The sequence below is a fragment of the Vulpes lagopus genome, chromosome 12 (assembly GCF_018345385.1).
Source record: "Vulpes lagopus strain Blue_001 chromosome 12, ASM1834538v1, whole genome shotgun sequence".
NCBI classification, from domain to species: domain Eukaryota; kingdom Metazoa; phylum Chordata; class Mammalia; order Carnivora; family Canidae; genus Vulpes; species Vulpes lagopus.
The window spans coordinates 73,998,722-74,070,810 of record NC_054835.1 but is presented as its reverse complement, the minus strand read 5'-3'; positions in this window follow the sequence as shown (position 1 = coordinate 74,070,810).

Here is a 72,089-nt window from a genome sequence, read left to right as displayed (position 1 = left end):
TACTAGGATTATGAAAAGGTGGAATAGTTGTAGTAGCAAGGGTGACTCTCAGTTCGAAACTAGTGAATTTAAACTAAAGAAATGGAGGTACACATGGGGAACCATTAAAACTAGTGAAAAGTTGAACACCGGAGTGAAGGAGCTAGGATGAATTTGTGAGAATAGGAAGAGAAATCAGAGAGGTCAAAGATAAGTCAGAAATTTATTATAGTACCTAGATGAGAGGTATTGAGGATCTAAACAGTATCGGTGTTGATGTAAAGTTTTGCTAAGAAAATATCACCTTTTGGGGGGGATTATTTCAGTAGAGTCTAAAACAAAGAAAGCATTCCTTTATATTTTCTACCATGAAGAAAAGAACAGAATTGAGAATGCCAAATCAAAAAAAAAAAAAAAAAAAAAAAAGAGAGAGAATGCCAAATCTATGGAGGACCCATATCTTACTGTGCACTGAGAGTTATTAATTCTTATGAAGTTTTGCTAGTGAATTCTCTATGCCAACAGGCATCTATGTAATGTACTTCTTTTTTTTTTAAAGATTTTATTTATTTATTTATGAGAGACACAGAGAGAGAAGCAGAGACACAGGCAGAGGGAGAAGCAGGCTCCATGCAGGGAGCCAGACGTGGGTCTCGATCTGGGGTCTCCAGGATCACGCCCTGAGCCAAAGGAAAAAGCTCAACCACTAAACCACCCACACATCCCTGTAATGTACTTTGTATTAAAATGTCAGGTATCCTATCCTCAGAGGTAAAGTTAAGCAAATGTGGGAAAGATGCAACAATCATTCAATATTTTCAAATTATCCTTGTTATTCAGCATTTTTCATAGGTGACTTGAAATATATTAACTACCCAAATCACCAAATTTGAAGATCACTGTTTTCATATCTACCTAAAATTTTTAGGTATTGTATTTAAATGAACACAAACTGAGATATTTTCTGAGCCCCATAATGCTCTCATGGAATAGTCAAAATAAAATTCCTGGAACAGAAATTACATGATACTCTGTGCCTTCTATAACTCACTTCCTATAGACCCCAAATATTAAGTATATATATATATATAAATCTATTCCAAAGAACTATGCATAGTTATATACCTTATGGAGGCAACTCTTGGGATGTTTACTTTCTATTACTAATGTAAAATTATCCTCATGTATTAAGATACTGTAATTGGCTGCCTCTACTTATTTTACCTGTCTTCTATTTGGAGATGTTATAATGCTTAAAACTATATTTTTAAAACCCCTTTGCAGCTAGGGTTCCAGATTCAAATTAGTGTTCACCCGTTAAATGTGCTTCCAGAAGATTTGGAAGTCAAAGCCAAGAAAGGCTCTCTTTCCTCAACTCTGGCTACCCTGCTTCCTTAGGAAAGTCACGGTTCTCTTGCAACAGGATCCAGTGCTCATTCTTCAGCTTTCCAGAGTAGTAGCCTCTTAATCTTACTGCTTACTCCATGGGTTATGACCGTGTGTGTCATTTCAGTTTTCTGCTCCAAGGCTTCTCTGGTAGTGGAGACGGCTTGATGGCCCACGCTGGAACAGCCTTGCTTCAGAGTAGGTTAGTCCTGGGTTCTTCTTGGTGTAACTCTAGAGTCCCAGCTTCGAACCGATTCTTTTAGCCCCTTTGACAACTCTGTAAACAACCTAATTCTTACAGTAAATTCTTTTTTTCCTTAGGGTGGTTTCTGGTATTTTTGCCTTGAACACTAAATGATATGGCCTTTATTGCATTGAAATGATATCAGTATGATTATCTCCAACTTCATCTCTTGACATTTTCTGAATTTGTATGAGACAAAAATATTCTTCAAGTGAGCACTATTTGCCTCAGAATAAGTCACTATGGGGTCAGGAAGTGAACGTCACAAGAGTACTTTGTCTGGAACAAGGTTGCAAGATAGTTTTAAGATTACCACTAATTTTTCCAGACATATATTTGTGTGTGGATGGCCATCTTCGCGTGTTCCTTGCTTTTGGGCTCAGAGTTTTCTGTTCTTTGCACTCCTTCCCCGAGTTCCCTTTCACTCCTCTCCTCTTTCCTTTATTACTGTGTTTTCTCATATTTCTATTATTTTCAGTCACTCTTTCCCTCCCTGTCACAAGTCTCCTTCACTGTACTCCAATCAGTAATTTCATGGAGCACTGAGATAACAGGTTCTCCTGGCTCAAGGCCTGAAAGAGCTGTCAGAATGACAGATATTCTCTAAATGGATCCTCAGATTTTACTGATTCGCAGGGTGCCAGAATCACTGCCTTCTCTGAAGCCTCTTTCCCTCTAATAGAATAAAATTCTGAGATCGTGTTCAGCCTTTCCAGTGTGTAAAAGAGAGCTTTATATAAACACAGACAAAGATGACAATAATGATTGCTTTACAGAACAGAGGAAGAAGTAATATAGAAGCAGCTGTCCAGACCTCACTGAACAGTAGAAGCTTCACCAAAGATTTCAGGAGGTGACTGAAATGGTCTTGCCTGCTTACAGAATTCACTGATTAGCTTTAGGAGAGGGGTCAGGAAACTTTGGCTATTTCCTTGCACTGCTACGTAAGACCTATTGTGACACGAAAGAAAAGGATAATGAGGTCAGTGGGGAAACCTAACAACATATACTTGTCTGATGAAGAGAACTGCCTCAAAGTTTTCTAATGTGCTTTCTAGGTTACACTGTGTTGAGTTAGGAAAGGTACCCCGTAGAGGGATCCCTGGGTGGCTCAACGGTTTAACGCCTGCTTTGGCCCAGGGCACAGTCCTGGAGTCCCAAGATCGAGTCCCACATCGGGCTCCCTGCATGGAGCCTGCTTCTCCCTCTGCCTGTGTCTCTGCCTCTCTCTCTCTCTATGTCTATCATGAATAAATAAATAAAAATCTTTACAAAAAAAAAGGAAAGGTACTGCGTAAACTCAAGGCTTCTGGAGAAAATCTTCCATATAAATGTTGGCAAGGTAATGTGCAAAACTCAGAGTCTTATCCTGCTACTTTTTGCATGACATATTTTTATTCCCATTACTAACACTTATCATATCACAATTATGATATTAAAAAGACAAGAGACATAGAAGATAACGTGCGATGTGCAACTTAACAATAAACATCCCTGCGAGGCAGTAAAAAGGCCTTTTTTGATCTATTACGTAGTAGTGCAAAATTGGGTTATTTTTACCAATGTGATCAAGCTAGTACTTGAGGTATGCTCATGATAATTTTCTCTATCTTTTTAATCCACGTCAATTATTCAATCATTAATTACAGATTATATATTTCCTAATAGAAAATCGTTCTATACATTGGAAAATATTTTCAATTAGAAATAGAATAAAATGTTGGGGCAAAAAAAATGTATTATTTATTTTCTGGGTGGACTAACATCTGGCAAACACATGATGGTAACATCCCCTTAGCTCTGGACATCACAGGCAGGTTTAAACCTTTAGCATAAATTCTCTGGAGCAAGAACACAGAGGAAGAAAAAGTTAATGGGATTATTGCATCAAACTGAACATTTTCATTTTCCTTTCCCTTCATTCTTTTCTCTTGTTACCCATAATGAGACACGGGTGTTCCCTGCAATCCTTAAAGCCTTTAGTTTGCAGTCCCCAGAGCTGGTTCAGCCATTTGCCTGTGGGAAGCCTCTGCACCTCCAGCTGGAAATTATCATGCTAATGATAACACTTAGTACTAATTAACCAAGTCCATAGCTTTCTTATTTTTCCTTCTTTCAACTGTCTCTCTGATGTTTTCTGATGAATGAAATTTCTTAAAATTAAGAGCTTCTTTTGATATTTTATTGGCAAGCAATAAAGTGTGCCAATTTAAAATATAAAACTCAATAAAGTTCAACATATGTATATAGGGAGAAGCCATCGACAAAAGCAAGATAATTAAGGTATCCATCACCCTATATCTTTGTCATGTCCTTAGTAATTCCCTTCTGTCCATCTTATCCCCAAGCAACCACTGAATTAATTTCTCTCACTGGAGATTAGGTTTTGTTTTGTAGGAATGTATATGAGACTCACAGAACGTGTGTTCTTTAAAAATTGTTTTGTTTTGGTTTGATTGCTTCACTCAGTATAATTATTCAGAGAATTATCCAAGTTGTAGCATGTTTCAAGAACTCATTACTTTTTATTTCTGAGTAGTTTTCTATTGTACTAATATACCAAACTTGGTTTATTTATTCACCTGCTATTGGATGTCCTGGTTATTTCCAGTTTGGGCTAATACAAACAAATCTGCTAGTACTTGACAAGATCGGGGGTTTTTAACTCTTAACAATCTTAATTCATGGGTAGTAGTACTGTGGCTTTAATTTTAGCTTTCTAATAACTAATGATACTTAAACTTAATTCATGGTAGTAATACTGTGGCTTTAATTTTAGCTTTCTAATAACTAATGATGAATATCTTTATATATCTTCTTTGGTGAAGTATCTGTTCAAAACTTATGTCCTTTTTTTTAAAGTTCCTTTTTAAAATAGATTTCTGAGGGTTTTTATATATATTCCTGACTTGCAAATATTTTCTCCCAGTCTGTGGCTTGTTTCTCATTACTTTAACCATATTTTTAGAAAAGCAGACATTTTTAATCGTGAGCAAGACAAATCGATCTATTTCTTCTTTAAAAGATTGTGCTTTTGGTGTCATATCTAAAAAATCTTTGCCTAACTTAAAGTCACATAAGTTTTCTTGGATTTTTTTTCCTAGAAGTATCACAGTTTGTAATTTTACATTTATGTCAATAGTCACCTTAAAAATTTTTTATATAAAATGGTGCATGGATCAGTTAAATTTTGAATATGAACATCCAATTAATTCAAGACATTGTGGAAAGGAATCAAATATGGGATTTTACCAAATGGTGTTTGTGTGTGTGTCAATTGAGATGACCGTGTGATTTTATTGACTCGTTAACCTGGTGAATTATTTAGTTGAATGTTAAACCAATCTTGCCTTCCTGAAATTGACCCCACTGGTCATTACAAATTAGTCTTTTTATATGTCCTTGGGTTTGGTTTGCTGAAATTTGGTTTAGAATTTTTGCATCTGTTTTGACAGTTATTATTCTGTAGTTTTTTTTTTTCCTGCAGTAATATATTTTTTCATAGTTTTTATATCAGGGGAATGGTCTCTTTATAAAATGTGTTGCAATATATTCTTTCCCTGTCAACTTTCTGGAAGAGTTTGTATAGAAATTGTGTTATTTTCTTTCTTATAAATGTTTACTAGAATTGGTTTTCTTTGTGGGAAGGTTTTCAACTACAATTTATATTTCCTAATATACATAGTCCTGTTCAGTTTCTTCATTTCTTCCTGAATGAGATTTGTGTGTTTCAAGAATTTTGTTGTTAATTTATTGTAACTTCCTTATTATATCACTTTAATATACATAGAATTTGTAGTGTTATCAATTCTCTAAATCCTGATATTGGTAATTTGTGTCTTCTATCTCTTTTTCCTGAACAATGTGATTAAAACTTCATCAATTATTGATCTTCTTAATGAATCTTTTGTTTTCATTGATTTTTTCTTTTTCTTTTCAGTTTATATTTCACTGATATTCATTGTAATCTTTATGGTTTCCTTTCCTTTACTCACTTTGGTTTTAATTTTATAGTGTCTTAAGAAGCAACCTGAGGCTAAAATTATTAATACCTCTATTATTTTTTGATATAGTTCTAATATATTTAATTGCCATAAATTTCTCCATGTATACTGTTTTTAACAGAATCTTATAAATTTCTATATGTTGAGTTTTTACTTTTATTAAGTTTCAAATACTTTCTATTTTCCCTTTTGATTTCTTCTTAAGAAGTATTTTAGAAGTATTTAGTATTTTATCTGATATGTAAATATTTAGAGATTTTTAAGAGATATCTTCCTGAGATTACTAGCTGATTTAATTTCATTGTTGTCAGAGAATATGTACTGTAGGGCTTAAGTCTTCTAAAAGTTTATTGGGACATATTTTATGACTCAGAATATGGTCCATCTTAATAAATGTTCTATGTGTATTTGAGGAGCACACATATTTTACTGTTGTAGAACAGAGTGTTGTGTAAATGTTGGTCAGGTTAAGTTAGATTGAGTTGGAAAAGTTACAATCTTATCTCTTTGTGTCTCTTATTCCATCAGTTATTGAGAAAAGGGTATTGAAATATCTTATACATTTTGATTTATCTATTTCTCATTGAAGTTCTACCAGTTTTTACTTTAGGTATTTTGAAACCTTGCATTAAGCACACAAACACTTAAGATTTGTTGTATTCTTGATAAATTGACACATTTATTGTAATGAAAGAGTCCTCTTATTCTGAAATCACCTTTGCTTTATATTAACATAGCCCCTCTACTTTCTTTTAACTTGTATTAGTATATTTTTCCATCTTCTTACATTTAGTCTATTTGTGTCTTTACAGTTAGAGTATATTTCTTTTAATTTATTTTGTTTTTATTGTGCTAAGAACAGCCATCTTAACAGTTTTAAGTACATGATACAATATTGCTACTATAGGCATAATGTGTACAGCAGATCTCCAGAACTTAGCCTTTTTGCAAACCTACCACTTTATATCTGTTAAACAGCAACCCCCCATTTTCCCTCTCTCAGTGCCTGGAAACCACCATTCTATTACTGTTTCCTATGAATTTGACTATTTTATATATCTTATAGAAGTGGAAGTATACAGTATCTATCCTCCTGTGTCTAGCTTATTTCACTTGGCATAATGACTTCCAGGTTCACCCATTTTGTCTCACATGTCAGGGCTTCTTTCTTTTTCAGGGTTGAATAATATTCTATTGTGTGCATATGCCATATTTTTAAAAATATTTTATTTATTTATTTATTTAAGAGAGAGAAAGAGAGAGTGCAAGCAGGGGAGGGACAGAGAGCAAAGGAGAAGCAGACTCCCCACTGAGTAGGGAGCCAAATGTGAGCCTCATTGCTGGGACCCAGGGATCATGACCTGAGCCAAAGGCAGACAATAAACTGACTGAGCCACTCAGGCCCTTCCCGCATTTTTAAATCCATTCATCCAACAATGGACATTTAGGTTACTTTCATATCTTGGCTATTATGAAAAAAAGCCATGGTAATCATGGGAGTGTAGCTATCTCTTAAAATTCTGATTTCAATTCTTTTAAATATATACCCAGAAATGGGATTGCTAGGTCATGTAGTAATTCTATTTTTAATCTTTTGAGAAACTTCCATACTGTTTTCCATAGCAGCCACATCATTTTACATTCCCACGAATAGTGTACTGGGGTTTCAAATTTCTCCCAGTCTTCCAAACACTTAACTAACTTTTGCTCTTTGGGTAATAGCCATCTTAAAAGAAGTGAGGTGACATCGTTTTGTGATTTTGATTTATATTTCCCTTATGTATAGTGATATTGATTACCTTTTCATATACCTCTTGATTATTTGCATATTTTCTTTGGAGAAATATCTATTCAAGTTTTTTGCCTATTTTTAAATTGGGTTTTTTTTTTTTTTTTTTTTTTTTTTTGGCTGTTGAGTTGTTTGAGTTTCTTATATATTTTGGATTTTAAACTCTCTTCAGGTATATGGTCTGCAAATATTTTCTCCCATTCAAAACTTTTTTAAAAAGAAATGGTAAAAGCAATTCTAAAATTCATTTGAAACTACCAAAGACCCTGAATAGCCAAATATCTTGAGAGAAAAAACAAAGCTAGAGGCATCACACTTTTTGATTGTAAAATATATTATAAATCCATAATAATTAAAACAGTCCTTGCTTGTCTTGATTCCAGAGTACTTGAGCTTCTTGACTATGTTCCTTGAAATTTAAGTTTTGTCGACAATTTTTTTCACATGCAATTTTTTTTTTCTCTTTCTACATATGCTTCCTCTAGTAGGGAGACTCAAATTACAAGTATATTAAACCACTTGAAGTTGTCCCACAGATCACTGATTTCTATTAATTTTTATTTATTTTAAATCTGTTTGCCTTTTCTGTTTCATTTTTAAATACCTTATTGCCTTTTTTATAAGTTCACTAAGCATTTCTTCTGCAATACTTAATATTTAATTAATCACATTCTAGTGTTTTTCTTCTTGCACATTGTGATTGATATCTATAGAATTTTAGTTTTGGGTCCTTTTTATATCTTCCATACTCTACTTAATTTTGTGAATATATGAATAGGGTTACAATAATTATTTTAACGTACTTGTTTGCTAATTCTAACATCTTTATTAGTCCTGGGTAGGTTTCAATGGATTGGTTTTTTTTATCATAAATGGTATTTCCTCATTTATTTGTCTTATAAATTTTATTGTATAAGACACATTATAATTTTCAGCTTGTTTGGTGCTGAGTTATTTTATATTCCTATACAATTCTTGAGCTTTGTCTGGGATGCTATCAAATTATTTGGAAAGAGTTTGATCTTTTTTTTTTAAATATTTTATTTATTTATTCATGAGAGACACAGAGAGAGGCAGAGACACAGGTAGAGGGAGAAGCAGGCTCCATGCAGGGAGCCTGACGTGGGACTTGATCCTGGGTCTCCAGGCGCCAAACTGCTGAGCCACCAGGGCTGCCCCAAGAGTTTGATCTTTTCAGGTCCTGCTTTAATGTTTGTTAGGTGGCATCAGAGCAGTCATCTTTCAAGGGTCAGTTATTTCCCTCTACTACAGAGGCAAGACTCCCTGTCTATTACCCCGTGCGTCATGTGTCCTGAGGCTTTTCAGTTTATTTGATGGGAACAGACCCTTTTTGCAAGCCTGCATGAATACCAAATACTCTTATGTAAAGCCTGTTTCAGTGCTACTTTCCTTAGTACCCTCATATGCTGATCAGTAGTTAGCTAAATACTCAAAAGAGGGTCTCTCCAAATTTCTGGAATATTTCTCTAGACTTTTCCCTCTTCGCTATAGTCTTTTCTTGAATAATAGCTCTCTTGGTTTTTCTGCACACTCAACTCTGTCTCCACAACTTAGGGAGGACACTGAAGTCTGTCTGATTACATGCCCCCAGGATCACACCTATAAACCATTTTGGCCTGTATGTTTGAATGGTCACAGGGCTTATATTATTTGTTTCTCATCTCCCAGGATTCATTAAACTTACTTACAGACCAATAAACTTACCTTAAAACCATTGTTTCATATTGCTTGTCTTTGTTGTTTTAAGCAGTAGTAAATCTGATCCCATTTACTTCATCATAAATGTAGAAGTAGAACTTCTACTCATAGGTTTTTGATCTTTGTAATCCTCAAGATCAGAAAGTATTAGAAACCATGGCATTCTTCTCGCTTCCTCAACATTCTTATATGTTCTAATACATTTTGAACCATGACATATATTTCATTTTGAACCATGACATATATTTCTGAAGGACCTATTTAACACCAATAGGATGGGTAAAAGTGACTGTCCAGTCTTTAAGCTAACAGGTTCTTTTCCCAATATGACATTTTCTTTATTAATTATAATTAATTATTATCGATGCTACTGTAATGACAACATCATCCATCTCATTTAGCATGTCCATAAGCTAGGTCGTCACTGACAACTCTTTTCCTTTTCTTTGTTCATGTATTACCAAGTTTAGTCAACTTATAATTCTTTTTTGAATTTTTTTTGAGTCCTCCCAGTATCTACAACCAAAATCTGACACCATCTGTTGGCTGGAATATTACAATCATTTGATAATTGTCTTCTCCTCATCCATTTGTTGTCCTTCTACTACCTGTTTCTCAAGCTGTGATCAAAGGTAACTTTTTGACACAAATAATTAATCATATTAGCACCTTGTTTTAAAAGCATTATTGTCTTCTACTCAGGAAAATATTAAAATCCTCAATAAGAGGTATAAAACTCCTATTTTAAAAATTAACCTAATTTTAGTGTTAGTATAAAGGCTCAATTTATTAACATGATGTATTTCCTCTTATTACTAATCACAACTGTAATTTTACATTAATTTGTATGATTATTTGATTAATATTTATCTCCTACACAGGCTTATAAACAAAGCATTTGTTTATTTTCCAATTCCTGAAACTTAGCACCAGTGTTTGACACATTTTAATAATAACTAAAGATGTATTGATTGAGTCCTATAACTTATACTTATGCAATATAATATATATGTACTATTAATATCATAATAAAACCATTTTGAATGTTTCACAAAGTACGATGCTAAATATTTTACATAAAACATCTCATTTTATACTTAAATTTTCTCAGTGAACTATTATTTAAGCTATATATATATAAAGAGAAAACAGATTCAAAGAGGTTAAGGAACTTGCTCAAACAGCCAGTAGAAAGTAAAGTAGAATATGAACGAAGATTTGTCTAACTCAAAGACATTCAGTCTCTGTTACTATACTGTATTGTCTATCTCTCCTGTACAAAATCTGAATAAACTAACAATCAGCTTTTGCAAATAAAACATGCATCCTTTGCCACAGACTTCTAGCTCATTTCTGCGGAAAGATCTTATGTGCATTTATTCTGCTATCATCCTGTAGGTAGCAATCCACCTCATTGAAAGATATTTAGAAATCATGTAATGTGGCATTTCTGACAGTTTTTCCAAAGTACAACAAATCACAGTATAATGAGGAAATGATGAGAATGGGGTATCTGATTAACAATTCAAGGCCTGTGCCCAGCTACAAATACATGCAGACTTCCAGAATTTTAAATAGAAGAAGTAAAAAATAACTTGAAATTATTCAATGTCATTGTGGTGTAAGGTTAAGAGATGCTATGACATGTGGTTCTTCCAGATGTGTCACTTATTAAATGAATGACCTTTATATTAACAGAGGTAATATTGCCTTTCCTCGTTCATTCACAAAGTTGGGTGTACCAAATGGTAAAAAAGATAATCTTTAGAAAATGTTCCACTGTTGCTGTTGTGCTTTAATTTTTATTGGAACACCCTTAAGAAAATATACACATCACGAACACAGTGTGAGGTCATTAAAAAAAAAATCTCTAAATAACTACATCCTATCTTACTAGTAACAACTCTAGTGCTTTGCAGAAGTTTCTTCCTGCAAGTTTTTTTTTTTTCTGATAAACTGAAGGATTTCTTTAGCCTGCCCATAATGTACTGTTTCTGCCAGGATGACCAGAATCTAAGTATACTCCTGAGATCTGCAAATCCGCAATCTATGACTTCAGGAAATTCTATTTCAAGACATTATTTACCAACTACAATTGTATTTTGGCTTTTTAGTGAACTTCCTTGTTGCCAAAACACACTGCTCAAACCTTGACAAGTCATGGAGCTGAGGCTTGACTGCCTTCCTGCTCCTGTTCTGGAGCAAAACCTGCCATAACTGCCATTAACGCAGAAGATTATCCAGGCAGCAGTAGGGTTGAGGTGCCACTTAATTCTCCTCTGGTCGTCTTGCAACACAGGATATGTGACCAATGAAAACAGTGAAATGGAAAATATTAATAAATCTGCAAGTTTTTGATTTCTCAGCAGAAAGATAGAATAGAATAAAGCTAGATTAGAAAACATGGCTTTTACTTGATATTAAAGTGGGACCTCCAACTTCTTATTCCAAAAAGAGTAATGGATTTGGATTAATTTGCTCAAATGTGCCTATATATTGTAAGACAAGACTGGCTCTGCTGGGCAGGCTGGCCAGCTGCATGGATGATTACATTACTCACCTTGCTTCAGAAGGAAGAGAAGGTACTTGGAGAGGAACCAAATTTGGCAGAATAGGTCATGCCAAGTGTGCTGTGCCACATGGAAGTAAAGAAGTTAAAGTCAGTAAAAGCATATACTGTGCATTCCCTTCTCTGACACATATCGGTAGGATTCTTGCCCATTAGTGAAAGGAAGCTCAGTTAGGCTTTCATCAATAACACATAACCTCCATAACAGGGATAGATAAATTAGAAAATTAAAACAAGGATTACCGCCAAATCTTATTTGCAGTTAGAAAGTCATCATCCATAGGCCAGGACTGCAAAGTGAGAATATTGAGAGGAGCACAGACATTATCCACTATACTATTACAGAGTTGATACTTGAGAATTAAGAGAGGAAATTCCTTCTCTTTGACTATATTCACTAAGGGATGTTTCATTGTAAAACTTCCTCGGGGATCTAAAAGTTTATAGCAATGGGAAAACAATTCTTTGCATTCACACACATATACACATAGCTGGGCTGAATTTGGTTCTAGAATCAGGGATATGTAGTTCCAGAAATAGTCACTCTACTTGACAATTTGAGGTCCAATGTTAAATTAAAAACAATACAGTGTCTAGACTACCCATTTCCTAAATAACCATACTAACTAGAGTACATTTGTTTTTAAATGGCTTGTGAATCTGTCTTGGACAGGTGTGTGGGGACAATGTGAAGTGGCGTGATCTTTATCAAGATCGTATACCTTTGCTCTCACAAAAAATCTCTACCTATCTTATATTTAAATAATGAGATACATTGAAATGTTATTAGCAGCTAACATATTAAACACTGCATTTTGTCCAACAGTCTACAAATGTGTTGGCATTTATAATCTAAACTAATCTTCACAACCAATTTAAGATTTTAAACATAATCCTTATTTGGTGGATGTGTGTGATAGTTAATTTTGGTGCGAATTGACTGGGTAAGGGATACCTAGATAGTTGGTAAACTATTATATTCAAGGTGTCTGTGAGGGTGTTTATGGAAGAGATTAGCATTTGAATTGGTAGACTGAGGAAAGAAGAGTGCCCTCACCAACACAGGTGGGCATCATCCAATCCATTGAGGATCTGAATTGAACAAGAAAGCAGTGAAAAGGTAAATTTGTTTTTTTGCTTAAGCTGGGACATTCATCTTCTCCTCCCTTAGACATTAGTGCACCATTGGACTCAGATTGAAATTTATAGCTTTAGTTCCCATGGTTCTCAGGCCTTCAGGTTTACACTGGAATTACACACTCCACCAGCATTCTTGGGCCTCCAGCTTGCAGATAACAAATCAAAGGACTTCTCAGCTTTCATAATTGTGTGAATGAATCTCTCATAATAAATCAACCTCTCTCTAATTATATATATATATATAATATTAACTATATAATGTATATATATAATATATAACAATATATATACAATAAAGAACTATAATTAGTTCTGTTCTCTGGAGAAGCCTAGTTAATACACTGGAGAAAGTGAAGCTTAGAGAAAACAAACAAACAAAAACAAAACAAAAAAACCTGGCCAGAGTATTATAACTAATAAGTAATGAACTCAGAAGTGAAACTCTAGATCCAAGTGCAATGGACACTATTTAGCTTAATCCAGGAACACTGATGCCTTAACTGGGCATGAATGAAACCAATTCCACTTACCAATAATCTCTAATTCTAAATTCCTCACTAACATTTTTTAAAAGGTTCTTTTACAGTTCCAATATTATAAAATAATTATATATATAATTATATAATATATATATATATATATATATATAAGCCAACTATAAGTGCACCTAAGTTACTTTGGCCACTCAGTGGTTATAGCTGATAAGAAACATGCTTTTTGTTTTTCCCATTCAAAACATGTTTGGTTTCTAGTGACGGAAGATTATACATGCCTCTTATTCTTGCTTTAGACCTGGAACTAATTTCAAGGATGTGGCAAGTGGATCTCACAGCTTGAAAATTGCTATGTCTGGCATTAGATATAAAAATTTTGAAGAGAATTTATTGCCCAGGAAAACTGTAAAACTTAGGCTATTACAAAATAAGTAGAGATGTTAGGAGTAGCAGTAACTTCTCTTATTTAAAAAGAAGAATCACTATTAGGACCTTGTGGGTGTTTTTTTTTTTTTAATATTTTCTTTGGGGTTTGAGTCATATCATACTGCCTGGAACAATGTTTGAGTACTTTTCCTTAAATGAAGCATAGGCAAACACTCAGAGGCAAGCTTGGATATCACATGTGAAGCAATAAACAAAATTGTTTTTCATGTGTACAGTTGACTGCTAGAGAGAATTATAATAATATGTCAAAGAGGAGAGAGTCCTCATTCTAAGTTAAAAAGTTATTTAGCGGTGCCTGGGTGGCTCTGTCAGTTAAGCATCTGACTGTTGATTTTGGCTCAGCTCTTGATCTCAGAGTCGTGAGTCTGAGCCCCACATTGGGCTCTGCACTGAGCTTGGAGGACCCTGCTTAATTTTCTGTCTCCTCCCTCTCACCCTCCCCTCCCCTCTTGTGTATGCACGCACAGGTGCTCGCTCTCTCTCTCTTTCTCTCAAAAGAAAAAAAAAAGTGATTTTTTTAATACGCGTGGTCATTCCAATAATTTACAAGACTATGGTTATATAGGTAACATTGATTAATGGCTAGCTTAGTCTAAAAGACTAGGAATTAACATAGAATTAAAAAGCTAAAAGATTTAATGATGGTGTGGCTTCACTTACATGCCTTATTGAGTGCTGGGTTCTATACTAAACACCATCTGAATTAATGCAAGGGAAGCTCTGCTAGCACAAAGTTTGCATATTGCATATTTGTGCTAAAAATGTGACTAATCTACTAGTGCCTTTCTTTGATATGAAAGCCTCTCTGTTAGTAGTGAACAAACTGAAAAGGCTTAGAAAAAGCTGACTGAAGGCAGCAAGATAGTTTTTAGCAGAGAAATCACCAATGTTAAAGTCAGAGTTTCGATAGAGACTGAAGCATAAACCTTAGCCTTTGTTTTCCTTCTTTTTTCTTTCTTTTTAAAGTTTTATTTATTTATTTATTCATGAGAGACACAGAGAGGCAGCGACACAGGCAGAGGGAGAAGCAGGCTTCCTGTGGGAAGCCTCAATCCCAGGAAACCTGACCCAAAGGCAAACACTCCACCACTGAGCCACCCTGGTGCTCCCAACCTTTGCTTTTTGTTTGTTTGTTTGTTTGTTTGTTTGTTTGTTTTAGTAGGTGCTCTGCTTTCAGACACAATGACTTATCAAATACTGAAGAGTTAGTCTGCTCAACGACAAACTTTTCTGAATGGTGTGTCAAACTATTGTTGGATGCCCAACCAGTTGTAGGAATTTAGACACTTGAATTCCAGGTAGAGGAAATACCAGAACCAAGGTGAATGCACTTATCCTCTGGATGAGTTGCAGATATTGTTTCAAAAAACTAAATAAAACATAGGACCGATGTAGCTTGAGGCAAAGAGAGAGCCTTGTGAGTGATTCTGTGGAAATTATGAATTAAAAGGACTTAGAAATGATATTTCTACTAAGGAATGATCACTAAAGTTGCCTGAGATAAGCATTGGCATTGGCAGACTAACAATTGGATTCCTTAAAAATTGTAATTTCTCTTTTCCTCCATACAAATCTTTAAACATGTAACTTCTTTTTTATTATTATAAGTAATGTTATTCCTGAAGAAGAACACTAGAACATGCTTAATGGAGGACAATTTTTCTCCCGAGGACATTTGGCAATGTCTGGAGATATTTTGGGTTGGCACACCTGAGGAGTGGCTGCTGCTAGGATCTAGTGGGTGCAGAACAAGGTTGGTGCTAAACATTCTGCAGCGTACAGTACCTGCCCCCCCACAAAAGTGTTATTCAGCCCCAAACACCCATAGTACCTAGGCTGAAAAACTATGCACTAAAGTAAAATTTATAGTATTTACACGTCATTACTGCCATGAGCCATTTTATTTTTAAGTATTTGTTGGCATCTTTTAGGTAGATAATTTGCTAAATTGGTAGAATAAGCTGCTTTGTAAACACTTTGAAAATGTTTTGTGGGGCAGCCCAGGTGGCTCAGTGGTTTAGCACCACCCTCAGCCCAGGGCGTGATCCTGGAGACCCAGGATCGAGTCCCACGTCAGGCTCCCTGCATGGAGCCTGCTTCTCCCTCTGCCTGTGTCTCTGCCTCTCTCTGTCTCTGTCTCTTTCTCTCTTTCTCTGTGTGTCTCTCATGAATAAATAAACAAAATCTTTTAAAAAATGAAAATGTTTTGTATAAATTTTTAAATCTTTCTCTTTACACACACACATATACACATACAAACACTTCTGCTTACCAGTGTTGGCATTCACATTTGAATATTGATTTTATGTTCTGCCAAGCCATTAAACTATAAGCTTCTAAAAGTTTGAGCTGTCTTATTTATATTCCCAAGTCTTAACAAGTCTTTGTTCGCATAAGATAAAGTATGGATAAAATAGACAAATGATGAGAGTATGTTTTGTGGATGTTGTGTTCAGATGGAAATAAACTGATAGGAAGCTAATGAAATAAGTAATATAGCATGATGATTTAGCTCATGGTTTGTATCTCCCTGGTTTACCATTATTTCTGCTATTCTATTAGCCATATGAGACGTTGGCCAAATTGCTAAATGCCGTATTTTGCTTACTCAGAAAATGAAGATAATAGTAATTCCTACCATTGAGGTCGCTATAAGAATTAAATGAATAATACATTTCAAAAGCTCAACAATACCTAGGCATATACACTTGTTTGTTCCTACCTCTTTTCTCTCTTCTTCCCAAATTCTTTTACAGGGCACTGAAATTTGGCAGAGCCTAGAACATTTGTCTGACAGTGTTTCTCCCTGTATCTCTCAAAGAAAGAAAAACATGTGGTACTTTGTTTTTTCTTTGTATGGATTGTAAATCAGGGCTCAGAGCCTACTACAGATCGTACATTTCTTCCAGATCCAAGGCATATAATGAAGATGTCAAGATTTCCTGAAGGTTGAGCAGGATAAAGCCAGTAAATTCTATCAGAAAGCCTACCAGTTGGCTGGGGGTTTTTGTGGAAGAACTTACTGGATCCAGCTGACTACAGTTGGCTTGTAAGTAAACTGCTCTTGTGAGTTGATTGTCATCATTCTTACTGCTTGGAGAGCCAGGAAATCTTGGGATATGAGATTTTTCCATGTATATCAGCAACGAAATAATTCTCTACCAAGCATTCTCTCTACCTCTTCCCCTAGAAAGGAATCCATGCCATATTCTACTTCTATTTATCACTCATTTGCTACAAAGAAAAGAATCATAAAATAATGCCTTGAGCCTTACTGAACTAATAAATCATGATCAGGAAGAGAAAATAATTACAGTTCATTAAGGGAACATGTTAATGTGAAAATGAAGACGATGCTCAAGGTGGACATTCAGAACAAGTCTCCCTGAAGTACATTAAAGAAACGACAAGAGTCTACTGTGAGAAAATTAACAAAGTAATGAGAAAGCTAAAAAATATTCACAAAGATTTTCTGAAACAAGAGATATCCCATGGTTTTCAAATGTTAAAGGCAGTAGTAGATCAACTAAAAACAGGATTTTTCCTATTAGAAATAGTAACATTATTAAGGAAGAGTAAATAAATATATATTAATGGTCCGTTTTTTTTTTCTTTCGGTCTGTAATATATATGGAAATGGAATTCATGAGAAAAAAATAGGGACACCTGGGTGGCTCAGTGGTTGAGCACTTGCCTTCCTTCAGCCCAGGGTGTGATCCTGGAGTCCTGGGATGGGGTCCCACATTGGGCTCCCTGCATGGAGCCTGCTTCTTCCTCTGCTTGTGTCTCTGCCTCTCTCTCTGTGTGTCTCTCGTGAATAAATAAATAAAATCTTTAAAAAGAAAAGGAAAAAGAAAAGAAGGAAAACAGGTGAAGTAAATCTCATGCAAATAATGGAAATTATATAACAGAAAAATATTGCAGAGATAATTGAACATATGAGAATTTCCCTAGGCTTAAGAAAAACCTTTATTTGTGAAGAATTCAATAACTTCTAGAAAATTAATTTTAAAGACTTACTCTCAGACATAACAGCGATATCCCTACATTTCCAGGATAAACAGATATCTTACCAAACTTTAGATCCCCAAAAAACTTTACTTACAGGTATTTTATCTGCTATTCCAGAAGCCAGAGACTGGAGGAATATCTGCAGACTACTGAGAGAAAATGATAGCATTTCCAGAATCCTCTACTAAGCTACGACATCTATTGACTATCAACATCAAAGTGCTACATATTTAGGCATACAAGAATTCAGAAACTATTTACTCCTGTGTACTCTAACCAAATAGCAATTGAACCGTCATAGATATCCCAAGATATGGAAAATACATTAGGTAAACAGTTGATGGCAAAAGCATTAAACGATTCATGCTTAAATAAAATGTGGTAATTAATTAAGTGATAACTATTGAAACAAAAGATAAAATACATAAGAAAAATATACAGTAATCCCAGCGTAAGGCATATTATATTTTGGTGATAAAATCAGGGAAGTAAAAGCATTCTAAATTAAGATTTCATGTTGGAAGGGGATAAAACAGGAAAAGTATTCAAAATGTTTCATTCCGATGGAAATGCTGTTGGTGAATAAATCATTGGGGTGAGCGTATAATTTGAAAGTCTGAAGTTATATGGCTTGATTTATTATTGATAAGGAAGGGAAGGATCGGGCAAAATTGAAGAGCAGAATACAATTTCAGAACTAGGAAAAGTTTAAGATGAACGAGCAGAAATGTAACCAGGTTGTAGGTATAACTGAGAAGCACAAAATCAAATGTCAGCCATTATACTAAATGTGGATTGGCTAAATCCTTTGTCAAAATATAGACATTGTGAGATTGCTGGTCTCGCCTGGGGTGCCATTTGTCTTGATGGCCCTTGAGCAAAATTTTAAAGAGCCACAGTGATGCATGTCCTGATTAGAATGAGAGGAGACTCCCTTCCCACAGAGTTTCTAACTTTGTGTAAGAGGAGAGTCACCAGCCTATAACAAATTATTTTAAGCCTAAAGGCCTAAAAGAAACTGGTTATTGGAACTTGATTATAATACATCAGCTTGAATTTAGTCCTTGATGCCCCTTTTGAAATATAAGAAAGAACATAATTCCCTTTAGGAGCTATGGGATTAAGTAAAATATGAGCCTGTGTTTAAACCCCCTGAGGGATGACTATTTACTCTATTTTTAGCTATAGAATTTCTCCTTCCACTGCCTTTCAGGATAGTGGGAAATGGTTTGTTCATGTTTGGCTCATGTGTTGTGAACTAGAGTCTCTGCAAAGAAAAGAAAAAAGAAACAAAAAACCAATTTGAGTCCAAACTCTAGAATTATAAAACCAACCCATAATAAGATTAGTTTATTGAAAAAACTCGATCAGCTGGATATAACTTAAAAGAAACTAAAAAACAAAAACAAACTAAACAAAGTGTAAAACCTAGGGCTTAAACAACTATATGCTAACCAAATGAAAGTGAAGAAATTGTGCATATCAATATAAATATCAGATAAATTAGAACTAAGGGCCAGAAGTATTATATGAGAGAAAGAAGCACAGATATATACTAATAAATTTTAAAATCCATAAAGACATTAAATATTTATGAATCAATCACAAGTCAAATACATGAATAAGAATGAGTTTGAATTGCAAAGACAACTTCATAAAAGAAGAAATTTGGAAGATGATTTAATATATCCTTTTTGGAGCACCTGTGGCTCAGTCAAGTTAAGCATCTGCCTGTGGCTCAGGTCATGATCCCAGGGGTCCTGGGATCCATTCCTGCACTGGGCTTCCTGCTCAGTGGGGAGCCTACTTTTCCCTCTGCCTCTGCCATCCTGCACCCCTCTCCCTGCTTGCTCTCTCTCTCGATGTCTCTCTCACTCACATAAATTAATTAATTAATTAATTAAATCTTTAAAAAATATATTTTCACAATGAGTGTATGAAACAAGCTAAATATACAGAAAACCAAATACATAGCAATAACAGATTTGAATAATGTATCATCAAAAAGCTTAAATGTTTATTTATATGTTTACAGTCATTACATATATGTCATATTGTTATTTATAGAGAATGCAAATTTTTTCCTCTTACCCATACATCACTTACATAAACATAACATATACTGTATCATACATATACTCTTATACAGTTTCAAAGATGTAGATATTTTATATAGTATAATTAAATGAAACCTAAAACTCAATAGTAGAAACATGCCCAAAGAACAAGTTAGGAACATGTTCTCTAAAATCACCACAAGATATCAGAAAATATCAAGAATGGAAAGTAATTGCAAATCAACAGAAAATAATGAAAACATAACAATTTAGTATCTATAGGAATCAAGAATGCATTTAAGAGAAATAGTTATTATGAAATCAGATTAGCATTAGGTAAATATTTAAATTAACAAACTGAACAATAAACTACAAATAAATCAAATAATTAGGAAATTAAGTTACTACTAATGAAGTATGAATAAGGAAAAAAAGAACAATAATAAAATCAAAATCAGTTTTTAAAAGACTGATACATCTTCGGTAAATTATTTTATGCCAATAAAGAGAAAATGTATAGTAGCTTTTGTTGTTTAAGGCTCTGTTAATTTTCTATCCATGATCATTCTGCCCATTTTTGTTGTTTATAAAATTTCAATTTTTTTTTTTTACTGTCTTTCAAGTGATCAAGGTATTTAAAAGAACCCCAGATGGTGAAACTTGATGGGTCTAAACAAATTAACTAACTCAATCATTTTGTAAAGATCCTGGTTAGTTATGGACATACAGCAACATTTTAGAAAATAAGAAATGAAGAAAAGGCAACTTTGTGGCTTTTGAAAAAAATTGCTTCTAATATGGGACACTCAATAGGGATACGTTATCTTTTGCCTGACTATATTGTAATCCATATGAAATGCTGGAAAAGTTTCCAGCCATTCATTTGGGGGGTCATGAAGGAAGTTCGTGCACTTAGAACCATCAACATAAAAAAAAAAAAAAAAGAGAGAACATCACCTGGAAATGAGCTGGGACTACAAAATCTTGTGCTTAGTCCATCCCAGAACTACTAAAGCAGACACTCAGTGGTGTCACAAACTCTCCATGGGATCTGATAAAGGTTAAGAGTTGACAATTGCTATGTTAAGGGGAAAAGCATCATCCTAATAATGGCTGAGGGCACATACTGAAAGAAACTGAGTCTTGATGATGCTGTTGAGCTGCTGATTTAAGGAAACTTGTGCTCTGATATCTGTCCGGAATTTTCCATCCTTTCTCTCTCTTTTTTTTTTTCTCCCAGTAAAATGAAGTTTAATGCATTGTATGAGAATAAAATTCTAAAAGCCATGATTTAGTATGACAAAATATAACTTTATAGAAATTTGTTTTTGTTAATCTCTTAGTTATCCCTTTGGAAGTCCACTACTGAGAAAACTACTTGGCCTCTAGAGAGCCAAACAAGAAAATGTTGAACAATAATAAAATCCTGGAGCTACAGTGGTCTGTGCATAATTACTAAGCTTTGACACATTATTTATTTTCTTACTTATCTTTATCTTCTGTGTCTTCCACTTTGTAAAGAAAATTATTGCATCCATAGTTTTTTCACAGCAATTCATAGTAAAATTCTAAGTAAAACAGGAAGAGAGGGACAGTAATTAAATAGGATAAAGTTAATTTTTAAAGCAAAGTAGAAAATATCAGACAACATGATGATATATTGAAGCCCTTTTCATTAAATTCAGGAATAAAATAGGAAAGCTTTTCCTCACCTACTATTATTATGATCAGGGAAATTTTTTACACATTTCAGAAGGAAGTGCCAAGAATATGTATTTCTTGAGGATGATAAGATTACAAATTTAAGAAAAAAACAAGAAACTTTAGTTAAAACACTTAAGTAAGACAGAATTTTTAAAGATAGTTGAATATAAGATAAATACAAAATAGTTTTTCTCTAACTCAAGCAAAGGCTGTATTTGGATGGAAATAAAGACATACACACACATGTAAATATATATTCAAAATTGTAGTCAAAGATATAAGAACCCAAGAAATAAATCTAATAAGAAATTTGTAACATTTATAGAAATGGAACACCAATTTTTAATGACATTGAAACTATAAGAAGAAATGGAGAGTTATACTTTCTCAATGAGAAGATTTAATTTTAATTGAATTAATTTCAAGAAGGAAACAATCCTCTAAAAATAATATACAAATTTAATGAAATTCCATTGACAATCCCTGAGGATAGTTTTCTAGATTCTAATATTAATAAGGAAGTCTACAGTTCCATTAAACAATAAAATATGAAAAAAGGAATTATGGAGGGCTGAGTTTACAAGATATTGAATTTTTCTATAAAACCACTATAATTATAACATGATATTGTCACAGGAATAGTGGATTAGATCAGTGTAATAGAATACATACTCCATAAAATTTAATATAAAAACGTTTGTATTTCAATTCAATGGGGAAAAGGGGTTTACTTATTAATGATCTCATCTTAATTGGTAATCCATTTGATAGCAAACACACATTTTCTATTTTTATTCTACAGCTGTAAGTGGGTAATTCCCAATATATCAGAGATTTAAATAATAAATAAATAAATAAATAAATAAATAAATAAATAAATAACAAAAAAATTAGGGGCACCTGAGTGGCTCAGTGGTTGAGTGTTTGTGTTTGGTTCATGTCCTGATCCTGGGGTCCTGGGATAGAGAATCCTGTATCAGCTCCTCTGTGCTTCTCCCTCTGCCTATGTCTCTGCCTCACTTTTTGAGTCTCTCATGAATAAATAAATAAAATCTTAAAGAAAATAACAAAAAAATTAGAGACAGTATCAGAATACTTTTAAAAAATGGGTTGTTAGTGGTCCCCCAAGTCAGAGAGGCAACCCATGATAATAGAGAAAAAGTATACATACTTAGCAGTACAAAAAAATTTAAAAGTATAATAAAAGGTACATTAAATAGAAAAGGCAAATGATGGATGCTACAAATATTTGCAACCTATATGAAGTAAAATTACAAATAATTTTTATTTTTTATATAGCTTAAGAAATAAGAGAAATACAGTCTGGAGAAAAATTGAAAAAAACTATAAGTAGGAAATTTACTATGAACATGAAGAAAAGGTGCTCATCTTTAGTATTGGTAAGGAAAATGTAAATTAAAATAACATATAAGACTGACAAGAGGAATTCCTTATATTGCAAATAAGAATACAGGCACTTTCATATATTGTTGAGTAGTTCCTGTTTAAAGATTTATTTATGTTTTTTAGTAAGAAAGAGAGAATGAGAGAGAGAAAGATTGAGAGAGAAGGAGAGAACATGAGGAGAGTCAGAGAAAGCTGACTCTGGGCTCAGACTGGAGCCTGACTCCAACAGAGCTCCATCTCATGACCTGACCTGAAACCAAGAGTAGCATGTTTAACCGACTGGACCACCTACGTACTCCTGTTGCTGAGCAGTTCTTAACTACCATACTTGGAAAAGTATTAAAATATGCATATATTAACCTATAAAATAAATCACTATTTTGTTCATTAACATACACATAAATGTATCATACAGGATTGTTTCTATTGGCCAAAAAGTAAAAAAGTTTACTTTCTTGAATAACAATTATCTCGATGTTTTCATACTATATTATATAGGATTATTTCATCTTTGTTGCATAATATTTAATAGTTCTTAAGTAATTTATTCACTTTACCACTCCTCCAAACTGCTATCATTTCAGTGCCTTTCAGTTCAGTAATACCACAAATTTGATTATTGCATTAATCATTACATCTTTTATGACTAATAAAATTAGAGTATAATAACTTCCTTTTCATCAAGATGAAAATGGAATATAACCATATTATAGTTCATCTTTAAGACAAAATATACGTATTCTTATATCGTTTGAAATTCCTCCTATAATGTTGATACCCAAGTTATTTCTTAGCTGAATTAGGGATTATTTTTACTGTGAATATATTTTAACTACTAATATACATTGAGGGTATGTTGCAGCACACTTTAGAAAATATGTTAAGATTAATAAGATTATATGTTGGAGGAAATGTAAATATTTCTGAGATTCAAATTTTATCTATACATTATTATAAAAAGATTAGTACAAATTTACTTTATAAATTAGTTTAATTATACTCTATGAAATAGTTAATCTAGGCTGTCACAAAATTGATTCAGCAAAGTCTAATACATATATTTTATTCTCATTGATATTGTTATACCATTATATAAAAAAGTAAAAAATCTCACTCTGAGTGTAAGTGACTCATGTAATCATAGTGATATCTCATTTGATTAGTTTAATAGTGTCTGAAATTGTGTATGTCAGAAAGCTATTGAGATAATCTCAATGTGCTTAAACTGCTAATATAACGCTTTCATGTTAGCATTTTCCAATTAAACTATGTTCCCATAAATCTCTTTAAAAATAACACATCAGATAAACAAAAAACAAATGGGCCTGTTTTATGGTATCAACATTTTAAAACTAGAAAAGACATTTGACAGCATATCTTTTGAGCCTGTTACTTAATAAGATATTCAACTGAAGCACCAAGCATAAAACCCTTTCTATACATAATAAACACTCATCAAAATTCTGCTAAGGTTAACTAAAGAAAACTTATGTACAAAGTCATACAGATAATTAACAGGAGAGCTAAGAGTCTAAATTATATTTTCCTTTTTAAAAGTCCAGTTTGTTTGTGTTGCTCAAATGTGTATGATCACAAAAATTAACAGATACATTTGTTAAAATGCATGTTCCTAAACCCTTTCCAGAGGCTTCAGCTAACTATAGGTCTATGTACCTGTTTATTTATTTGAGAGAAAGACAGCAAGCAAGCAAAATGATTGAGAACACAAGTAGGGGGAGAGGGGCAGAGGAAAAGGGAGACGCAGGCTCCCCACTGACCCGCCCTGAGATCCTGACATGAGCCTAAGGCAGATGCATAACCGACCGAGCCACTCAAGTGCCCTAGTAGGCTATCCTTTCTGACCCCACTCAGAGTTAATATCTATATCTCATTTTCCAAGACTCTTAAAGCTTCAGTTAAGCAAAACTTCACTTCTGCAGCTTAATAGGTTGGACACACTTATATTAAGTAATAGGCATCTATGAGCATTTTATTTAACTTACAGGAAATGTTTTTTTGACTCATAGATACAATAAAAAATTGAAGTCTATTAATTTCATCAAACCTCTGAATAATTAAATATCCAATAAACATACATCAAATTGTCCATCATTTATTTCCATTATGGATGCAGACTTATCTGATTTTATTAGCACAGTAAGAGAATCCTTTGCCATTACTGACGTTTATTGTTATTTTTTTTAGTATGAAATTGATATAGGGCGAAGAAATGGTGCAGCCAGAAGTGAATTTAAATTTCTCTAAAACTCAGAATGTAGTTGAACTGAGCAATCAGAACATGCAACAACCAAAGACGATTGTAAGAAACACGTTGGTACATATCAACTTTGGATGCATAAGAAATATGTATGAGGGTATATATATGAACCAGGCCTTCTGCTAGGTGCTCAAAAGAGAGAATGCTAATTATGCAGATGATTGCAGTTCAGTGAGAAATGGGTATTAACATTGTAAACACCTGGGATCTATCTTATTTCTTCTACTCATTGTAAGATTTTTTATTAAAGATAAATAATTTTTGTAGGCTTCAACTTTATAAACAAGGTGAAAGGACATTTAAGATGTACCAAGAAAATTAAACAAAACTACTCTTTTGAGCCTGAGGCCCATAACTATTGCTCAAGCTACAACTGCCTACAAATACATTCTTATAGACAATCTCAGACTCAACTTGTGTCCATTATAGCATCTACATATTATATAATATATTGTACCTATTATATCTTTCATTGATAGAGTACCCATTATAGTTACTAGCACTAATTATCACAAAGATCATTTAGAATTGTCACAAATAACTAGACCACACAAAATGGAGATGGCCAAACTCAGTAGGTTTCAAGTTTTAAAGAGAAGATAGGCAAGTTTAGCTATGACAATGGATAATTATTTATTAGACATAGTGTGGGAACTAGGACTCTGGTGGGATGGAGGATAAAGGAGATAGAAACTCCCACAATTATGCTGTGTGTTCTCTGTGTTTTAACCTTTGTTGTATTTATAGATCTTATTACAATGCACAGTAAGTTGTTTATTGATGTGAATATGTGTGGTGAGTGTGTGTATATGTGTGTGTGCATGTGACAGAGAGAGAAAGAGAGAGAGACAGAAAGAGAAAAATTTAGCACTATTCTTTGATAACTAGTTAACAAATGAAGTTATTTTGTCTCTATTTTTTTTAGAGATTTATTTATTTTAGAGAGAGAAAGAGAGAGAGTGAGGAGAGGGGTAGAGGGACAGAATCCTTAAGCAGACTACCTGCTGAGTGCAAAGCCCCATATGGGGCTCCATTCCAGGACCCTGAGATCATGACTTGGGCCAAAATCAAGGGTTGGACACATAAGTGACAGCCATTCAAGTATCTCCTCTCTTTTCTCATTTTTCTCTTCACTTCTTTTCATTCCTTACTTAATTTCTTTCCCTGTCTTGGTATTCAGGGCCCTCCTTTTATTTTCAATAGCTTCCTCATGCTGCTCTAGGGTACTCTTACAATCACTAAGTGGATACTCTTGGAGTAAGGTGTTAGAGTATAACATATGATATTTTTATTGAATCTCTTGGAGGACCTTAGTGCTAAAATGCTATTCTGTTGTTGTTGTTTTAAGATTTATTTATTTATTTTAGAGAGAATGAATGAGAGCATAAACACACACACTCATAGGCAGGGAAAGGAGCAGAGGGAGAGAATCTTAAGTAGGCTCCATCTCGGTGCACCTGGGTGGTTCAGTGGTTGAGTGTCTGCCTTTGGCTCCAGTTGTGATCCTGGGATCTTGGAATTGAGTCCAAGTCCCCAATGGAGAGCCTGCTTCTCCCTCTGCCTATGTCTCTGCCTCTCTTTCTGTGTCCCTCATGAATAAATAAATAAAAATCTTTAAAAAAAAGCAAAAAAGTAGGCTCCATCTCAGGACCCTGAGATCATAAACTGAGTTGAAACCAAGACTCAAATACTCAACCAATGGAGCCACTTAGTAGCCCCCTAAGGATCTGTTTTGAATAAAGCATGACAGTTAGAAATAAATGAAAGAGATGGATAGATAGAAAGATAGGTAGATACATAGATAGATAGATGATAGATTTCAAAATTATTTACTCATATCCATTCCTGATTTTAATAAAAGCCAAGTATTCTGTTGCATATTACTCAAATAAGCACTTGATAAGGCCCTCAATGCATAGAGATTGTACTCAAATCAGTATTCTTATGGCAACCTACATCTACTATATATTGGGTTAAAATGAGACACTTCACAGAATACAAGCACTTGGTTCTCCAAGTGCATAGTATGAAAACATATACTTATAATTGCATGGGATAAATATTAGCAATATTTATAACTGTTCTCCCTGAATAAAGACTGTGTATTCTTGAAAGTCAAATTGATTTGTCTCACCAAAAAGTAAAGCTTTCACTTATTTCCTGCTAAATTAAATGTAGGAAGGGAATACATGGTCTTTAATATGAAGATCATTAAAGATCTTTGCTGAATGAATGTCAGTTTGAGCTCAGAGACTCCAAACTATCATGGTTGATGGTACTGATATATCTTGAACTATTTAAAAATAGATTATTCAAAATTTTACATATCTATATCTGTGCCTATTGATATCCTCCATCTATTCATCCTTTGTGAGAGTATAAAGGGACTATTTGAGCAAACACATTTTTTACAAAGTGCTTTTGTTTCTTCTGGCTTGTTTCCCATCGTAAGCATCAGATGTCCTCTTCTGGATTGAGCAGATTATTCAGGTCCTCATATTATGTCTAAAGGCTAGGAAGACTTCTTCACAATCTGGACAGCTTTTGGACAGTCTTAGGGAATCTCTTATGTATCTTCCCAGTTAAGATGTATAGAAAGATCTATGCCAGTGTTCCTCATTTGCTTTGTACAATGAAACCTATCGTGGCTTTTTTACTGTGTCAATTTAGCTAAACTAGAGCTATATTTCACAGATTTCCTTCCTGACATGCTGTCAAATTAGGTTGACCTTAAGAGAAGTTTGTGTAGGAGGAGAAGCAGATTTATTTATTTATTTATTTATTTATTTATTTATTTATTTATTATCTGAAGTTTGCATAGGGCCAGGAGCTATTGCTGCTTCCATACATACTTCATCTGTTGGTTTAACTAGTTGTTTGGGCCCAGCAGTTTCAGACCTGAAGCTCATTCTATTCCCATTGAATCTCCTCTTTTCAATATCCCAAAGCAGCATGGGGAATCCTGAGCCAGTGCATGTACAGTTCCACAGTGAAGAGGGCGAGGCTATCCTGCATGCAATCCCTTTTATAGTAAAGGTTGGGGAAGTGAGAGACAGATAAGGCTTTCAGTTAGTTCTTGCTTTCCCCTCAACTATGCATTTACCTTTCCTTTCCAACCTCTAAATCTGAATTCAGACCTAAAACCAGAAGCAGAAGCCATAGCCACTAGACTGCTGAACCTGCTCCCACAAATGCACGTGGTCTAATTGCTATAATATGTTTCATTTTCTATACCATTGAGAGTGCTTCTCCTTCTCTCATCAAACATTACCAAACACAAAGGCTTTTATACCCAGCTCTTTAGCTACCAGTCACATGAAGACATTTGTTTTTCTCTCATCTATATTAAAAACTAAAATATTTCATTGTCTAGTTTTACATGTATAGCTAGGTGCATAAATAAAATGAAAGAGAAAGCAGATACTGACAGGATCACAATTTTTAAAAAATAGGTCTGTGATGAGAGGCACTGTTTCAAAGCTGTATGAGGAGGATTATCTTCTTTTAGAGAAGCAATCCAGATGCATGCCAGGACTGCACCATTTGGCCAAGTTTAGAAGAAACATTCTCTACAGGACACTGGAAAAATATTGCTTTGTTTTTGTGGAAGATCAATCTCATCAGACCGTGGTACTCTATATTATTGAAGAAACCATTGTTATTTTCTCATGGGAGCCAACTTAGTTATTCAGGATCTCTTCCCACCCTTGGTCCACTGATGGGTGACCAAGTAATTTAAAGAGCTGTCACATGAACAGAGTAGCTGTTAGTCCATGAATGCCATTGTAGGAAGTAGAAAAGTCATCCCTCAATGCTGGACAACCCCTACATGGTGGATTTGCACTTACATTTGCTTAAGGTACAATTCTCATCTTTCTTGAAGATCATTACATATTCTCTAACAAAGACATTTGCTTTAGAGTGCTCATCTTTTGGAAACATTTTCTAATGTTAGTGTATCTTGGTAACATGGTACTCCCTTGTAATTATTGCATATTTTCATAGAATTTTTTTCAAAATAGATAGCTAATATTTGATGTTGGTTTTTGCGAGTATTTTAGCTTATGATTTCTTTTCTCATTTACAAAATGTATTCAGGAGATCAGTTTACTGATACACAAGGTAATCAGCTTTAAATACCTATTTGATATTTAAAAGAAAGGCTGTTGAAAGAAGCTCAAAATAATGATAAAATGTTATACATCTGGCAGGCCATATTAATTTATGACTAGTATAATAATTAGCATCTCCCTTTTCAGTAAACTTATTTGTGTTTTAGTTTTCTCACTTGCACAATGGGGATAAAATTTGAGGACATACTTAAAAAGATACTAGGAAGTTGGCAGTACATAATTAGTTAATTGAAAAGAAATAATGTAATTGTACTGTAGCCTAAAGATGACAATAGTGTATTTATGTCAATCTACTATTTTTTAACTGAATTGTAAAAGTTCTTATCACTGAGGTGTGTTGATTGACTTGTTAACAAAGCACCCAACAATTTAAAATTAGCCATTTGCTATTCATTCAGGTTCTTCCTACTTGTCTTTGATTCACAGCAGGCAGGGACTTAATATAAATCAATAAATTTCAAGCATATATATTTTACATTTCCCTTTTATGTTTTAAGCATTTATATTTTCAAAACTGATAGACATAGTGTATGTTGAAATATCTTTCTCCTCAACATTTCAAATTTATATTGGAGTCTTATTAATATAGTGTCTATTGATAATTCAACAAAACAGATCACTTAAATTAGAAAGTATTTTCAGGATCTGTAAACATATTTCTCACTATATAACAATGGAGCAAGTATGCAGCATAATTTTAGAAATAAGTTTTGAAGGTAATTCTGATTTGCCTTTGCAACTAACAATTACTTAGAATCAGCCAACTACACTTATAGTGAATTAACCTTTCTTTCATTATATAACTCATTCTATTTATAATTTATAAAGGAAATGTGCTTATATGCCCTGGTTCTACTTCCTGTTTATATAGGCCAATATAATAATGATGTCATATTGAGAAATATATATGCATTCTCTTCTCTTCATCCTTTTTTCCTTTAAGTAACGAACAATTTATCCCATACACTGAGATAGTGAACTGATTTCTCCCACAGTTAATCCGTGAATATTGTTTTCTCCGATCTCTACTGTCAGTGGCTCTCATTAATTACTGTTTGGAAAGGCATTGACTTAGAAACCAATTATTTTTCTGAAGAAAAAATTTGCCACAGAAAGTAATATCTCATTTGCTAAGAGCTATTCTTCATGTCATGCTCATTATCAAATAACTGGTATTCTTAAAACTGCTGTGTTAATTTGGTTATGGAAAGTTTTACCATATTTCAGATATGATGCATTTTTCTTCTCTGTTATCTATTTTTCCCCCAAATTAAGTATTGTTTTCTATATCTTTATTTTCTGCAAACTTGTCTCATATTTATGGATATTGCTTGAAATAGCCTTGTTAATGAAACGAAATATCCTTGGAATTTGTCTTGCACCGAATAAGTTGGTTTATTCATAATCAAAATAAATTTCATTTGTTCTTCTCCCTTAGCCTCTGTTGGATGTTACTCTAGCTTCTTTCCATTACTTCATTCCTGGCTTGTTTCTATGAAATTTATATGCCTGCTGAAGTTTTATGTACTAGCAAAAAAGAAAAAAAATATATATTTATTTAATGGATTTTCTAACATTTGCATCTCTATGCCTTTAATATGTTACATTTGCCTTGTGGGACATGCAAAGCTACATTTGATATTGAAGAATTCAGCAGTCACATGCTTATCATAAGTAATTAGAAATATAAATAGTTAAAAAGAGTGATAAGAAAAATACTTAAGAATCATGTGTCTGTTTTGCCAAAAAAAAAGATATCAAAACATTATGAAAAGATTGGCAGCAAGTTTTTTTTTTCTTTTAATATCTTTACTGAGATCAAAATAAGAAGTAGCTACATATGACAGGATGATATGTGAGGTACAAGAAGACATTTCCATCCAAAATCAGTATCTTTTTGCACATGACATTATGCTAGCTACAGCTACTCGACTTTCCAGTTTTTATTTTCATGTTAGTGACATTTCTGAAGACATGACATTTGATTTATTTTTGTCTTATATCCTGTTTTTCTCTTTTTATTTAATGGTCCTTTGTGGATTACTTTGCTTCTTGTACCTTAAATCCCAAGTAGTCTCCAGCACCAAGTGATAATGATGAAAACATTTGGATGGGGAAATTCTGTGACATTTCTCATGATGAGATTCTGGAAGGAACCAAATTTCTTCTCTTAACTCCTTTCATTAAGAAATAGTTTCCAGGAAGTGCTTTGTCTTGCCCAAAGGTATGTAGGGGCTAGCAGCAGAGGCAGGTTCAGAACCTCGCAGGTCCTCTTCCCACCACAAATGTTTCTCCATTTCCCATAGCTATGAGAGCATGCCTCACCCCTTGGCCAGACTTTTCTTTGGTGTTGGCAATGCTGCTTTGCCTGATTGGCTTTCTGTCAGCTGTCAGGATGCAGCAGCTGTCTCAAAATGTATCCGTCTCATCATTTTTGTCCTGTCGGCAGCTACCTTTCCATATTTCACTCTGTCATAATTTTTCAGGTCCTTTCCAGCATTCTACGAAGGATGACACACAGAGATAGTTGCACACTATGGGAGAAGTCCTGAGAGGTTCATGGTTCAATATGCAACCCAAAGTGAGATGTGTCCCAACCAGTCAAACAGCCTGACTCAGATCTAAGGCACAGGGGCGAAAAGTGAGCTCGATTGAATAGGTAAGTAGCTTGGATTTTTAGAAAAGAGTTGTGACACTCCAGGCTGGAGATATTTGTGGAAAGGTACGATACCTTTGTCAGGAAGCTATTCTGGTTTGCTCTGAACCCTACTAATCACCTCTGATGTGGACTTCCCATTGACTTCAAAGGAACTTTGGCCTGGGTGGGTAGGAAGAGTGCTGAGAAAAAGGCAAAAGAAGTCCATGGTGGTTGAAAGTCACATTAATCCTCCTTGATGATTCAGTTAGCCAAGTAAAAGGACAAAACAACAAGGAGAGATGCTTTAAAATAAATGGAAATAAATGTGGGAATAAAATAGGGACATGAAACGAACAAAATGTCTCTTTGGTCAATGGTTTCTATTTTATGAATTCTTGTCCTATTTTCAATGTGTCTCACTTCTAAAGCTTGGTAAGTGTCCTTTCTTTGAGCTTCACATAATACAGAAAGAGAAGGGCAAAAAGGTTTGTTCAATATAATACTCATGTGTATTAAGTGTCACCTACTCTAAGTAGTTATGTTATTTTGGCAAAATTGTTTTTCTGTTCTTTATAATAAGATTAAACAGTTCTGCACTATGTATTTAATTTTTTGCCCACTTTATTTCTTCATGAATGCCTTAGTTAATTATAGTAATAGGTATTAACTGCAGATATCTACTGAAAACATGAATAATTTTATACCTTTTATTTTCAAATATGCCTGTGAAATACATATATTTGTGTGTTATATGTGTGTGTGCATATATATGTGTGTGTGTGTATATATATATATATATATATATATATATATATATATATATTCTCCTAGTAAAGGAAATTTCTCTTGTCAGTAAACTGTCTTACAGAAGATATAGGATTTATATAAATAGAATAATAGTTCAGTCAAATTGCCTTTAACATACATATATTTTTTGTCTTTAATATTTTGTGCAATATATATTTTAAATTTAGATTGTGAGGACTGAGGATTCTATGATATATATATAGTATATTCCTTGATCACAATTTAATTTCCTTGAGCAAGAATCTCTATCATCTCTCCATAGATCTCCCACATTAAATACGTCTTTCAAAAAAAATTAGTAAAGGGGTGTCTGGGTGGCTCAGTCAGTTAAGTGTTTTCCTTCAGCTCAGATCATGATGCCAGGGTTCTGGGATCTAGCCCCATATCAGGCTCCCTGCTGAGCAGGGAGCCGGCTTCTCCTTCTGTTTGTACTCTCCCTCTGTTTGTACTCTCTCTTTCTGTCAAATAAATAAATAAATAACATCTTTTAAAAAACCCAACAAATCAGTACAGTCTAGACACACTCTGAAAAAAAATATTTTAAAGTATAATGTTAATCACAATTTCTTCCCAATTATAATTATCTTATAAGAAGCTTACTGGTTAGCATATATGAAAATACATTTTTGGAAAACTTTGATTCAAGATAAATATGTTTGATAGAATACGTATTGCCATCCTTTAAAATTATGCTATATTGTAAGCAAATTATCAGCATGGGATTAAATCTTTAGGTTTCTAAAATCTGCCTCTTTTTTAAAAACTATTTTATAGAAAAATATACATTTTTTCTCAACATAATGAAAAAAATCTCATTTTTTATTTTTCTCAGCATTATTGAGGTATACAATTGATCTATAACATTGTATAAGTTTAAGGATAACATGATAAATTGATACATGTATGTATTGTGAAATAATTTTCACAGTGGGGTTAGTTAACAACTCTATCACCTCAATCAACATAATTACTCTGTGCGTGTGTGTGTGTGTGTGTGTGTGTGTGTGTGGTGCAAACATACATGATCTAATCTCTCAGCAACTTTCAGGTATATAATACAATATTTTTAACTATAGTCATCATGCTGTACATTAGATGCTCAGAACTTATTCATCTTATTAGTGGAAATTTGTACCCTTTGACCAACACTTCCCCCAATTTTCAGCCCCTGGTAATGACCATTTTATCCTATTATTATAAGTTTGGCTTTTATAGGTTTCACATGTAGGTGAGGTTATATGTCACTTGTCTTTCTCTGACTGACTTATTTCACTTAGTAGAATGTCCTCAAGTTCTATCCATGTAGCTGCATATGGCAGGATTTCCTTATTCTCAAGTTGAATAATATTCTGCTATTTATATTCATGCGCACACACACACACACACACACACACACACCACCACCACATCTTTTTTACTCATTCATCTGTAGATAGACACAGGTTGTTTTAATACCTTGGGTATTGTGAATAATGCTGCATGAACATGGGTTACAGATATCTCTTCATGAGAGTGATTCCGTTTATCTTAGATATATACCCAGAAGTGGGATTGCTAGATCATATGGTAGTTCTATTTTTAATTTTTGGAGGAAACTCCATTCCCACCGACAGTATACAGAGAGGGTCTCTTTTTCTCATTCTCATCAATACTGGTTATCTCTTATTTTTTATCATAGCCATTTCCAGCAGGTCTGGAGTGACACCTCATTATGATTTTGATTTACATTTCCCTAATGATTAGTGATGTTGAACACCTTTTCATGTACCTACCATATATCTTATTTTGAAAAATGCCTATTCAGATCCTCTGCCCTTTTTTTTAATCAAGTTTTTCTTTTTGACATTGAGTTGTATGAGCTCCTTATTTATATTCTTTTCTTATATATTTTGGATATGATCAGTTATCAGCAAATGGTTTATATTTTTTTCCATTCCAGAGGCTACCTTTTCATTTTGTTGATTGCTTCTTTCCCACAGTGCCTAAGTTTTTAAGTTGGGTGTACTTCCATTTGTTTATTTTTTGCTTTGGTTACTTGTGCTTTTGGTGTCAAATCCAAAAAAATCACTGCTAAGACCAATGTCAAGGAAGTTTTTCCCTGTTTTCTTCTAGGAGTTTTATGGTTTCAGGTCTTATGTTTAACTTTTAATTAGTTTTGAGTTTACTTTTGTGAGTGGTGTAAGATTAGGTCAAATTTCATTCTTTGGTTTCCCAGCATCATTTACTAAAGAAACTATCCTTTTCCCATTGAGTATCCTTGGTTCTCGTGTCAAATATTAGTTTACTGTATACATGAGGTCTTATTTCTGGGCTCTTGATTCTGTTCCATTGATCTACTTATCTGTTTTTATGCTAGCATCACATTTTTATTTATTACTTCACCTTTGTAATATAGTTTGAAGTCAGGAAGTTTAATGCCTCCAGTGTTGTTCTTCTTTCTTGGAATTGCTTTGGCTATTTAGGGTCTTTTGTGGTTCCATATGAATTTTAGAAATGTTTTCTGTTTCTTAAAAAAATGCCATTAGAATTGTGATATGATTTCATTGAATCTACAAGTGGCTTTGAGTAGTATGAACATTTTAACAATATAAGTTCATCTGATCCCGAACACAGGGCATTTTTCCATTTACTTTTATCTTCTTCAGTTTCATTCATCAATGTTTTGTTATTTCCACTATACAGATCTTTCATCTCCTGTTTACTTTTTTCCTAATTTTCTGTAGGGTACTGGGAGCATCTTTTAGAATTTTGTTTTGACTTATTTATACTATTTTTAAGTGTATCTCTTTGTATAACTTGCTTAGTAGTTGCTCTAGACATTTTTTTGTACAAATACAATTTATATTGTTATACTTTACAACTCTCAGCCTCTGGGATCATTATTTTTCAACTTCAAGTCATGTGCAGAAAATTTACTTCTTTTTATATACCCTTAATTTCTGTTTGTGATAAAGTTGATTTAAATATTTCTCTACATATATTTAGAACCCAATCAGACAATATCATATTATTTTTTTTGCTTCAAACACAATTTAAAAGATTCAACAGAAGGAAAGTCTATCGTATTTATTCATATTTTTGCTTACTCTGTTCTTCCTTCCTTCCTGATATTCCAAGATTCTTTCTTTGATTGCTTCCTTTCTGTTTAGATAATTTCTTTTAACCATTCTATTAGGGTATGTCTGGGTATAGGGTATTAGGGTTAGCAACAGATTTTCTTCATTTTCATTTATCTGGGAATGTTTTGACTTCTTTTTCACTCCCAAAGGATGTTTATGCTGGACATTGGATACTAGGTTGTTAATTTTTTTTTCTGTATGTGACACATAATGTGCTACTTTCTTAGCTTTCATGGTTTTCGATGAGAAATCAGTGTCATTTGAAATGTTTTCCCCATGTAATATGATGATTTTTCTTGCTACTTTTAAGATTTTTTCTTTGTCTTTAGTTTGAAGCAATTTGACTTTGACTATGACTATGTCTTGATGTGTATTTCTTCCAGCTACTGAGTTTGGTGTAAAATTTGCTTCTTGTGTCTATAGATTAATATCATTTGCCAAATTTGTGGACATTTCAGTCATTAGTTTTTTAAGTGCTTTTTCAGCCTCACCTTCTTTCTCCCCTTCCAGGATTCCAAACACATGAATTTTTAAAATTACTTTTCATAGTTCCATAGGTTCCAGAGTTTGTGTTCATTTTTTTTCCAGTCTATTTTCTTTCTGTTCATTAATTGGGCAATTATTATCATTCTATATTCAGTTTTACTGGTTCTTTCTTCTGTTTTCTTCATTGTGCTCGTGAACTCATGTGTTGATTTTTAGATCTCTTATTTTCAATTTCATCATTTCCCTGGGTTCTTCCTTATATATATTGTCTTTCTTTGTCCAATTTTTTACTTATTTTCTTATGTTCTATGTTTCTTTTGTTTTAAGTGTATTCAAATTGCTCTTTGAAACATATTTAAGGCAGCTGCTTTAAAATCTGTCAGATAGTTCTAGATCTGTCAAAAAGATCTAGTTCTATCTTTCTGGTTCTTGATATGACAAGTGATTTTTTTATTGACACTTGGAAATTTTGAATAATATGTTACAAGGCTGGAGATCTTACTTAAACTTCTGTTTTAGCTGACTTCCTTTGACACAACTTTGACACAAAAAAGGGGTGATGGGGCACTGCCCTATCACTGCCAAAAGGATGTAGATGTCTAATTTCCTCAATCAGGATCCACTGATAACTGAGCAGAAGGCTCCTAATTACTACTTGGTATGTGTGGGAATTAAATCTCCAATAATATCTCTCGCTGGGGTGGGTAAGAGTGTGTCATTACCGATCCCCTGCATGGTTATCATTGACACCACAGTTAGGGAGTGGTCTAATTTCTGGATGGTAATAATGAAAACCCGGACTCTGAGCAAGACCTTCTCTGACTACCTTAGAGGGAGTAGGAGGGGCACCTTGTCATTACTTAGTGGTGGTGGAAATCCGACTCTTCTTGTCAGATTCACTGTAACCACAGGAAAAAGGCTCATTATTGCCTTGTAGGAATGAAAGTCCTGACTCACTAATTGATTTTTCTGACACCTTGCTACCCTGGGGAGTAAGGTTTGGAGGGATGTATTGTTCAGGATTCTCCAGATAAATATAACCAATAGGGTATATATATATACAAATATAATTATATACAACCATATTTCCTCAATATATCTCATATATACCCAAGAAATGTGTGTATGTGTGTATGTATGAATGAAGAGATTTAATATAAAGTATTGGCTCATATAGTAACATAAGTTAAAAAGTCTCAAGTTTTAGAGTCAACAAGCTGGAAACCCAGAAGAGTCAATGGTGTAGTTCCAATCTGAGTCTGAGGGCCTGAGAACCAAGAGAGTGAGTTGACTGTGCATTTCCTGTTCAGATAGGCAGACTTGTGAAACCAGGATAAGCTCATGTTTTAGTTTGAGTCTGAAGGCAGAAAGAAACCGATGTAGCAGCTCAAAAGCAGTCAGGCAGGAAATGGTCTCTCTTACCCACAGGAAGGTCAGGCTTTTGGTTCTGTTCAGGTTTTTAGCTGGAAAACTGAGGTCATTCACACTGGAGAGAGCATCCTGCTTTTATATAGTCTACCAATCTAAATATAATGATCATCCGGAAACAACCTCATAGACCAGATACACCCAAAATAATATCTGATCAAATGTCTGGGCACCCATGACCAGTCAAGTTGACAAAATTAGCTTTCATAGGTGCCTTGTTGTCCTATCACCTTATACCTAGCGCTGTGACATGCTCCCAAATGACTGGAAGTCTGGGAAATAAGCCCCCCCTCCCCAAGCTAGCTTTAAAACTTTTTAACAACTGCTCTCTAGACATATCTGCACTGTATTTCCCTTCTAAAAACACAAATCTTTCAACCAGGCTCCTCGTGATGCTTTCTTTTAACACCCCCCCTCCCAATTTTTTTGCCTTTTTTTTACGTTAAGCAAAAGCTACTGCTGACTTCCTTTGAACTGTCCACATGAAAATAAAGAGCCATAGTTTCAAAAAAAAAAAAAAAAAGGAGATGAAATCTAGGCTTCCCACATGGCCTCTGATAACACGGATGGAGGTGGGGCCATGGATTTTTTTTTTTTTTTAATGTTTGTGATGTTTGGCAATAAGAAAGCAATTATTTTCTAAAAGTTTTTCTGTCCTTTTGGGCTGCTTACTTCTTATTCCTTTGGCTAGCAAAAGGCTTTTGCTGGAGACCTTTCCTGTCTGTGACTGTCAGTGTTTCCCAGGGGCTCACATCTTCAGCTCCAAGTCTGAGATATATGAGGCAAAAAAGAAAACTGAGAGACCAACCTCCATGTCACATTTTCCCCATGCCACAGCTTCCCATCCAGTATGCCTTCTTCTCTCCCTCCTTGGAAAGTATGTTTGTTTTATACATAGTGTTGAAGTTTTTAGGATTACTTACTTGGAAGTAGAGAGAATAGAAAATCTCCATCTTGCTGAAAGCAGAACCCATGAGAAGTAAATTTCTAAATGCTTCAGTCTTTGATCCGGTCTATGTATCACAAGGTCAAGAGGCAGCTTGGCAATTATCACACATGTTTCTAAGCTAGTATTTCATCCTGAATTTTGGCTTTGTTTTTGATTACATTGACTAGACATTTGCCAAATTATCAATTCATGCTGTACTTTGTAGACACAGTCTATAAAAATAACTCTAAATACATGAATGCTGGTCTCCAGTATTCACTGGGCGTAGCGTTTTTTTTTTTTTCCCTCATCTTTGTTCCTATGAGGCATATGGAAACATATTTGAAGTCAATTGCAGAAGGTTGTTATGCTTACATGTAAAAGCCATTCAAGAAATAGACCTTATGGGGGTTGAAACGATCCAGGCTATGCTGTATAAAGCCTTAGGGGGAATGTGTTTCTATGCTTTCATTTAAACTCCTTGAAATAAATGAAAATGTTTCAAGCATATTTTTTTCTAGATATATTCACTTCTTTTGAATGTTCCTATGTTTTTACAGTGCATCATCTCTTAGCTGCAATTTTCTCTGCAACAGTGCTGACTATATTTTTAAAAAGGTCAGAAGAATATAGTTATCAAATGAATAGTTTAACTGAGCCTGAAGATTTAGAACTCCATTTACAAATATTTAACTTTTATATCTAGTTGTAGTTTAAATTAGGATACACTTTATACCAGTGTTATCCTTCAATATATTTCAAAATGGTGAATTCATAATAAAACATTTTTATATATAATACCTGAAAATGTAATACATAAGACTTCTATAATATATTATGAGAGAATGATTTTATAATAAATGTATGCTTATTATAAGGTGACTATTTTAGTTTAATTGATGTCATCTTTCATTGAACCATATAATGAAGAAGTTGTAAAATGCTAAATTAAATTTTAATAAATAGGAAAGTATCAGAAGATTAATTTACTATCCTGGATATATCCAAATATTACTTACTCTTGGATGCCTGCTGTTAGAGATGAGACTCACAGAATATAAACTTCTGTTTAGATTTATCATTGAGACATGCCTAAAACACCATTTGGTAAATGTCATTAAAAGCCACTTAAAGTGCATCATATATATTTCACTCTGATAGAAACTTCCTTCTAGCACTTAGAAAGGGAATCTGGTTTATATAGTTCCTTTTAGTTGGGCTGCTCCCCTTCATTTATCGGGAACTTATTTTAAGTTAGATACCTTATATCATTTAATCCTTACAACCCCCCAATATATGTATGATTTGTAGATGAAGAAACTAAGGCTTTGAATTAAGAGATTTCTTCCAAAATTCTCTCATGTCATGACACATAGTTATTTCAGTTCACCTTTTATCAACACTTCCATCCTGAATTTTGTATTATAAATAATATCTCCTTGCATTGTCTGAGTTGTAATCATTTAACATTTTTCAACACAAAACTTCTAGCTTTATTTTCATATTCAAAATCTTTTTATATTATTTTCATTTTTAAAAGTCATTACTAGCTTTCATGTATCCAGATTGTTCTTTGCTCCCCAATTCTCATGAAGTAGTTTGTGACTAATTCATGAATGTTCCTCAATGAGTAGAAGTGTTTGTTTTCTTTAACCAATGTTTAGTAACAGCGAACTTTATTCCTCCATTACAAAAAATATATATATAATTTTAATATATGTAATATAGCTGTAAAATTATAAAATATAGTTATACAGATGAAAATTGTATATATGCATATATGCACAAATATATAACTTTTTTAGCAGTGTGGTAAAAATTAACATAGTTTTAGTGAATTCTTTAGAGGTGTCATGTGAAGAATTTATTGTGCTAGCAATGGCTGATACTAGAGTAGATATTCTCACTTTTTTTTTTCTCACTTTGAATTCAGGGCAAATATTATTTGAACTTCCCAGAGAATCACAAATGGTTACCCAATGGAAATAGCTAAGTGTTTATATACATAGTTTATTTCTCTTCAAGCATCATTTTAGGTCGATCTTTTATGTTCCTCGATTCATCTAACATGTAGAAATATTTACCATTCCCTAGATAAGAAGCTTTAGTGTGCATTTTTTTTCAGGAGGCATTAACACATCTCTTTCATTTGTCAACAGAGACTTTATTTCCCTTTAATAATTTGTGTTCATATTTAGATTATCAGACTTAAAATTATGTTATTAATAAACATACAGGACTTGATCATTTATTTAAACAGTTTCTTTCTCATCATTAAAGCCAGGTATGGTCTGGACAGACCTTTCTCAAGGCTCTTTTTTTGTTTTGTTTTGTTTTTTGTTTTTACAGGGCATAAATCTACACCATGCCTTTCTGTGATATAGATTTTATGACTTTACATTACTGCTATGTTTTTCTTTTGCAAATGGATAGCATCTGGAGATTCTAATATTACTGGACATTCCATTTTAATTATATTACAATTAACTCTTCCTTTCAAATAAATTGGTTTTTCAGCATGGGCTGTTTACTGAAAAGCCATTGAGTAGGAATTTCTTGGCAAGGTTTTAAAATGGGGAGGATTTTTCTGGTTGTCTTTTTTTTTTTTTTCTGCTGTTCTACTTTTTTATATTTTTCCATTTAATGCTCTAGTCTTTCCTCCTTTGCAGTTAATTACCTTGAAAGCTATTGATTATAATTCTTCTGATTAACAGCTGCTTACAAGATGTTGTACAAATAATTTTATATTTGTCTCAGAGTAACAAACCATAAATATTTTTCACAAACTAATCCTGAAAACGTAGGAACTGCAAAGTAATAATGCTGATATAGTACCAATATCCGAATGTTTTCTAAAATCTAAAGTGATTGAAAAATACTTTAAAAAAAAATTATGATTCAAGGAAAGTAATCCTAGTGGTTACTACCAAAAAATAGTATTCAAGATAAAATGTGTAATAACACCTTCTATTTACCTCTCAGCCTCTATATCAACTAAGACATAAGGCAGGAATCAAACTTGTCATGATAAGATAATTAGAAAATATGACATAGATCTGCAGTTTTTATTTTCTAATATATATATCCCCTCACCTTTTTTATTTATTTATTTTTTGAGTTAAGTTGCTGCTCTCATCAGTCAGAGGCATCCCCAGAGAGATTAAGAGCTTACTGAATTCAGGAGGAAAAACAAAGTGCACCCTGAGGACATGTGGTCCTGAAAAATTCATGGAGAGAGCCCAGAAGGGTTGATCTACACATGCACAGCTTATCCTCCATATTCAGTTGTGTACCTAAGCTCTTCAGTGGGAAGCAATGAGACACCCACAAGTATTCCTTCCATGCTTTTCCTTCTCAGGGAATTTAGCCAATGTCTTTCCTCTCTTTGGGAAATAGAGGTGTGAGCAGCAATATATCCTAGCAAATAACATTTTAGGAATGTAATTAAAGTTTAAAAGGCCATTGATTTTATTTAAGCCCTTAATATAACTTCAAACATATGTGTTATCTCTTCCTAGGTAATGTAATTTGCATTTTAAGATGGCTTTTTGACAATGACTTCTTAACCATAGGGTGACAGGGATGCTGTGAATCCTGCTGTCTACTTGCACTGTACAAAGGCATTTGCTAGTAGTAGAGTAGACCAGTAAAGTCTAGCACTTTCTATGTTCATCAAACCCTTCACTCAATTTTGAGGCTTAGCCAGACTGGAGGAAGTGTGGTTGTTTTGCAATTTGCACAAAGATGCTCCATCTAAGGCAGTGGAGGCCCTGCTTGACAAAAGCGGGTTAGATAAAGATAGCCACCTAATAAACTGTTTTAAATATATGGCTATCATTTTGGAGCAGATGGGACTTTTAGAGGCCTATAAATCACATCTTGCAGGCCACTATGTTACTACTTAATAGTGGCCTTGACTGTAAAGAACAGTGCAGCATTTTAAGGTTTAAAAAAAAAAAGCATTTTTCTTTTTTTTTTTTTCTATTTGAAGCCTTGAGTTGTAAACAATCTTGAATGTAGTTGCTCTAAGCTTTAATATGGAAACACTTCATGAATACAAGTGTTCCGATAGGTATAAAAGGGATGTCTTCCTGCTAGAATAAAACACATGCTCTCTTCTGAGGTATCTCCACCCTGCTCATGTAGTATAATTATACTCCTTAAAAAAGAACTCAGGAACAAAACAATAGCTATCAGCTATCACTTTTCAATAACTACCCAGAAAACCTTATGCCTAACATTAAAAAGTGGCTTTCATTATAGTAGACTTCTATTTCTTTTTAATTGCTTCCATTTTTCTTGAGGTCATTAATATTCAAAAAATTCAATATTGCACTTACTTCATTTCCTTTTTGAGATTCTTAGATGAAAGAATTCATAAAGCTATAAAATATAAAGAATTATTTCCATATTGGAATAGTTTTTAAAGCAGGATTCTGAAGCCTTGCTTTACATAGAATAAGTCTGGCCTCCTTTGATATCTAACAGCTGAAAAATTACTTTTGAGAAAATGTTCTTAGGTTCAAGGCTTTTTGTCTCCTCTGATAATTGCTCAAATGTCCATATTTTACTTCATGTTTTGTTCTCTTGAGATTTTTCTTTCATTCTAATCACATGCAAAATTCTGAATACAGAAAATATGTTTTAAATTTAGAAATTTATTTCAGAAACACTGGCCTTTCTCTCTTTAGAGGGCAGTATTGAAAGTGCTATTTTGCATTTGTCTTTTTTATGTATTTTGCTCTGTGAACCTCTGCAATTTAAAGTACTTCAGTTTCATCTTTACAATAATAGGGATTCATTTATTTGCAAGTTCTGGTAAAGAGGTATTGTTGGAAATGTTTTAAAAACACATATGTTAGAATGAATAATCTCATGTTTCTTGGACATTTAGAGTTACATCTAGAATAGCATTTATGCAAGTCCATTATACTTTCCCAAAATTATATATTATCATAATTTTAAACATTTACTTTTGTCCTTTTTCTGTGCTAGTATGTATAAACTTTTTACAGACGCTGGGTAATATATTAAGAATTATGACCTCTTATTTCCAATTAATTTTTGTTTTTAATATTTTCATGTGTTGTTAAATGCTTTTCAGAATCAGGTATAATAATCATCTTCTTCTTAGCAGATCAAGATACAAGAAGTCTTATATTCTTTAATGTTCTAATTTAATGGCATAATTTAGTTGATTACTCGTTAGGAGAATAACATTTTCTCCTCTCTAGACCATTTTTTTCAGTACTGATTCTAAACCATCTTCATTTATACATTTGTTCTAAAGGCTGTCTTGACCACATATGTATCAATGTCAGAGCCAAAAATTGAATAACTCATGTTTTAAAGATGCTTCCGGTACCACAAGCAAGAAATCCAGTGCTCAAATGTACATGTAAGAAGTTTATTTTTAGTTCTATTTTTTTAAGTCGGCTTCACACCCAACATGGGGCTTGAACTCACAAACCTGAGATTGAGAGCTGCATGCTGTAACCAGCTGAGTCTGCCAGGTGCCCAGGACACTTGAGAATTTTGTTCACCACCAGTGTAGCCCCTAAGGTTAATCCCCTCTACTCCACTTGTGGTCTTCAGACTGAATCCTGTCCTATTCTCAGAGGTCTTTGAAGATGGAGAGAATGAATCACTTCACTACTTATGCCTACTTTTTTTCTAGAAAAAAAGTATATGTTATATTCTTATATGGGGCCCAAATTCCCAACATTACAACCCTTTCATTACACTATATCTTTCTTTTAAAATGCAAGCCTGTCCTCAAGATACTGTGTCTTATGGATTTGTACATCTGAAACCCATTATGATTTTCCCCTTCTATCATCTGACTGGAAAGAAGTGCACAGAACACTGATCCCAACTCTTTCTACTTTGATGACAATTTAAATTCTCAGGACTCACCGTCCCTCTATATTACAGTTTTTTTAACAAAATGATTTCTGTACCTTGCATTTATCAAAACCAGATTACCCCTAGAGGCATCTCTTCCCTGTGGCCTTCTGAATCTCTCTCCAAATTTTCATGTGTGGAGATCTCAAAGCTGGGAGATGACGTCAAACATCTCCTCATACTCCAACCAGATCTCAGACTATACACATTCTTTTTTTTTCTTTTTTCTTTTTTATAATAAATTTATTTTTTATTGGTGTTCAATTTACCAACATACAGAATAACACCCAGTGCTCATCCCGTCAAGTGCCCCCCCCCAGTGCCCATCACCCATTCACCCCCACCTCCCACCCTCCTCCCCTTCAACCACCCCTAGTTCGTTTCCCAGAGTTAGGAGTCTTTATGTTCTGTCTCCCTTCCTGATATTTCCCACACATTTCTTCTCCCTTCCCTTATATTCCCTTTCACTATTATTTATATTCCCCAAATGAATGAGAACATATAATGTTTGTCCTTCTCCGATTGACTTACTTCACTCAGCATAATACCCTCCAGTTCCACCCACGGCGAAGCAAATGGTGGGTATTTGTCGTTTCTAATGGCTGAGGAATATTCCATTGTATACATAGACCACATCTTCTTTATCCATTCATCTTTCGATGGACACTGAGGCTCCTTCCACAGTTTGGCTATTGTGGCCATTGCTGCTAGAAACATTGGGGTGCAGGTGTCTCGGCGTTTCATTGCATCTGAATCTTTGGGGTAAATCCCGACTATACACATTCTTAAGCAAAATCTTTACTGCTCTGAGTTGTGTTGATTGCAGCTCCATTGATCATGTTTTCTATCCTTCAATCAGACTCCTGAGCTCAAAATATTGATGTTATTTCCCAATTAAAACAAAAAGTAAAGATTCATTTTTCTCAAAGATCTTGTCATAATTTGTAAGACATATGACATAGGTTTTTTTTGTTTTGTTTTGTTTTGTTTTTTTTGTTTTTAAATGAGAGTAAATATTTCAAAGTATCCAGCTGGGGGAAAAATAGTAACAAAAACAAAAGAGGGAAGAGTTTTCTTTTCAGAGAACCTTAATATGCAGACTCCTCTGCTTCAGCTAACTCCTTAGAGAGAGGTCACCTTTTCTACCAACTCCAACCTGATTCAGTGGCTGTTTGCAGTACAGGATTAAGGTTCTTAAAATGTCTATATTTCATCAGTTAGAAGAAATATTTTCTCACATATTATAGCTCACACCAATCCTCTCACATATATCTCATGCCAACCTTCCATTCTTCCCTGGCCTCTCTAAACACCTCTTATATCATTACTTTTTCAATTAATTATGACTTTGAATAGAGGAAATACGGTTAATTAATTCTACTGCTTATTATTATTAAAGATTGGATTTTTTTTTTTTTTTGGCAGCAAAATTGACTCCAGCTTTTTTTATGAGGAGCTTTCGATCTCACTCACATTCACTAACTCTGCTTTACAGCTACTGCTTTTCTTAGAACCCAAAGTGTTTGGGAAGCCCGAAGAATCCGAAATGGGAATTTTGGCACTAATACTTTGAAAATCGTGGGGATCCATCTTGTCCTTTTCCACGTCATTTTTTGTCACTAATGATAATTTAATCTCTTCCTTTCACCTTCACTGTAATACATCTGCTTCTTGAATCCAATTTCCTTTACTTTCCTTTCCTTCCTAAATGTTCCATGCTGCATCTGAAACCTGCATTTTATACTTTAAAAAATTCTCCTTTATTTTAAACATGTTCCACTAAAGTATCCCATACCGCTTGTCAGAATGGAAACTTGTCATTCCTGACACCCCTGCCTGAGCAGCTGTCTCAGTCTTTTTGCTTATTCTCCTCTATCCTGGTTACTTCAGAGTTGAGAAGTCATGTCAGCACCTTTGTGTCTTTCCAACCTACTTTCAAATATGATTTGCCACCCATACCGGGCAGAAACCCTTACACATTTAAAACCAATTATCGAGGAATATTATCCTTTTTGTCTCTACTGCACTACTTGAGCAACTACCTCTCAGCTGCTGGAGAACTTGCCTCTTCTCTATCCCAAGAACTTCATGTATCCCAGGTAATGTCAAGTTTATGAGAACACTTGAGATAACACCCTTTCCTCCTCATTTGTGAACTCCCTAAATTGTATATGTTATGAATTGAATAGTGTCCTCTCTAAAAAAAGATATGTTCTGGTGACTACCTAACCCCACTACCTCAGAATGTGACCTTGCTCGAAGATAAGGTTTTTATGGAAATCATTGAGTTAGAATGAGTTCCTCCTGTGACTGCTATTTAAGGATGGACGGTGCCCTAGAGGAGAGGGTCGCCCCATTCCCTAGAGAGAATAAATTGGATTATTTTCTAAAAAAAAACAAAAGGAATGAGTTTATGAGGGCAGGCCCTAGTCTAATATGGCTGGTGTTCTTATAAAGTAACATAGAGGGGAAATCATGTGAAGAGACATGGGGAGAAGATGGACGTCTACAAGCCTGCAACAGACCTTTCCCTCCTAGCCCTCAAAAGAAACCAACCCTGCTAACACTGTGGTTTCAGACTTCTAGCCTCCAGAACTATGTGACAATATACTTCTGTTGTTTAAGCCAGTGTGTGGTATTTTGTTATGACAGCCCTAGGAAACAAATACACCATACTATGGTCAAAATTCTGCTCTTGGTACCCAATTCTAAAACCACAACTTATCATGTAACGCCCATGACCGATCAACCTCATAGATATTAAAATTGATAATCCCATACCCAAAACAATTTTTTTCACACTTGAAACCTTCTCACTTGATGTATGCTTTGACTTGATTAAGCCCACTAGCCTTTTGACACATCACTCTCAGTCATTTCTTCTATGTCTTCAATGAGTCCCCATTTGACTTAGGCCAGAGTTTATCATTTCAACCTTAGCTGTTGTCATTGTATTGCAACAAATATTATATTTTATTTCTGGATTTTCTTCTCTTTTTCTATATTTGAACCGACACAGTACTGGTGAAAAAAATAATTCACATAGCTACAAATGTACTGCCTGTCCAAATTTATAGTCCAGACACTACTAGATTTTTATCCAAAAGTACTAAATCTCTATCCTTCTATTTCTACTCAACCATCACCATTCATCATTCATTTCAAATATAACTTCAACTTTCTCTATCTCCACCCACCTCTTATCCACTTTTTACTTTCAGGAAAACCTATATATTTTGATTTGTCAAACACCATCACACTGAGGCTTTTGACATTTCTTGTCATCTCATTGATTATCCAATTTTTGCTACCACTATAATTGTAAAAACTGTAGCATAACTATAAAATTACTCTTTTGCCCTGTATTCTCTATGTTCGGAATTTTACTCGTTTACATTTCCATCAACTGTTATTTCTCTTTCTCATCAAAATTTTCCTCAGTTGGTCTCCTTACCATTAATCAACAATTATTATATAACATATCTACTTCTATCTTTTAATTCCTCCACTTTTATCCACTCTCATTAAAACCATTTTGTTGTAGAAAATTGTTCTCTTTTGCCTGAATTACTCCTTCATCCCCCTAAAATGTCTCTATTGGCCAGTTTTGTCAACTGCTCAAATCCAATCCATTCTCCACTATATTTCTTGTAATCTCAATGATTCTAAAATATAAATCAGGTCATTTTTTTTTACCATTATTTTAACCTATGGATATTCATTACATTTAGTAGAAAGCCCATACCCATTAGCATGTGTAACTTAAGCTTGGTTAAGTTACACATGCTAATGCTCTTTGTTTGCCTAAGAGAATTCCAATTTATTCTTATTGTATCAGCATATTACAAATTACACCTTCACAATATTCAAAACTATCCTGATTTGGATGATAGGTCTTCATCACTATGGATCTTCTTATCCAGTTCTTGATACACAATCATCTTTCCTTTTTCTGATTTCTTTTTCAGAAAATATAATTCATTAACATATTTTAACAAATATAAATTTTATCCAACATGTTTGTCTTTTACATAAATTGGAAATATTAAAAAAATCCCCAAATCAATTTCAATGCACCAATGTATTACTTTTGTTTATATAATGTCTTTATTGAGATATAATTCATATACCCATGGAGTTCACCCATATTAAGTGCCAAATTCAATGATTTTAGTATGTTCACAGAGTTTTTCAGTCCTGGCTTCCTTTTCAATTGTTAATATTATCATGATATCATCAATATTACACTCCTGACCTGTATGAAGTACAAATTCCTCCTAATCAAATTTTGACAACAAACTGGTAAATACAAATAATTCTATGGCATTTAGCAAATGTAACCTGGAATCTTTCTTCCCTGAAGACAAACTGCAGTTGGCTATTATAAGCTCAAGATCAAGAAAAAAAACATTTGTAAGATAAATAATCATAGCTATCAGTCTCCTTTAGTTTGCATTATAGTTTTTCCCCACTAATGAAACCAAATCAGTGGCTGCTGATGCTATGGGTGGTACTATTTTACTCAAGTCTCAATAATGCTACTAGTTTCCATAAGCCATCTGCCTTTTTTCATAGGGTACACAGGACTGCTGTACAGAAAATTTGTTGGTACCAGTACTCTAACTTCTAACATGGCCCTAATTAAAGCAGCAATTTCTTTTTGTCTGATTGGTATCTGATATTGTTTCAAATTAACAACATATGTGGGCCCCGGCAAATCTCTATATTGCCATTTAGTATATCCAATTAGTACTGAATGGAGGGCAAACTTACATGGTTTGGTTTTATGATATTAAAAGGAGAATTGTTCACCAGTTAGACAGACAATCCACCCCAATAATAAATTAATGTAAAAAGTTGTGACTGCTTTACATAAAATTTTCTTCCAAACTTTTCTACCTTAATCTCATCAACCATCCACACATCATCCCAATCTAATTATAGCCCCCATTAGGACTTCATTAAATTTTTTAGAATAACGGTGCATTGGGCTCCTAGGTCAAGGAGTCCTAGAAATTCCTTTCTTCACTCTTGGCCATTTTATTTCAACATTTCTATATGGGCTTGAGAGACCTCGGACCCTTTGGCAATCCTCATTATCATTAATTTGCCAAATCATCAATTTGACAATTCAAGGTCAGGCTTCTTATTACCCTTTTTTGGCTTTTAAGCTCTTAAATTTCTTCAAAATAGGGTAAATAGAGAGGAGTTTCTTTGGGGCCTTCAATATTGGGCTACCAGTAAGTCCTTCCATCAGTTTATACCACCACGCTGCATAGAGTTTTGTTTTGACCCCATCAGCATCTGCTTAATTCATCCCATTTCTTAATAGATGTTAAGATCTCCACCGTTGACTATTCCTTCTAATTTTCTTAGCATCTCTAAGACTCATAAAAGGAAGCTGACACACCCAGTCTGACGAATTCCTTTATCATTGCTTGATTTTGAAGCAGCTAGTTTATATGGGGTGATCATGCAAAAAGGATTCCTTAACCACATATTTGCCATGACCTGGGGAAGGTGCACATTAAGTGGATGGGCATCTAATCATCATAGAGCCAATCCAGCCATCCATCAATTGTTTCATCTGGGGAGTTCCACTTGGCATATATAGGAGTAGAAGGACAATTCTCTTTCTCAGGGTAAACAAATGTTATAGAAGGCTTTATGCAGCCCACCATGCTAGTCGACCCCTTGGGAACAACTTACTGAGTGTTTGGATCATATATAGTCATATGTAATTGTTCAGTAGTAAGTTGAGGGTCTTACATCACCCGAACACATCCCTCTATTCTGCAGGATTCAAAACCAAGGAGACTGCTTCTAAGCTAATCAATTTCTCAATGCATTTTAATAGAGTTTTAGGAAGCTAATGATATTAACCTCAAAATGAGACAACTCTTCTATTATACACCCAGGCTTTAGGAGTTCCTTAGTTCTGTTCACCTTCAAGCTACCTAGTCTAACCTTTTGGTGGCCAGAGTTAATACAGGTGCTAACAGGTGCTATTTCTTATTCAGCAAAATTTATGATAGCATTTAAAAAATAAGACAAACTGCGTTTAACAAAAAGTAGGCTACAAACTGAAAACTATAAAACACTGCTGGGATAAAATGAAAGACAACTTGAAAAAATAAATAACATGTTAATTTAACATTTTAAAAGTATTTACAAATAGGAGGGGAAGCCCTCAAGGTAAAACAAAACAAAACAACAACAACAACAACAACAACAAAACATTGCTGCTGTATTTGAAAATTATTTGAATGTCTGTATTAATTATGGACACTGACCATAACTATTATATATTCTTATACTGTTTGAATAGGTCTAAGAACATGATCCAATAGTCTAAATCTCTCATATTTTATTTTTCTGATATATTGGTAGAACACTTCATCAAACATACTGCCAATTGGCTTGAAAAACAATGCTGGCCCTAGAATCTTCCAGTAAGCAGATCTCAGGAACTAACTAATGACCACATCTGCCTTTATGCTTTTGCACAATATTGGGAATTCTTTAATTTCTTAGCAACTACTATAAAGAAAGGTCAATGTCCTACTCTAACAAACCAATATGATATTCTATAAAAATATAATTATTCATATACCTGCCTAATGAGAAAAACATTTTCAATAACAAAACTGAAGACAAGCTAAATCAATAGTGCACAATGGGAGTGAGTGGAAATTTTCAAAGTCTATTCATCAGAGTCCCAGTGTAGTAATTTGCTTTCCATATGGTGTGACAGGCTGCTTTTTCCTTATCTACACGTGTAAATATTAGCATATCAGTCTGCTTCAGCTACCATAGCAAAATGCCGCAGACTATATGGCTTATACAACAGGTTTATTTTATTGTTTTCTAGAGCCTGGAAAGTTCAAGATCAAGGTCCAACAGCATTTGGTTTATGGTGAGAATTCTCTTCCTGGTTTACAGATGATTACCTTCTTGTTATGTCCTCACATGTCTCTTCCTGGTTGAGTAATAGAAATATGCTAAGGAAAAAGAAGAAAGCATTAGAGAGTGTTTCAACCAGGAGAATTACATTTTGAAAGTTCTGAAAGCCTAACACTGTGATCTAGTTGGGGAAATGGCAAGTAAATGGCAGGAGCTTAACATATGAGAACTCAGTAGTAGGAATTGAGAGTGGAAGGGTAAATATGAGCAGATCTTAGGGCATCCTGGATGTTACACCAAGGACTTAATTTGAAGCTCCTTAGCATCACACAATGGTTTTTAATCAGAGAAACAAACAAACAAACAAAAAAAACAGATTAGGAAGATTGAGTTACAGAGTAAAGAAGGAATTGGAGATAGACAAGAACAGAAAAGAACTAGAAATTATGACATCTTCCATGATAATAATACTGAGAATTACCTAAATTGGACTGATTCATGCGGGAAATAGAATTGATAGAACTTAGTGATTGAATAGACTTGGGAGCTAAAGAAAAGTGTATTAATCTATTCAGACTTCTATAATAAATTCCACAGACTAGGTAGTTTTGTTTTTTTTTTTTTTAAGATTTTATTTATTCATGAGAGACACACAGAGAGAGAGGCAGAGACACAGGCAGAGGGAGAAGCAGGCTCCATGCAGGGAGCCAGAGGTGGGACTCGATCCCAGATCTCCAGGATCACACCCTGGACTGAAGGCAGCGCTAAACCACTGAGCCACCCTGGCTGACCACAGACTAGGTAGTTTTTAAACAACAGAAATTTATTTCTCACAGTTCTGGATGTTGGTCATCAGAGATGAGAGTGTCAGGTGAGAGGTCTCTCCTGGGTCAGACTTTTTCTTGTATCTTCTTCACACAGTAGAATTAGCTTCAGAATTCTCTGGAGCTTGTCCTATTTAAATAAATCCTATTTATGGAGTTACCATCCTTATAACTAAAGCACTTCCAAAGGCCCCATATAAATGGTTGTTGTTGTTCACCACTAAGTTGGAAGTGGTATGTTCCATAATAATGGACATTGGAACAGGAGTATGCTCAGTAAAAAGAAATAAGTCAAAAATTTTAAAAGACACTGATTTGTTATTCGAGACCAAAAGATGGGTCTAAGAAAATATGTATATTTCTTCTCAAACTGGGAAATCAGAGATTATTACAGAATATTATAGAATAAGTGAATACTGCTTTAATTTTCTTTCACATTTTCTTGTTATTTTTGAGGTGTATTCATTTTGTTTAGGCTTTGACTTCCAAAGAAATGTTGTACCTGAAATTAATAAGAAATTTAATATATTATATTAATAATGCACATTATATACTTTATATACATTAATAATGTATATATATGTACATAATATATATATATATGTATCTTAAGATAATAAGTTCAGAAAGCAGTTCTGATTCTAGCCATAAAAGTCAACCTGCTAAGCTGCAGAAGTTTTTGACTGGTAAAAAGATCAAAAACAAAACTCAAAGCTTTTGGTTTTATTTACTAGTTAAGCTTTTTTTTTTTTTTCTCTTTAGTGTTGTCAAAACGTCCACCTTTGTTGGAAGAGAGAGTTCAATATGCCCTCTTACAGGGAGGAAAAAATCATCTTGAATTTTATCTTGATATTGTTCATTTCATTTTTCCATAAATGTATGGAGCCATTTTAATATGAATAAAAAATAAAATCGACCAATTTTTGTGTAAGTTGATATTTTTGCTTAAACTCAGAAGTTATCACGTTTGTTCAAACAGGAAGAAAAAATACCAAGTCAGTTGAGTTATTCAAGTAACTTAAAAATAAAAAGAAAAATATTAAATCTTATTTGAACTGTAGCTTTACAAAGAAATGATATTATTGCCATTATGAACTTAATTGCATATCATTATTTATAACATAATTATGTATATAGTATTAGGAATACTTAAATAGGAAAATTCTTGGAGATTATTATGTTGAAAATATATAATACTTCATATTTTAAAATAAGTATATCAAGACTTTCTTTTGGCCTTTAAATAAAAAACATCCTTTAAAAATTTAAGTTTTTTTTTTTAAGATTTTGTTTATTTATTCATGAGACACACACATACACACACACACACACACACACACATACACACAGGTAGAGGGAGAAGCAGGCTCCATGCAGGGAGCTTGATGCGGGATTCAATTTTGGGACCCTGGGATCACAACCTGAGCTGAAGGCTGATGCTCAACCACTGTGCCACCCAGGTATCCCTGAAAATTTAGCTTTTAAAAATAATTTTAAGACAATGTTTATTTATTTGAAACAAAAATGAAGGAAAAATTTGCTCATTATCCTTCTTCTGACCCAACAAATAAAATATTTTTACTTTTATACACGTTTTCAGTCATTGTCTCTAAATATTCATCAACTATAAATAGTTGGAATTCTGGAAGTTATAATTTTTATTATGCTTAGTTATATTTATGGCATAATATTGAGATGTTAAATATGCCTATTCTTATAATTATCATTTAAAAATATTTCATGTGATGTCTATTTCTGGACAGATTAACCAAAATTAGTAACGATTCACATACTAATGAGCATTTAGACCAAGTTTTCATTTTAAAAATATGCTAAACTGTTTTAATACATACACTCTTTGATCTCTTTGACCATTCCTTTGAATTGTTTTCTTAGAGTGTTTTCTAGAAGTGAAAATATGTGTGTCATACATGTAAAAACTCTTCACGACCCTCAACACATACTAATGTATTGCTTTCTAGAATGATTACTCAAGGTCACTGGCATACAATGTGTTCTAGGAGGACTAAAGTTTTGCAGGCATAAGCTTATATTTTAAGGAATATTAATAATTTTAAAATGTGTGAAAATATATGTTTTTATTTAATTGAAAATACTTTTCATAATTTTTAAATTATGAAAGAGTTGACTTTTTAATATAGTCTTCATGTGGAATCAGTGATCACATAGTTAAAAGTCCTGGTCGTAGAGTCAATCAGAGTCTTATTTGAATCTTACCTTTTTCATGCAGTAGCTTATAATATTCTGCAAATTAGTTGATCTCAATAAATTTCAGATCTATTATCTATAAAATGGAAATAAAATTATATACCATTCCCTTAGTGTCAAGAAGATAAAATAGGATAAAATATATAAAACTCTTAACACAGTATGATGCCTGAATAGAATGCACTCAGTAAATATCTATTATCATTATTATAGAATACTTTTGTTTGGCAGACATTTTAGATTATAATATGTTCAAAAAAATGTACTTAAATGGCTTGGAGGTCATTTCAACCTTGGACCTAGTGAAAAACTTAACACATAGTAAGTCTTCTGTACATAATTGCTAAATTATTAAAGAAGTGGGAACACCTGGGTGGCCAATCCCTTGTGTCTGACTCTTGATTTCAGTTCAGGTCATGATCTCAAGATTGTGAGATCAAGCCTTGCATTGGGCTCCATACTGGGCATGCAATCTGCTTAAAATTCTCTCTGTTCCTCTCCCTTGGCCCCTCCCTGACCTCTCTCTTTCTCTAAAAAGAAGTGAATGCACATACATGATAAACATTAGCACTTCATGTACTTATTAAAGTACATTTTAATCAAGCTTATTTTTCGGATTAGTCAATTTAATATGGCACACATAGAAGTAAAATCGATACTTAAAAGCAATTTTAGAGAAATGATCTAATTCTCATTTTAATCAATATGATTAATCTATACTTTATCAGGGATAAACTTACTATAGAGGCTTTATTAAATACAAAATGTGTACAGCTCTGTGAAGATTAGATCAGTACGAAAACTTAAAACAATTTGGACTTACCCTTCCAATCTTAAAATTAAATTTCTGCATAAAATATCTTACAACAAAAATTGGAAGTTCTAAGAATCCATAATTTCTAAGGAGAGCATGTATAATTTTGTTATGTTAGCCTTTTACGGAAGATAGTTTAGCATTTATTGTTATCAAGAATTTAGTTGATAGCTGTTTTATTTGGAGTAGGTTTTGGATTCAGTCCAATCTATCTACAATTTCTATAAAAGCAGTGAAAATTACTACCATTGCAATTGCTTGATTGTAGTCCCATTATAATGGGATTAACATAAAATGTCTAGAGAAACATTTCAAAGTAATAAGTTTTACAGAGTAATACGATTTGTAGCTGTCGGTCACCAAAGAAATACTGTGCCAACCAGCAATATTGCATTAGAATAGGGTGTTCTCATTTAGAGCTTAAGAAATTGTTAACTAAATACTCTTGTTTTATCTCATTTATAATGAGGAAAGAGACATTATAACTACAGGTTTTATGAACTATAATATTTAAAATAGAACAAGTTTTCATTATAAACATATTTTAAGTTGATACAAAAGTAAAGTTTCTTTTTTCATATCAGTTTATGATAATGAACTATTTTGTAAAATGTATTTAAATAGAGGCCATTTGGGTGGCTTAGTCAGTTAAGAATCTGCCTCCAGTTCAGGTCATGATCCCAGGGTCCTGGGATCGAGTCTTGCATCAGGCTCTGTGTCTGGGTGGCTTAGTCAGTTAAGAATCTGCCTCCAGTTCAGGTCATGATCCCAGGGTCCTGGGATCGAGTCCTGCATCAGGCTCTGTGCCTCTCTGGGAACCTGCTTCTTACTCTGACACTTTCTGTCTGTCTCTCATAAACTTTCTGTCTGTGTCTCATAAAAAATTTAAAAATAAAATCTTTTAAAAAGAAATAAATAAAGACCATTTAATGGCTAAATGCAAATTATACAAAAATGTATATAACATAAAATTTGAAATAATTTGGAAAACAGGGCAATAATGTATTTATATCAGTGCAAGCATATTTTATTCTAGGAGTAAGTTGTTTTTTTAAAAAAAATTGAAGTGAAAAGTTTTAAATTATGAATACATGAGATAGAAAATTTTATAATTTAGGGGGTGAAGCCATTCATGTAGAGGAGGAGAGAGAAAGAAGAGAGGTAAGAAAATCAGAAGAAAAAGAGCAGGACCATTGAAAAGAATTTAGCTATGAGCTTTGGAAGGAAAATAGCACAGATCAGACCAAGAGGAATTAGCTTGAATTGTTTTTCCATGTCTGCACTGTTTTGTTTGAAGGAAGGAAAAAAAGTCAAGGGATAAATAATGTCTTAGAGTACATATTAACATAGCTCAGCTAAAGGCCTTACTGTAATTTGAGGATTGCCCCAGGTTAAGTAGGCCAGATGACAGGAAGAGACTAATAACTGATCTGGTGTTAGGGAGAAAATGAGATAAACCCAGGCCTATTCAAAAGAGACAAAACCAGTGTCAGAGAATTGCATCCTCTAATATTAGGTGGGCAAGGACCCTGAAGTTAGCTGTGGCTAAGTCTCTTAGAAAAACAGAAAATTCTTAAAAAATTGAAGCTAGGGTTATATAACTGTAAAGGAGTAAGTTTTCATACTTTGAAACAAATTATAGTGATATTCAACAATCCTGGGGGTACAAGTTGTTTATTTTGAAGTAATTTTCATAATGGAAAAATAAAAACAATCTTAGTTTAAAATAGTATTGAAAGTGTATTTTGTATTAAAAATATTAGAAAGAACTATAGATGAAGATTCATTCATGAGGTGGGCAGAATTTTCTAAACACAAAAACTCTGGAAGATATTGAAAAGAAAATTTGGTAAATATATATGAGAAAAGCAAATGATACATATCATTTCTGTAATGAGATGATTTGGTACTTGATTTTTACTGGGTATTAAAACACTTTCTAAATGTTTTTTATTTTTATTGCAAAGTATTGAAATATCATTTAAATTAATAGGCCTCTGTCATTATATAGTATGAAATAAAGAACATCATACTACTCTTCTTGCCAAAATGTTTAACCTAAATTCAATAAAGCCCACATCTAATGTCTAATTTGGACAAAATATAGAGGTTACAGAAATATAGAGGTTACAGAAGCAAGTTAAAGGTCAAAATGTGAACAGGTTAATATTAATGTTATGACAAAAAAGAAGAGAGAGAGAAAGGTTCATGATTAAAAGATACTGAAGAGACAAAATAAGTAAATCCAATCCATTGTTTTTTAATATGTATCCTGATTTATTTATTTTTTAAGATTTTACTTATTTATTTGACACAGAGAAAAAGAGAGCACAAACAGGGAACCTGATCAGGAGCTCAATCCCAGGGCCCTGGGATCATGACCTGAGCTAGAGTCAGACCCTTAACAGACTGAGCCACCCAGATGCCCCGAATACTTCCTCATTTCTACAAACAAAATACAAAACACATTTTGGAGATAACTGACCAAATTTTAATATTTTCTGGGATTGTTACAGCTAATTTCTTTATGAGTAATGATATTATGTGAATTCGTGGAATATACTTTAAAACATAAAACTATCTCCTTAAAAGCATTGATCAAAGACTAAAAATCTAGAAAAAGGAAAGACTTTTGGATCTGTAATGGTTTTTCTAAGTCAAATATGGAAATACCAGAAATTGTCAGCACAGCCACTTATACTTGTGGCCTTACAGTTGTAGTGTGCTCTGGACAACCTCTGTGACTATTTTTATCTTTGCGAATGATAATTGTTTTGTTTTGGTTTTGGTTTTGGTTTTGGTTTTAGGAGGTCTTTCTTCCTACTTATGAAGCAGATGAGAAGTGCTGCGGAATTAATAACTCCTGTGAGCTATCTTCAAAATGTCAATAATGAAAATTAATACATTAATAGCATAGTTTCCTTAAACCTCAAGAAGAATAATGCTATGGGATTTTTTTAAGATTTTATTTATTTTATTCATGAGAGACAGAGAGAGGCAGAGACACAGGGAGAGGGAGAAGCAGGCTCCTCACAGGGAGCCCGTTGTAGGACTTGATCCCTAACCTGGGATCGTGCCCTGGGCCAAAGGCAGACACTCAACCACTGAGCCACTCAGCCGTCCCAGTGCTGTGGGTTTTATACCAATTTCCAAAAGTTTCCTGCAGGATTGAGTTGTAGTTGCCCACTGCAGTAACTGGCTTAATAATAGTTTTATTATTAATAGTTTTATCTGTCTTCCTTTTTTCGTATATTAATCTCCATTTCCCTGAAGGATTGCACATGGATCATTGTCTCTACATTGGACTCTGTGGAAAACAAGAAAAGATTTGGTACCAGAACTGGACCTAAGAGCAAATTCTCGGGATATAATTTTGAGTTGGATTCTGGGCTGGCCAGATGGCAGGGATGATTATGCTGCTGGTAAATGGGATGGTGAGACTGTATCAGCGTTGGCATATTTTAACATCACAATTACTAGGACTCTCATATACGGAGATTTGGGATATGTATACAAAATGCCCTGGCTAACCTAACATGTCCAGAATTTGAGAAATAGGGTAGCAATAGTAATAATAAGTCTGAGGAATTGGAGGGTTATATCCTGTTCGGCACCATAAATGTGCTGATGAGAGGCAACGGGCAGAATTGTTAGTCAATCTTCAACTCAGAAGCATGACGAGAAAACCAGAGGCCTCAATGGGTGCACTTAAAAAGAACTTTACTTCCAAAACTGGAGCTCAGTTTGGGCAGAAAATCAAACTCAACATCTGATTGTGATGGTATCAAGAAAAGGCTTAATTCACAGTTGAAGCATGTCTCTGAGAGTAGAATCAGGGCACCATCAGGAAAAATGTAGGGTCCTGAGACCTTGGGTGGGAAGGATTTGAGTATAAGCACTTGAAGACTTTAAATGCTTAGATTCTCCTCAGCCTACTGGGCTATTGAAAGTAGTTGTCTCCTTTTTTTTTTTTTTTTTTTAGATTTTATTTATTTATTCACAAAAGACACACAGAGAGAGGCAGAGACACAGGCAGAGGGAGATGCAGTCTCCCCATAGAAAGCCTGATGTGGGACTCGATCTCGGGGCCGTGGATCACACCCTGGGCTAAAGGCAGACGTTCAACTGCTGAGCCACTCAGGCATCCCGGCTGCCTCCTTTTTACTAAAAGAAATAGCACTATTTGTACCCTGTAGACTATGTAGAAACTTACCTGAGAAGGACACCTTCTCAAGGATATCCATATTTCCTCTTATGGCTTCTAGGTGAATAAGCAGTAAAGAGTCAAAGAAAAAAAACTAATCATAGAAGTACTCTCTCTGCTTTGGGAGAAGAAAATATTACTCATGGAGATAAGTATGGCAGGAACTTTAAGAAAAGATCCTTGAGGGGATCTTGAGGTTGCTCAATTAGGGTTGGTGGTGATGTTATCGAATATCAGGCTAGATAAGGAAGATTTCACTAATACGTTGTTATTTATAGGTGTGTCAGGATTTATGTCCTGGCAAGGATGTTTGGAGCCGACGTACTACTACTAAGTATGTACTACTGGGATGTCTATGTGAAATTTAGTAAAAATGATGACCTACGGCAAATGAAGTTTTAAGGAATTGCCTTGGCAGAATGAGAAAGCATTCAAAGGACTCAGAGAGGTGGGCTCACTGGGATGGATTTGTTTCATCAGTAGAGAACTCACCAACCATGTTCTCCAGGAGGTTCCCTTCATTAAACCGAAAGGAAAATGCTGGTTATATGGTCACTGTCATTACTGAGTCAAGGGTGGCTAACCTCTGTATGCAGGGTTGGTATCTCTTCACCTCCAGGGGCAAGGTGGACGTAACTAACAAAGTCTGCAGCAAAACCGCAATAGTGGCTTAGGCTACTGAGCTCCAAAGCTCTGTGGTGATGGCAGAAATGTTCATATCTGAGTCACTTCTCAGATTTAATTCATTGTTGGAAGGGAAGTTTGGGATCCCTGAGGAAGGACTTTGCAAAGTCAAACATGTATGCACAGTAACAATTCTCTTACAGTGGACTCAAAATACTGTCATCTTTTTCCCACACAGCAAGAATGGGAACATGTGGAGTCCGGAAGTAAAGTCCTGTTTGAGATCTGTCTCAGAGTGGTTCAAAGGGGTCTAAGGGCACAGTTTTATTCCTTACCTGATCCTGAAAGGTAAAATGGGGTTAAATATATACAATGAAGCTTTCAGAATCCTGAAACTTGTGGTCCAACCTAAGAAGATCGTACAAGTGGAAACTCCTGAAGCTAAGATCTTGTTGGCCAAGAAAGAAATTAAAAGCAGCACATCTGAAGTAGACATTTGTGCCTCAGTTGAAGACTCAAAGTAGATAGCATGATGGTCCCCATCATTACCTGCCTAAGTATTGATTATTATTACATTTTTTAGTTATGCATCTGGGAGTCATTTAATTGTTAATAAGCCCTCACAACTTTGTAGAGTAAAATAAAAATGTAAATGGCTTTATATGCTCATCTTATGTTACTGAGGAATAATGAGATTCCTATTTGCAAGCATTATTTTTAACTGCTGTTGAAGTGAAAATACAAAATCTATGAATTCAAGAGGCAAGTGCCATTTTTGAAGATGGAAAATATTTTTCCATTTGTTGAATTTAAATATATAAAAAAGTTGAACATTCATTTGAAAATGTCTTTGTAAGGAGTTACCCTGGAATAGAATGTAAAAATGATCAGTCTTTTCTTCTGAAGACCCAGAAATTCCTTATCTGTAGGTGACCTAAAAGCCAACTATTTTTATATGCAAGAGCCATTGCAAATGACTAATAGAGGACCATTGTGTCGGGCTGTACTTTTACAACTGCATTTTAACTTCTTGCGGAGTTCTTAAAGAATGTACTATAATGTGCATTGCCCACATAGAGGAAAAATGCATACTTCTATTCTTAGATGAGTGTTTCATAAAAGCTCTTTAATTTTTTTTTCCCTTCTTGGAACAGCTTGTGGTGGCTGTACTCCAAATCAATTATGGGTTTAATGGTCAACTAGGCTAAAATATGTCATATACCATTTCCAGAAGTTTCCCTTTGTTCCTTAGATTCATTGACATTTTTAAAATATCTATTATAAAAAAAATTAAGCAATAAGAGCACCAGTTTATCAGGTGAATAGTGTTTACCATGTAGGAGACATAGATGGTTGCTTCACATTTTCCTTCCTCTTTTCTAACAGAGGCCTTTTTTGTCTCAGGTAGCCATAATAGAGCCTTATGCATCGGAGAAAGCTGAGGCACTACCAGCTCTAGATGAGGTCCCAGTATTTTATTTTTATTTTATTTTTATTTTTTATTTATTTGAGGGCTTAGTATTTTAAAAGTAAGTGCATTCAACTTCCAAGGTAAATTCCGCTTAAAGCTTCTGGGAATAGTTCCATTGTCTCTAAAGAAAGCTGTAGGAAGAGATGGTCCCACTCCACCTGACTTTAAATGGTGAAATTCAGAAGAATTTTAGGTATTTTGGAACAATCTTAAAGATTACGTCAATACTTAGGATGACAGATGGGAGATATGGAAAGGACAATGAACCTTCATCAAATTAAGTTTACCATAATTTCAATGTATGTGAGGCAATGTATTTTTTATGAAAAAAAAGGTAGTTTGTAGCTAAAAGAACCCAACATGTCTAATAACTGCATGTTCTCTACTACCATTTCTTGTATTTCATATCTTCCAGGGGCTTATGCATTCACTTCTAAAATCAATGGTATCTTGGTGGCATCATACATTATTTAAGGAATCAAAATTTATATCAAAAAAATCTTAGAACCCAATATTATCCAGAACTGTTTTTCTCTTTGAAAAAGAGTGGAATACAACTCAATAGTAATTCTAACTACTGATTATCAATCTTACAATGTGACACAAAATATGCTAGACACTTTTTACATGTTATTCTTATTTGACTTTTACAATCTCATAAGACTGGTGTTATTTCCTTCCTGCAAATAAAGAAGCCAAAATTCACAGAGTTAAGAAACTGGTTCAAAGTTAACTATAGTTTTAGATGGAACAATCAGGGTTTAAACATGGTATCTGTCACTCTAAGACCCTTAGAATTTCCTCTATGTCATCAATTTAGCAAAACAGAGAACAACTCAAATTAGTTGTCATCTGGAATTCCAATTAACTAAATCGGAGGTAAGAAAAATTTTCTCTTACTCATTTGAGGAAGTGAAGTGCACTCACCTACTATAGCAAAAAATGATAGCATGATTATATTATCCATATTTTGTTGCAATCAGGTCGTGAAACAAATAAGCTTCAACATTTCAGTGGCTTACATCAACATCTATTCCTTGTTCACACTAGCTTTTTTTCCCTTTAAATTTAAAAATCAGGATTGGCTCAGGCAGCTCTATTCTCAGTATGATTTGGATTCAGATATACCCTACCTACCTCACTTTCTGGAGCTAATTGCAATCTGGGGCATGCATGTTTTCTTGTGACAGATGGCAGAAGCACAGGCCTGCAAGCAACTTATCATGCCTCTTGAACCCTGTGGTGAGAAAAGGCACACTGGTGTATTCAATTGGCCAAAGCAAATCACGTGGAAACTGAGGTGAGGTGGGAGCCTGTACTAGTTTTATGGTGGTAGCAGAAGGGAAAGGAAGAGTATTTAGAGAACAATAATGTAATCTACCTTAAATACCAGCATATTTTACATATTAGCTACTATGTCATAAAAATTAATGACTCACTTGCATTTTAATTATACTAATTCCTTATCATTATTACATTGAATAACTTATGTCTGGACAAAAAAAAAAAAACATGAAAAAAATCTTCAAAGGATATAAAATGATACCCACATCCTTATTTTTCCTGAAGTAAGCACTGAACTTTGCTCATATTTACTTAACCTATCACATTTATACAACTCTCAAATCTACTTAAATATTTGATGTAGTACATACTAATTACCAGCCATAAAAAGTAAGACAACTAGACACTTACACATGTCTTTTTCTCCCTTCCTTTGCTGTTGAATTTGAACAATAACCACTACATAAAACCAATTACATATTATGCACACTTAATTACCTGAGTTCAGTAACTCACAAATATGCCATTTAAGTGTAGGTTTGATTCTGGTCAATTCTTCTTACATAAAGAATTCTCTGGTTAGAAAAGCTTAATATGGCTGCTCAGTTCCATTATCTTGGTGGCTTCTCTTTTGCTCCTTCTGTCTGGAACTCTCTTCTGTCATTTGGTGTGACTGAGCAAAGTCAGGTGGTTTGATCTTTTTGAGGGCTCTTCCATCCTTTTCCACTTGTCCTGTCATCCTCACAACACTGGCACTCTGGTGGCAAAGGAGAGCCCAGCGTGCCCTCCTTAAGCAAGCATATGTGTCATAGGCGATGTTATCCTTCTGTAAAAACCTCACGATGAGCAATAATAAAGGGACTCTGAAGCACAGTACCAAGAGGTTCATTTTCTCAGGAAACATTCTTGTCACAGTTTCTAGCATGATAAAAAATGAACCTGTGTACTTGAGGCAGAAAAAAAAAACCCAGAAGATATATTAACATTTTCATGTTACCTATAATTCATGCTGAGATATTTTTTTTGTAATAGTATGGATAAAGATGCTTTCTGCTATTGTCTTGGACCAAGTTGATTAAATAAGAATGAATAGAGGGAATAAGCATAGAAAAGAAATGATTTTAGCTTACAAAATTGCATGTGATTTCACCTGAAATTCTAAAAGAATAATTGCAGAGCAATAGGGCCTATGTGTCTGTCTATTTTTCCCTTCCAATTTTTTTTTTTTAAAAGAAAAAACAGAGAAAGATAATATGTGTAGTCTCATTTGTGAATGGATGAAATGTTGGTGAATTTGGTGATAAATTTCTCAATAAAGCTTGCTCAATAGTTACGTTTTTAACATCTGGCTCATTAGATGCAAATGTACTATATGATAGAATATAATTAGTGGATTATCACACATAAGCCAATTAGATTTATTGTGCTTAGTATTTATTGAAATAATTGTAATTTATTTTCAAATTTTATCCTTAAGTTTGTGTGATGGAAAGATTTATTTTTTAAAAAACAAAGTATGTCTAGTAAATATAAGATTTGCAGATGGATAAATATCAGAAAATTCCTGGCAATATTACTTGATGGAATTTTTATGATAAATAATAAAGATCTATTTAATCACTGTCATGCTTCCACTAAATTCATTAAGCGACTTCCCTTAATAAATACTTTTTAGATCTGAGGATTCTCTTACTAAAAAAAAAGAAAAAGATACATCAGACACTATAATTAAATTATCATTTATTTTTGTTTTCTCAAGGTTAAGCAACACAAATATTTATTTTATTCATCTTGCCCAAATTTTATAATATTTTGTGTATGATTGAACATTTTTTATCACTGATATCTTGCCTTTTCATTTATCTGCCTTTTGTCTCATTAGAATTTTTAAAGGGCCCAGGGTTATAACAAGAAAGTCCTATCTGGGATATAGAAGAAAAGTAACGCGAAGTGATGTGTAGTTGTCTTTGTCAGGAGGTGAATGGTTTCCACACACTATGGAGATCTTCTCAAGTACTAGACACATATCCACAAGTTAAAGCCATTAACAAAAGAGGGAATCTATTTAAGGGAGGTTGTGGCACAACAGGGATGGATTTAAAAGGAATAAGCATCTTCACATGAAGAGTTTTGATCCATAATGTATCTTAACACAGAAAATAATTTAATGGAGATATGTTCTTTTTACCTTAGAGTAAAAAAAAAAAAAAAAAAGACTCCTAAATCCAAAGTCAGATATAAAACAAGATTCCAGTAGTGACAAACGAAATTGTCTATTCAGACATTGCAAATATCTTCTGCCAGGGGAGGGCCCAAATCACCCTTGCTAAGAACCACTGGTTACATATAGATTCTCAGATTTGCCTTGATACAGATAATTTCCTTCTTTTCCCTATATTACGGAACTAACTCATTTGTCAAACAATCTATGCACATATTTGACTAAAATCTTTGGCTCTGAAGTGACAGGACTAAGGGAAAGACAGGACAACCATTTTTTTATTTACAGGACTTTGTTCTTGCCATTAGATTCATTTTTGCATATTTTCAATAAAGATCTTAAATATTACAAAGCCTAATCAAGTAAGCTTCCATTGGGATGAAAATCAAGTCAGTAATAAGTCACATCCTTCACCACTACAGCTGAGAAACTCAAGAAAAGTGGAGAAAATTATTCTATCATATTTAGAAAGTTCATAATCTTAAGCCTTGGTGCAAAGCATCCTACAGGCATTTCATTCCATTGATTTCAAGGAATTTAATCCCTACCGAGGATAAGGTTTCAGGCTTCATAAGTGCAATTCCATCTTTACAGGTGCTTCTCAGAATTAATTGCTATTTTATAGGTAATTACTATTTATATAATTAGATTAGGAAAGTTGGTAATTTAAAAGATGGCTAGAATTGAGGAGTGACATTATGAAGACTGACACTGCCATCATGCTTCTTAAATTTTCTTAAACCTCTCAAAAGGATGGGTGAAACAGGTAAAAAAATAAAAAGAAGTTACTAAAATTATAGTCTAGTTTCAAAGAGCCTCAACTTTATGATAAAGGTCCAGTAAGGATTTTACTTTGTAATTTCCTGATATTTGAGCATCAACGTATGCTGGAACTGCTTCTTTTCAAATCAATGTGTGGTAGATATCAGTATTATGATTTTATTTCTTTGAGGAGTTAATTGATGGGCACTATATACAATAATAGATCCCTGTCCTTTATTGCCTGCGTGCTGGCTCCTGTCTGATGGAGCTCCCTGTTGTCTCATCCACCTGTTCTAAATTGACATCCAAATGCTCTTTTCCCTGGGGCTTCTTTTCAAAATATTTGCTTAGAAGAAAGGTGATGCTTACTCCCAGTTTTGACATTCTAATAATATCCTTCCTGAGATCTGGGGCCATTATAATGTCCTTTTAGAGGTGATTGAAGTTGCTATACTATGACTTCCAGGGGTTTTCTGTTAATACACCCACCTGGAATATGTAATCTGGCAAGGTATTCATTGACCTGGAAATTAATAAAGAATTTTAATATGCACATATACTGTATACATGATATATACTGTATTACTGATATGTGTTTTTAACAGAAAACTATGTGAAATTATACCAATTAAAATTTGAGTCCTTGTGCTTTTTCAAAGAGTAGATTATGAATCTAGGTATACGTATGTACAATACTGGGCAAATCAATGAAAAGGGGATTTTACTTTTAAAATTTCAATAAATGAGACACTTCTCATTCTAATTTAACAGCTTAAACTGTGTTTGTGTCTAATTTGTACTGAATTTTGCATCTAGTTCTTATCAAACTGAGCATATTTCCTTTTTTAAAAAAATTAAGAAATAACACTGAAACAAACAACTCTCTAGACCTAGCAATATTTTACAGTCCCTCTAGCAAGAAATGAATACATTTGTATTTGTTGTTGTTTTAGCCAATATTCAAAATATTATTTTAGCAATTTTATTAATTCTTTGCTTTAGTCAGACCCCTTTCAAACTTACTTTGCCCTGAATTTTGTAGGCTACCAATGTTCACAAGTAAGGCCAGTTTCACAAGAAATTGAAATGTAGAGCCAAATATGTAAGATGATTAAGGAAATAGGAAACTTCCCAAATATGTTAGAGTATCATCCTCACTGATGAGCAGGGTGCCAGAAATGATAACTTTAGTTATTTATCTGGTTTAAAGTGCCATCTATTGAGAATAACTTTGAAATACAAAGATATAATTAAATAGAACTATATATTAGCTTACTAATGTCCATTCTTAAATAAGTGATCAGACTATCAAGCTAATATCTTTCTAAAGTATAGGAAGGGGACATTTGGATGTTAATTTTAAATTGCTTAAAAATAGGAAAGGGTAGGTAATGCAGTGGAATACTAATGGTAAATAGAGAGTAGAATTAGGTCTTTGTTGGTAGTTTTAATGAAAAGGAAGTCAATGTTGACTAAGCAAGATGATTTTTTATTTACTACTTGATATAGGACGCAGTTCAGTCCCCTTCATATGGAACATGGGGCCCTCTATAGTACCTAATTCTTTCTGGCTTTCCATTGTAGAATCTAATTCTTAACCTTATTTTTTACATCCCTCCTCCAAGTTCAATTAAAAGGGAATTAATTCCTGTGCTAGGAATAAATATTTCCACAATAAAATGTACAGCAATTATCTTCCTTTTATTATGTATTCTAATTAGGTTTCCTTTATTAATATTACAGAACAAAGGAAATAACTAATGTTTTCATGATTTAGACAGGTGATTTTATATAATGTCAATTTAAAAAAATATTACATTATATGTCTACCTCTGGCTCAAGCTGTCATAGAGCTATATATGTCAGTATATACAAGAATATGATTATTGACTCAGGGCACCTGGGTTACTCAGTGGTTGAGATCTCCCTTTGGCTCAGCTCATGATACCGGGGTCCTGGGATCCAGTCCTGCATCAGACTCCCTACATGGAACCTGCTTCTCCCTCTGCCTATGTTGTGCCTCTCTCTCTCTGTGTCTCTCATGAATAAATAAGATCTTAAAAAAAGAATATGATTATTGACTCATATTTATTAAATTACACTTATTTAATATTTCTCACTTGTAGTGTTGCATTCTTTAGCCTTTCCCACATTTTAAAGAGTCAGGTATTTTTACTCACTACCTTGGAAAAGAATATAAAAGGAAAAAGAAGCTAAAAGATGAATCAGTTTTAAGACTTTAATTTTCAAAAGTCTGTATCCAGAAGGGAATAAAAAAGATATAAAACTTTTGAGAAAAAATTAAGAGCTAGGATTCTGTTACTCCTGGCAACCAGCCCCTCACATTCTCCTCCCACACACCCTAGAGGAGAATAAGATTCCCTGAGCAGAAACAAAGTAGAGTGAAGCAAGTGGTATTGTTAGAGAAAGGGGCTCTGTGCCCTTTTCTTTGGCTAAATCCCAGGTAAATTTTTGATTTTCAAGCATAAAGGAGACCTGTTTCTCATTTCCTGTGAAGAGCCCTTGGGAGGTAGTAGGAATGCAACTATCAGAAAAGTATACGTGATGTCTCTAGGCATATAAGACCTAAAAAAAAATTCAGACTGTCCCAAAGCTTTGCCAGAAGATAGCTTTAAAATAGAAATTTGTACACCAATAATGGAGAACCAATAAAACCAGTGGTCATCTCAGGAGATGCTAGCATAAACATTATTAACTGGACAATTATCTATTGAATCTCTATTATATGCCAAATATTTTTTATATAGATAGTAAGGCATAGCAGTGATCAATGCACTCAAAATCTTTGCCTTTGCAGAAATTACATTCCAACTGGGTGGCATTTAAAAATGGATATTCATCCCCCACTCCTTAGCCTGATGTAAACTTTCCAGAACTTGAATTAAAACCTCAAGGAAACAAGTGTCTGTGTACATGAACACAGAGAATGGACTATGACACCACACTTGCAGATGTGTGGCAATTAAATTGCTTTAGAAAATCAAGTTATCAAATAGTTAAGTAATCAGATTATAATTCATTGAATACCTGAGTTTGTGTACTGAGGATTATATCTGCTCCTGACTATCATACAGTAACTGTTGTGTTAGAAAACTGTAAGACTAAGATACTTCTATTATACATTATTTTATGGTATTGATGTTGTGATCATTTATTGCACATTCAACAAACACAGTGCATAATGTAGAAAGTAGAGTGCATCCTTCCAATATTCATAAACTTCTTTAACATTTCCAAAAAATATGTGAACATCCAAAAATTCATTTGTATTCAAAGTGAAAAGACACAGTATCCGTTTTTCAAGATCCCCCAAACCAAAAAGTGCAGAGTATTATTGCATTAAGTCACTTTAAAGCACAGTAGCTTCTTTATATATGCTTATTCAGATCAGCATAATTTTGTAATTTGGAAACATTTTCTGAAAAATAATTCTCATTTGATGAGATTGAATTTTTTTCACCATAGAAATGATGTTAGCAATACTCTTCATCAAAAGTCTTACATAAAATGTATAGAAATGACAAATTACTTCTTTTAATTGAGATATAATTTACATACCACAAAATTATTTAAGGTTTATGATTCACTAATTTTTAGTATATTTGACAGGTTACACAACTTTCACCTTTTTCTAATTCTGGAATATTTAATCGCCACTACAAAAAGGAACTCTATACCAAGTTATAGTCCCTTCCCCTTCTACCCTGTGCTCATCCCCAGGAACTACTAATCTACTTTCAGTCCCAGTGGCTTTCTCTACTCTGGACATTCTATATATATTGAATCATAAAATATGTGGTTCTTTGTGATCAGCTTCTTTCGTTTAGCCTAATGGAAAACATTAGATTCATTCATTCATTCATCCCTGTTGTGGGTATCAGTACTCCATTTTTTAATTTTTATTGCATTAAGTGTACTTATTCCATTATAGCACAATTTATTTATCTATTCATCAGTTGATGAGCATTTGCCTTGTTTCCACTTTGGGGCTATTTTTTAACAATGTTGTTATAAACATCTATGTGTAAGTTTTTCTGGAGGTACATGTTTTTAATTCTCTTGGGTATATACCTTAGAGTAAAATTTCTGAGTCATCTGACAACTCTATGTTTAACTTTTTGAGAAACTGCCAAACTGTTTTCCATAGAAGCTGCACCATTTTACATTCCTGTCAGCAGTAGATCAGAGTTTCCATTTCTCCACATGCTCATCAACATTTGCTATTCTCCATTTATTTGATTAAAACCACCCTAGTGGGTGTAAAATAGTATCTCATACTTTTCATTAACATTTTGATAACAACTAATGGCATTGGATATCTTTTTGTGTGTTTATTGACCATTGGCATATCTTCCTTAAAGAAATATCTATCTAAATCTTTTGTCTATTTTTAAGTGAGTCTTTTTATTGTTGAAACGTAAAAGATATTTATATATTATGGATACTAGGCTCTTATCAGATACAGATTTGTCTTTTCACTTTTTCAATAGTTGCTTTGATCCACAAAAGCTTTTAATTTCAATGAAGTCCAATTTATCTATCTATTTATTTATTTATTTATTTATTTATTTATTTATTTGTGGTTGTTGTTGTTGGTTATGCTTTTGTGTCATACCTCAGAAAAAATTGACTAATCCAAGGTCATAAGCATTGATAGATTTTTTTTTCTTCTAAGAGTTATATAATTTTAGCAATCATTGGCAGTTTATTTTTCCTTGTTTTTTGTTTTTTGTTTTTTTTAGCAATTTTGTGTCAATTTTTGCATGTGGTGTGAAATAGGGATCTAAATTCATTCTGTTGCATGTTGATATACAGATGTCTCAGAGCCATTTGTTGAAAACACACTGCTATCATCACTGAATGCTTTTGACACTTCTGTCAAAATCAATTGGTTATGGATTTATCTCTGAAATCTCAGTTCTATTCCACTGTTCTTTATCTCTATCTTTATGCCAGTTCTATATTGTTTTAATTACTCTAATTATTTAGTTAAGTTGCAATTGAAAAATGGGAGTCCTCTTTGTTCTTTTATAAGATTGTTTTTGTTAGCCTGGGTTCCTTGAACATCCATATGATTTTCAGGATCAGCTTTTCTATTTCTGAAATAAAAATTTATTGGAATTTTGAGAATGGGAAATAAGTCTACAGATCAATTTTTTGAGTATTACTGTCTTAATACTATGTCTTCCAATTTGTAATCAAGATTTGTATTTCCATTGTTTAGGGGGTATTTAATGTATTTAAATGATGTTTTACTTTAGTTTTCAATGTATCAGTATTGTACTTCTTGTGTTAAATTCATTCCTAAGTATCGTATTCCTTTAGATGCTAATGCAAATGGAATTTTCAATTTCATTTTCAAACTGTTTATTGCTAGTGCATCAAAATGCGACTTTTTATTTTTTTATTTACTTTTTTACTTATTTATTTATTTATTCATGAGAGATACAGAGAGAATGAGAGAGAGAGAGAGAGAGAGAGAGGGTCAGAGACACAGGCAGAGGGAGAAGCAGGCTCCATGCAGGGACACCGATGTGGGACTCCATCCCGGGACTCCAGGATCACGCCCTGGGCCAAAGGCAGGTGCTAAACCGCTGAGCCTCCAGGGATCCCCCAAAATGAGATTTTTTAAATATTCATCTTGTATCCTGCAATTTCCTAAATGTTTTTATTAGTTATAATAGATTTTTGTGGATTCAAGGTAGTTTTCCATAATGCTATATTCAAATAAAAATAGTTTTTCTTCTTTTCTTCATTTTTTTTTTTTTTTTTTTGCCTAACAGTCCTACTTAAAGGCTACAGGACATTGAAAAACCGCATATATGTTGGCAAGAGTACTCTGCTTTGTCCTGTTCCTGATTATCAAGGGAAAATCTTCATTCTTTCACCAGGAAGTATGATTTAGCTTTTAAGGAAATTCTCTTCCAGTTTTTTTTGAGTATTTTTATCATGAAAGGGTGTTAGATTTTGTCAAATGCATTTTTTTAATCTGTGTATTTTGAGATGGTTGTGTTTTTTTTCTCTCTTGATTCTATATTAATACAATTTTTCCATTGATTCA